Below are 61,952 nucleotides of genomic sequence, written 5' to 3'. Positions count from 1 at the left end.
ATAATACTAGGTGGCGACTCCCTTATTTACAAAAATAAAAAGACCCCGAAATCAATCGAGGATTGCCGCGACGCCGTGCTCCGCCGCGAGGGTGCGACAGACACAATAAAACTATTGTTCTAATATGTTTAGGTCTCTTTATAATTTTTTTATTGGTTGTGAAATTAATTTTTATGTAATTGGAAATTAAGATTATAAATCATGTCCTTTTAGGTAATTATATTACCAATATCAAATTGAACCACAATTTTTGACCAAATACTTTTGACATGCTTTTCATGAACATAAAGTTGAACCACACTTGAAACCAAACATATATTTCAACCTCAGCAACCACAACAAAAAGTGCTTTTTCAGAAATTGCTTTTATTACACCTCAACCACAAAAGCTACCACAATAACAAACACACTTAATTTCTCATACTTGCTTGACCACCGTAGAGTTTGCCTTGTCCCACCAAAAATTTTCTTTATAATCATTTTTGTAAAATAATTAGTTTCTAGATTTTATAGATATAACTTAAAGTACTAATTATTTATCTATAAACCTTAAACTTTCTTTATCAAGCCTTAAATATAGGCATCCATTCAGGGTTATCTCTAAGCTGGCTCCATTGAAATAAAAACACTTCCATCAATGTTTTCATCATCAATGTTAGCGTGTTAGCAACTTCTATATTTGTGAACTTGAAAATCAATTAATTAATAAAAAACTATATAAACACTTAATCAAATCATTAATGTTATCTTCAAGAAAAAATAATTTTCTTATATGTTATGATTGGGCTTCCATTATGCTTTAAGCTTGATAGCTTGGTAGATGAGATTCCAGATTTACAACCCGCATTCGACAAGCCTATATCGGTAGCGTGTGTAATAGGTGTCTCTTCATGATTAACACCTAAATGCATCATAGGCTCAGCAACATACTGCTTGAAGAAGCATAAGCGCTCCTTCTTAACATTGAACTTTTTTCTTGATATTTAAATAATTTAACTAAAACATAGAAAAAACAAGAAAATAAATAATAAAGCATATTCAATTAAATTCTCAATCTGTGGTTTATGGGTTTATATCTTAGTGTATTTATCCATTTTTAACAAAACAATTGGTAGCACTTCCCCTATATAAACCCTACCTAAATTATTTTATAAATTCTAAAAACCACATCCTCACACCAAATCATCACCCATAAGCATATGTTTTACAATTTTATAAAACCCACTTTTAATTCATAAAAAAGCATAAATAAACAAAATGACAGTATAAAAATCAGCCAAAACTTAAGTAGAATAATGAAATTAACTGTAAATAAACATAGATATAATTCTTAAAACATGCATTCTATGTTAAACAAACAAGAAAAAACCAATGAATGTAAGCATATTCATGTAAGAAAATGAAAAGATCAAATCTTAAATGGTAGATAGAGAGAGAGACGTTGTCACTGTTGGAATGGAGAGAGATAATCTTGACCTCCAATTCTAGAGAGAGAGAGGGGTGGAAATGTAAAAATTTAAGGAAATTAGGGCAAATTTAGGGATTGCCTGAATATAGGTATGTTTTAATTCACCAATTGAATTTTTTATTTGATAATTTATCAATGATTTAACACATCATCAACTTGTTGACAGACTCACCGATGAAATTTTTTAAATCATTCGGCGAGTCTGTCAGTAATTTCAAGAATTTTTAAAATTTTCTAAACCCCCCTTAAATTTAGATAAATTTTCATTCATCAATAATATTATTGGCCAGCCCTAATTTCATGAATTTATTCCTCAACTCTTTGTAATTCTTTAACCATTTTAACATTCATCGGTGAGTCTGTCAGTGGTTATCATAATTCTAAATCACCAACGAAATTGACAACGAATAATTTATAATTTATAATTATTTTTAAATTTCATTGGTGATTTAAAAAAATTATTCTTTTATATTTTTGTTATAACCCCCTATCCAACATAATTATACAGCAACAACAAGAATCATATTCAAGAATAACTCATTAAAACCACAATCACAAGAAGTGTACGTGTAATACACTTGTTGGTATTGTTTGACAAATACAAAAGGAAATAAAAAAAAACATTGATGTTGCCAAGTTTATTTCTTTTTATTAATTTTGACCAAATCATAGTGAGGATCCACTCTAATTCCTATATCATTATCATTCTAATAAGATTTGAATAAAAAAAATGTATTTTGTGCCTTGTGATATTGCAATTCACTCACATTTTCTAACTTGCTATAATAATCATCTTTAAACTCATTGGAAGTTGATTCATTAACACAAACCCTACTATTACAGGTATTTATACCCTCTCTATACTTTTTATTTTGAAAGACGTATTCATTGGAGAAATATTCATAATAATATTGGATCTTTCTTTTAGAACTCAAAGATAATAATTTCAAACTATCAGCATTGTCTCCCATATTATATACTTGGTTAAAGATAACAACCATTAACAGTCGATGAAAAAAGTTAAGTAAATATATTCTTATTAGAGTTACAAATTATTATATACTTATGATTTAAATCATATGGTAAATTGTTCATCTTGTAATTGAAAAATTCAAGCTTTAGAAAGACATAAATTTTAGGATACAAAAGTTTGATGATATTTCATATAAAGAAGTTACTAAAAATTTAACCTATATGGGAATACAAGAGAAAATGATTTAAGACTATAAAATTAACTTACTCAACAAAATATTTCAATTCATCCCGGTTAAATAACATATAATTATATGCTTTTCTGGATTTGATGTCTGTCAAATATCTTTTCAAAATTGCATTCTTCGATAATGGTTATCCTCGATGGGAAAATATTGATAAATTCTTACTTGAAAACACTTCACCACCACCATCATGTCTTGGAACGTAGTTGATCCTTATTTTCATGTGAGGCTCAAAATAATACGAGATAAATATTAAGATATCTTCAATAATATAAGCCTCGCATATCAAAGCATCAATATCAGCCTTGTTTTACACCTTTTTTTCATAAGGTTGGATAAGAACTTGCATGAAAGTAAATTGAGATTGAATGACCAAATGTTTAATAAAACACAATAGACACTTAAGATATATGTAATTCATAACCTCTCAAATGGATATATCCATATGTACTACACAAACCTTTCAACTTTTGGTTTATATGCTAAATATATGAGCAGATGCTCCATTAAGTCAAAAAATAAAGGAGAGCAAATCATTTGAAGTTTGTATATTATCTCAATGATGTTTGTTTTAAACTACTCCAAGTGTTGGGAATGCAATTTTTTTTAGCAAACATCTTTAAAAAATTGACTAATCTCTAAGAGTGCATCTCATATCTCTTTTACCAATAAATTCCTATAAGAAATTAAAATGAGCGGTTGTATAAATACATAATAGTCATGATTTTTCATTCTATATAATCTACATTCCTTTAAATTCATCAATTTAGCAGTGTTTGAATCATATTCATTCGAAAATTTCAGACTTTTAAGCCATTAATAGACAAGAAGTTGTGCTTTTTAGTCTAAGGTGAATGTGGCTTTAGGCTTTACGACACGTACCCCATCATTAAGAAACTTCATATTCCAATGATCATAAAACAAAGCTATATTCATTCTAGCTTTTATATTATCTTTTATTTTTCATTTGACGTCCATGATCATATTAAAACTTTCTTAAACATGTTCTTTGCGATATGTATGACATCCAAATTATGATGGATGACATTAATCTTCCAATAAAAAAACTCCTAAAAAATACTCTACTTTACCTAATTATGGGTCATATCAAAATAAAAAAACTTCTACTTACCAGATTGAAAACCAAATACAATATTCTTATCCTATAAGACTACATCATGTAATTATTCACTTAATAGTACTAGTGATGCAACATCCTTTTCAACTTGACCTTTCAAGAAGTCCTTTACGTTGTTTTTATATCAATGATAACTTAACAAGAACCTCTTGTGGGATTAAAAAAAAAGCTTTACCACTATTCATTAAGGTAAAAGTCTTATTATTTTTCATATAATATGGATAAGCTAATTTTTCATATGTGCACATACTCCATCCCAAAACCATCTCATACATAAAAAAAATCATTTATAGTCCACATCAAAATTCTCTTCATCTAAAAATTTTATTTTCTTAATACATCACATATCAAAGCCTCGAATGACCATAATTGATTCAACTTTTCAATTAATAGTTAAAGACAAAGATCTATATTTTTACCTTGACTATAAGGACCAGATGTGACTATAGAAAAGGACATAAATTCTGACCTCATACACATTTTTATGGGCAAGTTGTAAATTATTAGTATAACAACTAATATGGTGTATCAAAGGACCCAAATGGATTGAACATATTCATGCATATACTAAGATGTATGTTTTGTGGTTCAATTAAAAACTAAGGATTCACCTTATTAAACTGTTTCAAAGCTCCACTATCAGAAAGGTGTACCATAACTCCATCCATCGAATCATGTGAATGATGGCATGTCATGTGTTGGGCAATCTTTAGAGGCATAAATAACATTCATAGTCTAAGAGTGATTGAGAAGTATCTTAGTTTTTTATATACTACAAGTGCCCAAAGTTTTTACACTCGGTTAAATTTGCATCTTCATCGTAGAACAACGTGTAAAAGTTTGGACACATATCAATCTTTTGGTATCCTAAGCCAAGGAGTTTCATCGTGGATTTTGTAGTATAAAAGTTTTTTTTCGGCGTACTTCCGTTAGATAAAATGGTTTTCACCCATTTGATGATGTTATCATAATCGGCCTTACTCGACCCATAATTTGACTTAATGGTTAACACTTATGCAAAGACTGACAAGTTACTATGATTTATGTAGCTATCCCATAATGGTTTATTAAAATCTTTTAAAAGTTAAAAAAAAAATATAGTTGCATCTATATTTGGTTTTTTATCCACACATGAATCTTCATCTAAATAACTATGATTCATTTCTATTGCATAAATCACCATAATTTTATAATGATTATCATTATCATCTACAACTCTATATATGTTGCTAGAACTAGATGTTGAGCCAACAATCCTTTCTAACATGATCTCGTAAGGAGCATAATGTTCTTCGTGTGGAAACCAACACATGTATTTCTCTATAAACTCTTTTTTTAGAAGTTGCATCACTATATCATCTGATTGGTGGAACTTTTTATTTTTACACTTCTCATATAAACATGTAATTATGCCTTCACTAATATTATTCGGATTTGAAAGCATAAAATTAATACAACTCTCAACCACTTTACAATAATCTTCCATATAAAACCATGAGGGTGAATCTCGATACATTTAAGAACAATCATTCATTACTTGTGAAACCTATATAGAATATTCATGACAACATTTATTAATAATATAACTATCAATTCAAAATTCAACTTTGATAATTAAAAATGAATTTACAATCTAATCATCAATTATAATTTATATAAAAATTCAATGTTGCATCAAAATATAAAATAAATAAATTAAATTAACAATAAGTAATTGGTACCCAACTAATTATCTATCATTTGTTCAATTCAAACTTATTCAATTTGAATTAATACCATTTAATTTTTATCAATCCAATAAAAAAATAATTTTCCTAAGATTTTAAACTTAACAATAATATTGACAAGATGCAATTAGAACCCATTAAATGACCCATCGTTTCTTCTAGTATAACACACCTAAGTTATAAAATCAAACTAAATTTCATCAAATTACAAACAAATTCAATTTTCTCTGAATCCTAAACAAACCCTAACATACAAATTATACTTTAATACAATAAATTTATTTATCAAAAAGTTGTAAAACACTTAAATATATAAGCAAACTACAAATACTACATAAAAATATAAATAAATTAACCTAAAATATAAATGGATAGGTTTGCTTACTTGGTGTATGGAATATTTAGAAAACATTGAACCAAGATGGTGATGTTGATACTACTGAGTTTGGGGTGGATGAATTTATGAGGATGAGGCCTAGATTTGTGGAAAAATTAAGAAGAGGGAGGGGTTGTTGTTTTCTACACTGAAAGAAAAAGAGAAAGAAGAAGAAAAGAGGGATGAGGTTATTGTTGGTAATAACACTTTTAATTTTGACGGACTTTTCAATGAAAACTGGCGATGGAATATTTTCTTTGTTAATTTTGTCGGCAAATAATGACATGTCATGTTACCGATGGAATCACCGACATAATATTTCTTGATTTTTTTTAATTATTTTTATTTTATCACCAATTCCATCGCTAATTATTGACAAAACATATTCCATCGCTAATGACATCGGTAATGTCCAACATATATTTTTTGTCGTAAATGTCATCGAACATTATAGATATAATATTTTTTGTCAGTAATTCCATTTCTATTTGATAATTTTCTGGTAGTGTTAAGACTTATGTCGAAAGTGCATACCTTTAAATCAGGGATAATTAAGGCTCTTAATTGACTTTTAGTAAAAGCTCTATATTAAGACTTGATTTTTTTTCATGTACAATGGAAAAAATATTTCTAAAAAATATGTTATTTTTCATTGTTTGGCTACAGTAAAATAAACTTTTTGAAAATAATTGTTTGGTGTTTGATATGTATGCAAAATATGAATTAAAAAGAAGAAGAAAAGACAACAAATATTAATTGATAATTGGACCCATGATTTAAGGAAAAAAAATAGTCTTTTAACATTTTTTTATCTTTTGAAAATGTAAATTGTTTTCTCTTGTTTTAAGTTTATTTTTCTTTTAACCCTAAAATATTTTCCATTTATCACGTAGTTCTTAGCTAGGCAAACATGAGAAAAAATAATAATTAACTACTTATATTTTACATAGACTAGGCTTTTTTTGGGTGAAATAATATTTTACTCTTTTAGAGAATTTACCAAAGAGTATGAATATATGTTCATATCTATGCATAATAAGTTTAGTAAATTTAAATTAATGAAAAAGGAGAGAAGATTAATCATAGTGGTAGTAGAGAGGATTGGCTAGTGGCCGAAGATGTAATGCAGTCCTTGTTATTATAATCTATGAAATTTTTTTATTTTTTTGTTTAATGGTAAGAGTATTTTGGAGCTATCTTATGCATGAATTAAAACTAAATTCCTCTTTTGACCATCTTAAAGCACACCTTATATATGTTGGTTTAATATATTTATAAAAAAGTAATAAACTCTTTTTTAATATAGTCTTAAGAAGAAAGCAAATCTCTTATGATTTGTGACAATAAACACATTAATCACCAAGTTTTTTTTTTTCTCTCTCTTTTGTTGTTGTAGTTGTTGTTTTTAATATTTTCACTTACCATATTCCCAAAAATAATTACGGAATAAACACAAGTTTTATTTAGCATGAAATATGTTGTTTATTTATTTACTAGACGGGTGACAGTATGGGGGGGGCGGATTAAATTTTTTCTATAGTAAAAATAGATGTTCAAGCGATGTATAATAACTTGAGTCAATCCTGATTAACTTGACCAACCTGTCATCTGTAATATGAGATTGTGATAGAAAAATAACTTTTTTAAAAGATCAAAGTTAAATCAATAAAACAACGTTGAAAAAAAAAAGAGTCAATCTGAGATAACATGCAACCAAGGATTGCCTATCAGAAAGAAAAGCAAAAAAAATCACAAAACTCAAGGCCCAATAACCTTACGTCAAAGAATGAAATTGAAAAAAAAAATAATTAAAAAATAAAAATGTGATAAAAAAAACCGAGTTAACTCAACTAACTTATGACCTATAATATGAGATCAGGATAAAAAAAAAATTATTTTCATAAAAAAAGACCTAGAACAAAAGGACTGAAGCTAAATCAATAAAAGAAACATTGAAAAAAAAATCCAATTAACCTAGATTAACATGACTGGCCCACGACCCGTGATAACCCCACAAAAAAAAATCCACAAAACTCAAGGCCCAATAACCAAATCTAAAAAGATAAAAAAAATCAATTTCAAGAAAAGAAACATTGGGGAAAAAAGCCTAAGTCAATCCAGGTTACCTCGACTAACCCGCGACATGTGATATAGGATCAGGATAAAAAAATTGAATTAAAAAAAAAGTAGATAAAGAAGATCGAAGTTAAATCAATAAAAAAACTTTAGTCAACTAAAGTTAACTTAACTAAGTTGTGACCCAGGATAACCCTTCTGAAAGGAAAGTAGAAAAATCACAAAGTAAAAAGCCCAAATAACCTATTGTCAAATGATAAAATTTAAAAATAAAATAAAATTTAAAAATAAAAAAAAACTCAATTCAACCTGGATTAACTTGACTAATCCATGATCAGGGATATGAGGATCAAATTTGGTATAAAAATAAGGAAGCAAAATTCATAATCATCAATAGTTAAAAAATAACAATCAAACAAGAAAGATCAAATATGTTATAGAAACTAAATGAAAGAAAATAATTAGAGATCAAATTTAGAAATAAAATAACTTAAGAAAATTATAAAAAAGACAGTAATAAAAAAATAAGGGCTGAAATTGAATATAAAAATTTAATTAAATAAAATTTTAAGGGATAAAATTGAAAAATATAAATAAATCAATGAAGTGATAAAAATAATAACAATAAAAAAATAAGGACCAAATTTAAATATAAAAATTAAATCAAATAAAATGTTGAGGGACAGAGTTGAAAAACATAAATAAATCAAGAAAGGGATAAAAAATAGTAATCAAAAGAATGAGGATCAAAATTGAATATAAGAATTAAATAAAATAAAATATTGAGGATAAAATGGAAAAGCATAAATAAATCAAGAAATTGATTAAAAAATAGCAATCAAAAGAATGAGGGTCAAATTGGATAAAAAACTTAAATGAAATAAAATAAAAAATAAACTTTATGTATCAAAAGCAAAACAAATAGTTATCAAAAGAATAAAGATCAAGTTGGGTACAAAAATCAAATAAAAATAATCTTTTGTATTTTTTAGGAGAATCAAGAGAAAAGGAAGAGGAGAAGAAAAAGAGCCTACTAGAGCCACACCAACAGTCCATTGCCGTCATGTGCCTGTCTATAGAAAAGTCCTTGGGGAGTCATTTCTAATATCACAACTAAAAGCGGTGTTTAGCTGCTAGAGAGGCTCGCATGCACCAGAAAAAAACACGAGCTCCTCTTATTTATTGGAGTGTGTATTATATGCGCCATCAACTTTTTATTTATTTTTATTTTTTTCATGTTTGTTAAAAGATTAAATTGACCTTCGTCCAACTTGACAATAACAAAAAAACTAAAAGGAAAAGACAAAAAAAATCTTAGACAACAACTATATAATATTTGCCTTGGATGGTATTTTAGATATTTTTGTGCTTTTGAAATTGAAAACTCAAAAATGCTTATGCAAAAAAGTTAATTAAATTTTTTTTTGATGATATTTAAGTAATACTATACAGAAAAAGAAGTAAAAATATATATTTGTCTTTATTTAATTTTATAATGACAAACATGTCTCATGAAAAAGATTAAATTATCCCTTAGAATAAGTTACGAGGCTTTGTATAGGAAGGGGAAATTTGTCAAATCAATTGAGGGAGTTTACAGTGAAAGACTGATAAGGTTAAGTACCGTTTTTAATTTAATTTAATTATTTTGAAACATGGCAAGCCATTGTATATATTGGGTCAGGCAATCAAGCACGAGAAAATAGCTTTGTTTATCTAGTCTTATTCACTAAAAGCCCAAAGCCCAAAGACCAAAGCCCAAATACCAAAGCCCAAAAGGCCCACACAAACCCCAAACACCAACCCCTCCAAGACGACGCGTCTTACGCAAAATCAAGTGCCCGTGGCAAGAAAACAACTGAAGAAAATCAAATAAATTTAAATTAAATAAAAAACACAAAACTCTGCGACTAAAACCCTACTCAACAGCACCACTACTCACCACTGAGTACTGTCTGAGTCGTTTCTCCAGACTGAGTAGTGACTGGTCTTCTTCTTTAGTCTTCAAACATGAAATTTCTTCTTCAAGGTAAACAACACAAACGACTACTTTTTTTCCCCCATTTCTTCTGCTACTTTAAGAAAATAAAATAAAAAAACAGATACAATATTTATGATTTATCAGGTGCTCAAAGATCACTGCTCCGCGGCTTCGGAAGGCGATACTTGGCTACTTCAACAGAACAGTACGCCAAACGAAATTATGCAAATAATTTATCAGAGTACAACACTGTTTTCACTTCTCTAACTGCTAAACGCAGGTATTTACTATTCCCTTATTTATTTATAAATGTATTTTTGATTATATTAAATTTAATTTACTTAAATTTATTATTATTGTTGTTGGGAATTAGGCATTATCTGTTGAGAGATGCATACGATGATATGGTGTTAGACGGAGTGCAGCCGAGTAGAGATACATTTCATTCTTTGATTGCTGGAACAATGAAAGGCTCGCGTTTGCAAGATGCTTTCTATTTTAGAGATGAGATGAAAACTATGGGTTTGCTTCCTGATGTATGTTTTTCTCTTTGCTCGTTAATTTTTGAAAGATTATTACTATTTATAAGCCACGTGATTTTTTCGATATTATAGGTTGTGTTGTACAACTTTTTGATATCAACCTGCGGGAAAAGCAAGAATTCTGACCAGGCAATTAAGGTAAAGCTATGCTATTGTTTTTTTTTTTTTAGCAGGGATAAAGTTTTATTTGTATTTGGATTTTGCTAATTTTTCTCTTTTGTTGAAGATTTTGGACGAGATGAAGAATTCTGGAGTGAAGCCGAATGGACAAACCTATATCTGTCTACTTAATGCGTGTGCTGCTGCTGGTCGGTTAGATCCAGTGTATGTTATTTCTTCCCTGGTTTGTATCTTTTCTCCTTTTTCATCTTGATCACCATGCTCAGTCCCTCAACCTGATTACCCTTTTCATCTAGCTGCATGGCTTTGTAGCCTTAAGTGTATGACTGGGAAAGGTTAACAATGAAATGAGGTGCAGCTTCACAAACTAAAATGATTGGTATAATGCATTTCCCAACTTAACTTCATTAATGTAATGTTTGTTGAGGACATCAATGACAGTCAATTCTGCCCATATACAGCAAAAAATCTCAGATTCTGTTGCCAATGAACTCATGGACCATGTCTTCAGCCAACAATTGGCTTGATGTTGAGCCATGTAGCATCATCAAGTTATGTTTCCCATAAATTGTCTTGTTGACCTGCGAAAAATTAAATTATTCAGCATCATCTAAAATGTTACAGGTATGCAATTGTTCGTGATATGACTTCAGCTGGTGTTGGTTTGAACAAGTTCTGCTATGCAGGACTTATAGCTGCACACAAGAACAAGACACCCATAGCAGAAGATGTAGCCACCAAAGTAACTATAAACAATTCTCCTTTTTTTGAACATCATTTTCTCTTTCTTTCAGAATTTTGAAGCTTTTCTAATAACCTTATATTGTTGGAAGATTATTGAGCTTGTTGAGCAGTCAAAGGGTTGGTCATCAGTTGAAGCATCAACAGGAGAAAATGCTGAAAATGTGATGATGAATGTTTCTGAAGAGGAATTATACAATTTACCAACTGCAGACTATGTTCATAAGCGTCGAGGATTTTTGCGTAAGGAATTGACTGTCTACCATGTGGCCTTTCATGCTTTTACAGAGCTTAAAAATGTTCAGGTAGATTTTCTCAGATCCCTAGTGATATCTTGGTTTGCTAGCCTTTATGAAAATCAATTTCTACTATACCACTCACTATTGCTGCCTCGATTTTTCTGGTGCTTTTATTTATCAGTAGTCTTCTTGTTGTTTTTTCTTGGTCGCAATAGGCTATGGAAGTTCTTGTGGAGATGCTTAAGAGTGAAAAAAAGGATCCTGATGTCTTTATTCTCTTGCAAATAATGAGGTATATTAGTTGATCTTTATTTAACATTTGAGGTCAATTTAATCGAGCTATGTACAAGAGCAATGCAGCATGGATTTATTCATTTTCCTTTCATACCCTATTGATATTTTCCTAAACAGTCATGAAACTGTGTGCATGGTTTCAAATAACGAGTCCATATAAACTCTCTTTGTGGTTTATCATTTGGTAACTGGGAAGAGTATTAGCTTTAATTGGCTATCAGTTGTTCATGGATAGATAGTATATCGAGTGGTGTATTTATCAGAGTACCACCTTAGAATTTGGTGATCGACTTGTATACACCTTTCTAATATACACTTTATATGAAATCTTTCTTTAAATTTTAGTTTTAACTAATATAACTGGCTGCTAACCCGACCCTTGTAATTGCCTTCCTAGTGATACACTTTTTTTAATAATCTATATTTAATTAGAGCTGTTATACACTCTTTGCAAGTGTCGTGCAGTTAGGTTAGGGACATGGTTTATATGGAAGAGCATATGTTATTTGGCAGGGGAACTCATATAGATTTTTCCATTTAATGAATTAACTCTTTCTTTAATTGCCTTCCTAGTGATACACTTTTTTTAATAATCTATATTTAATTAGAGCTGTTATACACTCTTTGCAAGTGTCGTGCAGTTAGGTTAGGGACATGGTTTATATGGAAGAGCATATGTTATTTGGCAGGGGAACTCATATAGATTTTTCCATTTAATGAATTAACTCTTAGAAAATTTACTTTCTTATTCTCTAAAAATCTTTAGTTGCTCTGAGTTTTGTCAAAATTTATGTCTTCTACATAATGCTTGAGTCTTGTGCGAACTCTCTTCCTGAATCTCATTCCATGGCCTGAATGTTTCATGTTTCTGGTAATTATGATGTGGTTAGCCATGTCGCACTTCCTAGAACCATAGAGAGGAGACAGAAAGAGTATTGTTCTGTTCCAAGAATCATCACAAGAAAACTCAAAATAAAACATTGAAAACACTTGTGACATGCTCATTTGAAAATAAATACCTTTGTGTGGCTTGAAGAGGTGCCTGCATGATTGCAAGCTTTAGTGGATAGAAATGCACGCCACTATTGTAATTAGTATTGAGGAGCGTTGCAGAGGGTTAACTATCTTTCATAGCATGTCTTTTATCACGGGTCTATAAAGTTTATTAATTGTTCCAACTCTAGTCATTTGCTTTGCAATTTTCATTGGTCTGAGTTGAGTTTGTGAAATTTAATTTCCATAAAAGAAAATTAATCTGAAAAATGGCCTAAAAAGAAAAGAAAAAAAATGCAAACTCGCCTCTTCTAGCTAGGTGTGCTTGAAGTTGGATGAGAATTTTGCTATATATATATATATATATATATGATGTACATATTCCTTTAAAGATGCTTTCTTCCTTTCTATTTCTATTTATTTTGTCAATGTACAAGTGAAAAAATTCATAAATTACTTCTATAAATTTGTCTTTTTTTGAGAAATATGAAGGCGACTTGTTAAATCAAGTTATGAGAAAAAGAAAGCCACGATAAAAATAATAATTTGCATTCTTCTATTTTTACTATAATTTTAATTGATTGAAAAAAAAAGAAGCTTAGTTGTCCTTTTCTGCTGTCTTCAAAGAAAACAAATAATTAATTTTTTTCTTATAATATAGTAGGATGTGGACCTCTGCTTGCTTCAACTATTTTTTCAGAACAAAATTAGAAATGCAATGAAGGCTTTTCATTTAAATTATTCCTATAGTATCAGTAATGCATTTTTCTTTGTCATAGCCATCGCACTTCATGTGCTTTTATGTGATCATTACAATTTCTAATGCATGGGGCAGTGCCTTGGTGGTCATTTCTTATTTTTCATTATAAACAAAAAAAGGAATCAAATAATGAAATTAAAATGTCAATGCAATAACAATTACATCATAACTCAGATTACCATGTTGATATATATATAACTCAGATTAACATGTGTACCAAACAAGTTCTAAGAGCATTGAAAGCAATCTGGATATGAAACGTGCTGCTGAGAGAACATTTGTATCTTTGAGAGGCTGGTAATGTTGTATTCAAGGAAGAATATGACAATGAATAATTATTGGGGAAAACAAACAAGCTAAGATAGACAGCTGCTAGTGGGAAGTAGATACAATCAAATATTAGTTGTGTAAGCAGATGGAAGAGACTGAATAAGTTGGCTGAGATTCTTATTATGTCTGTAGCAATGTAGAATATGATTATATGGCTCTAACATTTGGCATTGCAAGGACAATAGGAAGACAAGAAAGAATATTGCTTGAGTAAAAATCTGTTCATGTTCGAACAATGATTTTAGATTATAGAGAACATAATAAGAGAGTTGTCACTACTAACTACCCATTGAATTTTAGGCTGTCTTTCCAGTCCACTTGTTGTGCAGAACAGTTTTTTTTTTAATAAGCATTGGGTGTGCATCAATTAGGCCAAGGCTATTCTTGAACTTGCAACCGTTTTTTCTTTTTTATTATTTTGTTATTTCAATTGTTCATTTGACATTAAAAACTATGAAGTGTCCTTCTAAATCCTTTTTGTCTAGGTGCTATCTACTTTCTGGAGACCTTGATCGTGCTCTTCAAGTTTTTAATGATTATATGAATTCCATGAAGCCTTCTTTTATAGAACTATACACGGTGAGTTTTGTAACAACTGCCATATCTGCGATTTGTATATATATCAGTTGGCAGTTATATTGAATTCTTGTATTGTATATCACTTTGCTGTTGGAAAAACCAGCTTTCTATTTTCTGACTTTATGTATAAGTAGGTTCTAGAGGTATTGAACAGAAATTCTAGAACATTTTTGTTCACATGTATCTTCCATCTCAGAATCATGTACTTACTTCTGCTTCCAGCTGCAGAATTGACCTTACTTGAAAAATACGTGCATTCTTTAATGTTCTCAATATTATATGTAGTAAGATGTGCTAACCTGCACATTTATTTTACAAAATTTTTCAGGGGTATATATGTCAGTTCTTAAAAACTTTCTTCTCTAACACCGTACACTCTTTCCTCTTTCCTCTCTCCTCTCTCCTCTCTCTCGAAATCTCCCTACTGGATTAAATGCTCTTTCTTATTGCTCTATTTCTGTGTATCAATCATCTATAAACAGTTCTCAAGAAGTGAAAATTACCTATAAACTCTTCACCTTTGAATTCCCGCTTTTTTCACTATTGGGACTTTAGAATCATGTTTTTTTTTCCTAATAGAAGTGGAAAGGTATAGCTTATTGGATCTGAATCTATTTTCCACCGAAAAATCATGTTTGTTACTCTTAACAATCGTGTGAATTAGTTCTTCAGAATGTGGATTGTGATGAATCATTATATGATCACTTTTTACTAATGTAGGCTTCTTGCTTCTCAAACATCAAGTGACAAGATCTGACAAGAACTTCTGTGTTAACATATTGCTTATTAGTGAAATGGAGAAATTTGAAATTTTGATGGTTTTTAACAGTTCGTTGCATAAAAAAGAGGGAGAAAGGAGAAGGCAGGGGCCTTTATCTGTTTGTGGGAGGATGCAGATCTTTTTTCATACATACTAAAATGACAAAATCTTCCCTGAATGCTATTTTTATTATATGAGAGAACAAGGCTATTTTATTTCTAAAAAATGGTGGGCACATTACTTACCTGCAAGGGGCTGCTAAGTTGCCATTATTTCTGTTTGTCAGCTTTGAGCGGAACCCATTTCTATTTGGACTTAGATTACCTCTCAATGCATTAAACTGCAAGCATATTCATCTATTCACAAAATCATGTTTTTTTTCTTCACACATGACTCTTCCTTTCTCCCTGTTGAACACATGGACTCCCCCTCCCCAATATCCTCCTCTCTCCACTTGATCTGCATATATTCTCTTTTCTTCCTCCGCCAGGTCACCACCAAAAATCTTTGTTACTTCTGCCACTGATGATGACAAGAGGGTTCTCACCTATTATCCATTCTTTATAGAAGTGCATACAAAATTATTACTTGATTTATTTTACAATTTCTCTTTTCCATTACATCATTTTTGTGAGCCCAAACTATTTTTCTTAACATATCCACAAAGGGTAACCTCACTTTTGTAATATCATAAATTGAATTTACAATTAATCTTTGTTTATTGGGAACAGTGTGAAAATATATAAATTGCCACCAGAAACTTGCTATTTGGAGATTCCCTTCTTTCTTTGCATTTGTTTTTACTTCCTTTTGTCCCTTATTTTGCTGACTAGCAGCCATTTGTTTCATATTTTCTACTTTAATTTATTTACATCTGCCACTGTGGTGTGGGGAATCAATTTATTTTCTGTATTGGTGCGACTAAGCTGATCATAACACAAGCCTTAAACTGCTTGAACATCTCATAGGTACTTATTGAGGGAGCCATGGTAGGGCATACTCCAAGAGGAATGCAAATTGCTTTAGACAAGCTGGTATGGTTAGTTTATGGTTCTATACTATGTTTCTGATAGTGTCATCATTGTGCCTTCATATAGATTCTTGAACAATGCAGGAAGAAATGACGCAGAGAAGCTTCTTCTTGTTTCCAAAAATTGCAAATGATCTACTCCTCATAGCAGCTGGTGATAAGGTAATAATTATGCTGCACTTTATTTTTCACAAGGCACCATTCATTGTCATTAATATTTAGAAATGTTTATATGTTGTTGAGCTGTATATCTCATCATTTTATGATAAAATTACAGAAAGGTGGATATACCACTGCCAATTATATTTGGGACCTGACACAAGCTCGCAAAATGCCACTTTCATTTCCTGCGGTGGAAGCATATTACAATGGGTTAAAAGTAAGTCTTTTTTGTTTCATAATGCACTGGAGGATTTTACAGTGGTCTGCTGTTTATTTAAGCTTGTTGTTACCTCTTTTTTATTGTTGTAGCTTCATTCAACTACACCTTCCCATATTCATGGTGAAACTAATAGGTTAAAGACTTGCAGAAAATGGATATAAATTCTTCAAGTGACTCAAATAGGTTAAAGAATTGCAGAAAAAGTTATCCATAGTGCTCTTGGGTTAGAGCGGAGGTGGGTCTTTAAATTGACATTGACATATGCGAGGATGAGTCTCTGAGAATTTAGCTTTGCAGGCCTTGTGATTAAACAAAAAATATTAGCTTAAGCAGCATTGAGTTTACAGAACAATCCTGATGTTTTTCGTCCTTGATAAACTGGAACTTCTCATCATTTATATCCATAAAGGGGACAGAACTCATCGGATTACATGTTAATATTATAGGTATTTCCTAATACCAACTGCATGGTTTTCCTTGCACTCTGCAACTCATCAGATCATCTATTAATAATTTAGGTATTTCCTAATACCATCGGATGGTTTTCCCTGCTCTTGGCAACATTTTTCCAGTTTTCTCGATTGTGGAGACATTTTTTTCTGGAACTATCAAACATTTTTTTCACACAAATGTCCCTCGAAAGACCCCCTTGGATCATTTTCAGTGAATGAAAATGTCTGGTGGTCATCTCACCATGTGCCCTGTTCAATACATGCTGCACATATGGTCCTGTTATCTCCATAAGCAGATTCCAGTGTCCTTCCATAAGCTTCGAAAGTTGGAGTTGAGCTAATGAAATTGCAAAATGCAATGTGTTGTTGTTCTTTTAAGTAATTTAGGAAAGTTCATCCTGTGGTTTTGCAACACACTGTTGGTTCTAAATCCTATCGCTGTGTAGCTACCTAACTCCTTTCCTTCTCTTCTTTGAACGGCAGGGGCGCTGTGTACCGGAAGATGATCCCAGATGGTTGCTAGTTTCTAGTACATACGAGAGGCTACGCCCAAGATCTGGAGCAGGAACTGGACCTGCAAGACAGCAGGCGCAGAATATCAAAACTGATACCAAAGAAAGAATGGCTTTTTAAATGGACATGAATGTGGCTTGCTTTAGAGAGTGTCCATAAAACGGATGTAAGGAGGTTACATGGATTATCATATGGTGCTGCTCATGCAGGGATGTCACCGTAGCCTGACAGTTTTGATGCTCAGTAACTGATTTTTTTCCTTACCCCGCCACCTAATAATTGAAGGCAACGATCGTTCAAGCAAATCCGTGTTACCCTTGTTAATCTTCTAGTTACAGTTTATACCTTTTTTTTTTTTTAACTACGTTTGTAATTTTATTTCTGTGAGGTTCAAGGAAAGGATGAACATGCCCTAGTAGATTTAACTTGGCTCTACTATATAATAATAATAATAATAATTAAAGATGTTAAAAGATGAGTTTTTACAAGTATAATAAATGAAAAACAGGTTTTCAAACACAATTATATGTGAGTACTAAATGATTATTCATTTGTGATTTGGATAAAAAAAAAAAAACAGAAGTTATAACAGTATAAATCAAGAAAGAAAAATAATCCTAACTTTCCCATTATACCAAATTAATTTATTTCACTAATTACAAATATAAATTTATTTATGGGTGTATTTTAAAATTACATTTTATTTTAAAAATTATTTAATTAATGTTTTTTTTAGTTTTTTTAATAGTTTTAATGTGATGATATTAAAAATTAAAAAAATTATAGAATGTTTGGTATTTCTTGACTTTGGGATTCAATTATGCATTTGAAAGTTTTTTAAATTTTTTGAATTATTTTGATATGTTAATATAAAAAATAAATTTTAAATAAAATAAAAATAATATTATTTTAATACATTAAAAAAATACTTTAAAAATAATAATTACTAAAGTTTGAAAAACTCTATATATCAATCATCTAAAAATGATTGTAACATTATTTACCTCGAAACTTAATGGAGTAAATTTCAATATGCTGTCTTTGGTTTTAAAGTTTGATTAGATAAAAAAAAAATTAACACCATTTTAAAAATATATATAAGTTAAAAAACTTGGTTTCATTGCCATTTTTTGAAATATAAATAAGTTTAAGCAACTTGTGAAAAGACAACTATTGTTAAAGAGTTTTGTTTTTAATTTTTGCCTTTAAAAAATTACTTCAAAATAATTAAACTCTGTAAAGGTGTTTTTTTTTTTTTTTTTTTTTTTTTTTTTTTTTAATAAACCCTAAAGCAAAGCGCCATCATCACCCAACCCAAAGGCCAAAGTGAGACGATTGTTCTTCCTCGCTCGCTATTCACCCAGTTCCAGCAGCCTCCTCCTAAGTCTTTTCCACCACCGCCGTCTGCCATCCTCCTTCGTAGCAGCCACCTTCAGCCTCCTCTACATAAGCAGTAGTAGTAGCTCCAGTAGCATCGGCAGCAGCCGCAGGCCATCCCGATCCACTACCCGTGAGTCATGGTGAGGATTTTTTTTATCTTTCTAGATTCTTGTCCAGTCTGTCAAACACCAAAGAAAGGGAAGGAGAAGGCTAGGCTAGACTAGGCCAGCATTGAGGCTTTAATGCTTTGGATTTTGATAAAAGGGAAAGAAAATCAAGCTTTCTTTGGATTTCCTATGAAATCTTCTATTTTCTTATCGAACATTATTGATTGTTCCCGTCTATCTCGTTTTTAACCATTTCAATTTTCATTGTAATGCATGGATTTGAATTATTTTTAGAATTCTTAGGGTTTTATGCATGGATTTGATTAACGGTGTGGATATTCCGGATGACTTTAGGTTTAAGCTTTGCAATGGTGGTATGCCGGTTGCTGACTAGTGCTTCCCATATCTTTTTTTAGTTTTGGAAATTTGTTTTTGAAGTTGACTTTACTTGGAAAATATTGCAGGTCGAGAAAACTTTTAAAGATGAAGCTACCGAGGAAAAGGGAGAGCGTGCCAGACTGGTATGTTACTGTTTTTTTTTCCCGGCCGGGTTTTTTCTCTCTCTCAATGGATGCTGATGTATGCATTAATGTATTTGAGAAGTTTGCGACGAAGTTACTTGTGTGGTAGGAAGTTTTATTTTCATTACTGTGCTGTTATTGTTATCATGCAATTCGATTATCAGTCAATAATTCTTGGATTGAAACAATGGCTAGCTTGGCATCAGTGTTGTCAAAGGTAGAAGGCGCTAAAAGGCACCAAGTCAGTAAAATGACCGAGGTGCTCGGCGCTCGCCCGAATGAACCAAGGCGATATACTATAGATTAAAAAATATATATGTATGATGTTATATTATATTATATAAATCTAAAAAATATATCTTTCCAATTAAGATTAGATCTTTAGAAAATCAAAAGAAAATATAAAATACCTTAACATAGTTGTATAAAGTTATATTTTTCACCCTTAAAACAAAAAAAGATAATTTGAAGTAGTAATGTAGTAAGTAGCCAAATAGATTAAAAAAAAACCTTAAAATCATCATCATTATTCATTAATCTTCTAAAACATCCTCATCCATGCTTGTTCTATACTTGTGTTGTTGTTCTCTACTCTGCTCAACACAAAGTGTGGCTCATGTTTCTCTTCAAGTGTCCTTCCTTCCTGTATGCCTCATACTTTACTGATTTTTTAATTCTTTTTTTACCCTAATCTTTGCTTTTTTTTAAAAAAAAAAAAATACCCCTAACTTGTTTCTTGTGATAAATAAAAAAATGGACAAATAGGTCAACATAAATTATTTTTTAAAAAAAGGGAAAATCCAACAGAAAAAGAAGTATTTCAGTGAGGCACTCGCTTTAACACCTGGTGCCCACTCACGAGGCAATTGCCTAGGCAGCACTTCATTTAAATTCATCGTCCGAGGCTAATAAAGGTGTTGTGGCCTCGCTTTGCCTTGCATGGAGTGCCTAGGCAAGTGCCTCAATGCCTCTTAGCCTTTTAGAATGTTTATTAATGTTGTCTTCTTGTTTAGTTTCTAAAATTTTAAGGATAGGATATTTGTTATGAATTTTGTATTTCAGCTAACCTGAAGCTAGGTTAACCTAGCCTGTGTAATTTTATCCATTTCTTTCCTTTTTTATTTTAGGAAAGAATGAGTGAGGAACATAAAGAACAAGAACAAGTGTTGTTTTTAGAGGAGGGAAAGAAGAAAAAGTTAAAGAAAGAAGCAGAAAAGGCTCAGAAGCGTGGTGTTTGTTACATAAGTAGAGTTCCTCCTGGTATGGATCATGTTAAGCTTCGTCAACTTCTCAGTCAGTACGGTGAAATTCAACGAATTTACCTTGCTCCTCAAAGTATAGTTTCTGATACTTCTTTTGTGTTTATATTTAAAAATAAGGGGAAAAATGGGTTTTCAATTTTATTGAGAAATTTTTGCTGTGTGTTTGCAGATAGTTCTTCTATTGATAAAGTGAATGATAACAATAAGAGTAGAAAAAGAGGTGGTGGAGCTAAAGCTCAAGCATACTCTGAAGGGTAATTTTCATACATTTTTGTGTTAATTACATGAACATATATTTGAATTGTGTTGTTTATTATGTAATTGCTTTGTTTGTTGTGTTTTTCAGGTGGGTTGAGTTTGCTAGTAAAAGTAATGCTAAAAGGGTTGCTAATTTGTTAAATGGTGAACAAATAGGTAATTTATAATTTTTTCTTATGTCCTTTTGTTTTGTTGAGTTGAATGAGAATTTTTAGTTTGCTCTGTAGAGAAACCATCAAGGAAACATGTCAAGTTCTTGTTCTTTGTATAGATTTTTTTTTTGTTGTTGATTTTACCTATTCTTTGTCATATCTTTTTTTCTTAAAACAAAAAAAGGGTTAGCTTATGTGTGCTGGGATTGCTTTGTAAATAATTTACTTATTTTTTCCTCCAAGTGTTCTTTAATTTCTTCTGTCTTCTTTTATTTTTTAGGTGGGAAGAAGCGGTCACAATTCTATTATGATCATTGGAATATCAAGTATCTAAGTAAATTCAAATGGGATAATCTTACAGACGAAATTGGTATATCACTCATTTCTGTTGTGCTCTATCTTATCATGTTTTACAGTTTATTGTGTGTCTAAATTATAGTGCTTTAAATGCAGCTTACAAGAAAGCTATTCGGGAACAAAAATTAGCGTTAGAAATTTCTGCTGCAAAGAGGGAGCGGGATTTCTATCTCAAAAAAGTTGACCAGTCTCGTGCCTTAAGCTCTATTGAAGAACGAATGAAGAAGGTAAACAGCATCTATAACTTCTCACTGTTACAGACTTTTTTTTCCTGGAACCACCATCTATGGTGCTGTTTTGAGATATTTTGGCAATGTTCAAGTCATCAATTTGATGCACCTGTTTAAGGAATTAAACTTGGCTTTTCGTTCTGTGTCAGGACTACAATACTCAAGTTCCGTCTAGGTCAGTTTAAGTATGTTTGGCACAATAGTTGGGCAGTATGGCTAGCTTAGAATCAATTAAAGCCAGATATTTTCACCGTGAATCTGAAATTTGTTAGTAGGTACTTGAAACTTGTAATTAAATGATTTTTTTTTTGTTTATTTAGAGAGGCAGGTAAATCATTTTGACGTCTGATCGAATAGGTTCCTTTTGTTTTGTAAGAGTTAGCCTCCTTCCCTCAGTAGCATGACACTTTCATGATGAGTTATGGTATGGACATAGCTGAGACACAATGCCATGTGTCAGCTCCTTCTATATGGTTGAAATTAATTATATCATTGAAATTTGATTAAAAAAAGGTAGTTCTCTTCAATAGGATGGAAGAAATAAGAGGAATAGGAATAGGAGGATTGAGGGTGTATTGTTATCAGAGGGCGGTGATGTGCATGCATATGTTTGTGTTTTATTTATGTGATGTTTTCAAATCTGTATTTCACATCCATAGGTGTTGAGCATGCATTAGAATATGCTGCTTGCATGATCATCTATGATGAATTCGTCAATGAACACTAATCAGATACTCTCTGTTATTGTAATCCTTAATATGCTGCTTATGTGATAATTATTGTAAAATCCTCAATGAATACTTAACAAAGAGACTTTATTATACCCCTCCTAGCTCCTTATGTCAGTAAATGTCAAAACCAGTTATCTTTTCATTTCATTGGACATGGCAAGCTCTGATGGGTAAGCCAGGAACCATAAGTTTTTGAGGGAACTTGAAAATGTAGGTGCTTTAGAGGCATGTACTTGATTGGGTTTAAGGGCAGCATGCTTGCAATTTGCAACTGATAAAGATGTAGCATATGTATATATATGCGTCTGTGTGAACATGAAATATAGTCTCTCAAATTTTGCCAGACAATTGTTATTTCCTATTTTGATCGACTTGGATATATAACACTCCTTATGTCAAAACATATATATATATATATATATATATATATATATATATATATATATATATATATATATATATATATATATATATGTTTTGACATAAGGAGTGTTATATATCCAAGTCGATCAAAATATATAAATCTTAGTTTTGAATGGTTTTGTTTTTTATTGGAATTTTTTTTTGTACATGCTGATGCTTTGATACCCCTAACTAATTATAAAGTCTCATGAATTTCATGCCATTCTGTTTTGTTTAGTATGTCTTTCTTGTAATGTAAATTAATGGTTTCACCATTTGCATTCTGGGACTTTTTCTCTCTTTTTTATGGCATGGCATCATATATTCTTCAACCTCCTTCACGTCATGGGTTTCCTTTTCTATTTATAGAAGCAGAAGGTCCAACAAGAATCTGGAGGTGAACTTTCTGTTGCCCCACAGAAACCACCGGTTTGCCGACAATTCCCACAGAAAAAACCAATTGCTGAAAGAGAGAGAAGCAAACCTCAACTCTCTAAAGATGTCCTGGCAGGGGTGAGTCATTATTTGTAGGTAACAACTTTCAACACCTAATCTATTCATTGGATCTAAGTTTTGCTGCTGTATGCAGGTATTTGGTGGTTCATAGTGATGGGGTTGCGAGCATGTCACTTTATGTTCAGGATGAGGAGCTTATGTGATAAAATTTATTGCTTTGCTCTCCCATATGCATGCGATGCATTTTGATGCGTGCGCAGCTCACAATTTTGATACTGTTTGTAACATTTGATGATTTGATCAAAATGAAGTAACTCATCAACAGTAGTCTTGTAAGATCATATGGGCAACCTGTGTATTTTACAATCACCTATCTGTTTTAAGATCATTATTTTGCTCATGGAATTACTGCCCGTCGGTCTTGTTCTCTTTCAGCCTTTACAAGGCACCCGAACTTTTGCAAATTTGGATGCAAGATATTGGTAATAAGGCAGCGTGCAGATTCCCCGGAACCAGGCTGCAATCTATTTTAGGTCAAGGATCTCTCTCTAGCATATGCTGACCGAATGGAGGAAGCTCCATGTCTCGTAGCATCTTTGTAAATCTAAAGGAGAAGAGCCACTCCAGTCTATGTTTGTATCCATCCTGACCTGAACTGAGAGCTCATATAGCTGCCGCAAGTCTGTCGACATGTATGTTTTCCTGCATGTGCCTCTTCAACCACTTGTCATTAAAAAATGGAGCAGTTGTTTTCATGATGCACCTTGGTAGATGATTTCAGATGAACTTGCAATACTGTACAAGGTGGAGTCATGAATCTCCGATAAAAAAAATTACGTTTCAGAAAAGCTATGAAGAAGCATGCGGGCTTTCATGCATGTATCTGAACTTAATCGACCAACTTCAGATAACCAATGTGATCTCTATGTTAAAATTTTATTTTTTTTGCGTTTCAAAAATGTTTTTGAAAAAAATTTAAATTTTTTTATATTTTTGTTTTTTTTCTGTGTTTTCAGATCATTTTAATGCGCTGATATAAAAAAAATAAAAATTTTGATTTTAATTTCCAAGTAAAAGGCATTTTGAAAAGCAACTGCAATCACACTTTCAAACATAACTTTAAATGTTCATATGTAGTCACATGAAAGTTTTACGGGATCCAATGAAAGTTTTGCGGGATCCAAATATGCAGGATGACATTGCATAATAAGAACAAATAAACAGGTTTTATTTGTGTTTCAATTAGCTGCAGCACCCTCCTCTTTGAGCAACAGTTCCATCCCTTGTATATGATGCACCTTGGGGGTCCTATCCAACCTTAATCCCTAATGACTACATTTGTAACAACAAAGGTATCAACAAAACAAACATCAACTTGCACTGAAATGATAAATGGATGGTTCTAGACACTGCCTATTAAATGATTACCTCGTTGGATACATCAAACAAACCTTCCTGGATATTCTGAAGGATTTTTCCATCAGTCTCTATGAAGGCCTGTGATAAATTATTATAATAATATTTGTTGGTATGCTTTTAATTTGGAGGCGCGGGATGCGAGGGAATTAAAGACCTGACAAAACTAAGGCCTGGATTAGGATATTGATGATACTCTAAAATTTAGAATGCTAGGTAAGTTATTTTTCACCGTGTTTGGATGATAGATGATCACGTATTCATGTTCATGTTCATCTTCTATTTTTCATAACTAAGGATTCTAGGGGTTGGTGACGGGGGCTAGATTTCCTACAAAACAGTCCTTTATGGATTTTAGGGACCCTCCGATGATTAAATTAGTGATTTTATTATAAAGAGTTGCAATAAATGAGCATTAAATTATAAGAACAAGAAAGTTTGTTCTTAGTTTATATATGATAAATGTTGAGAATAAGTTGTAAGAGAGTGAAGATGGTGAACCACTTTCCTGGATCATTCATACAATATTTATAACCTTGAATTTTTCTTTTTCTTATTTGAGGAGTTGTGGGTCTTTTTCTTCTTCATATCCAAATGGAAGGAAGACCCTTACAATCAACATTAATTTTGATTATAAGTATCTCCTTACATGGCATTAATTATTGATGGGAGTATCATATGCCTACAAAAGATGATCCTACATCAATCTATACATGATATTAATGTTTATGGGATCATCCCTTATAATCAACATTAATACTAATTGATGCATGGACAACCTTTAGAGGACTTTTTGCATAGATAGGGTGTAAGGAGATGATGACCCTAGATTCCCAAATTGGGTGCTTGTATCTAAAGGAATCCTTGGCTCAAAAAGGCGTTGATCCTAGCATTTTGGGTCTAGTGCGTAACTAAGCCGAAAGGGTTAGGTCTGTCATCTTGCAAAACCCACAGACGTTTAGGCCTGACGTTTAAATGAGCTTAAAAGGGTTGAGTATGACATCTCGTCAGACCCACAGGCGCTTGGGATCTGCGCGTAGCCAAGCCCAAGGGGGTTGGGTTTGACATCTTGCTAAAACCATAAGAGTTTAAGCCCGGCTGTAGCCGAGCCCAAAGGAGGTTGGGCCTAACATTTTTCTAGACCTTCTTACCATGGGCCCTGGCCTCTACTGAGCTTCTATAATAGATCTTTTTTCTCTTGATCCCTTCTAGTCATAAGTTTTATGAGGAAAAAAATGGTTTTCAGTATGAAATACTTCGATCCATTAGTAGCCCCCCAAGTCTTTGTGAATTTAATACGTGAAAATCTTGAAAAGGCCATCCTCTTTAATCAATTGATCTCTTTACCTTCCTTGTGTGTTTTGTCTTCCCAAAATTTAATTGTTAAGATCCTCTTGGCCAAACGTCACATCCTTATTAGAGGTCTTTTTTAGAAATAAAAAAGATGGCTTGTATTTAATGTAGTATTTGAGCATATTTCTAGAGATCTGAGATGATATAACATGTTCTTTATCCAACAGTTGGGGTGATAAATCGTCTCCTTTATAAACCTAGTCATTTACCTCCATCTTTCTTTTACTTTTTGCAGTTATTGTCAAGTTGATTTCGAGATTTCTTAAGTAAGTCACTTGATTAGTACTTAAAAGTGTATTTTTATCAAGGTTTTATATCATCATATTGCACTTAAAGTATCATTAAATTCTCTAACTTAAGTATGTTTTATAATAAGTCTAATAATATAAGATATCTTTAATTTATGGTAAATGCTCATTTCAAATGCAGGCATGTTTCACAATTCAAAGTATTGATTGATTTGTTTAACTATTGAAATTGAGAAGATAAAGAGAGGGCTAAGTTTGGAGAACAGATGCTGGTTCAATTCAAACTGGAACACCACTCGGTTATTGGATCATAACTGGAGCTGTAGAACTTGGATTTACATTTGGTTTATATGGATGGAAAGCTAAGACATAGGCCTAAAACTTTCATGCATAGTCCAAGATTCAAAACGTCCGTTTTCAAGTTCAAATTATAGCAACAAAAGAGACGTCAGAATCTATCCTGTAACCCAGACAATGTTTAGTGTTCAGCCCATATCTCGAGTTCTAGAAGTCAAAATGAGCTCATTCTTATTTTGTTGGAAAGCTGAGACAATTTTCCAAAACTTTCATGAAGACTATCTGTTCAAATTCGGATGTTAGCAATGACATTTTGTTCAGACAAGAAGATAAGGGTTGTCACCAAGTCAAAGAGGTGGCCACCCACTCAACAATTAGTCATCAAATCAATAGTTCTGAATTTTAGCCTATAAAATGAGGCATTTGCCACATATTTAGGCATATTGGTTGTTCAGATCAAGATATTGCTCTTACTCTCTCTCTTTATATTTTGTAATGTTCAAGTTTTATTTTATGTTATATTAATCTCTTGTTTATGCTTTTCATTTCCTTTCCTTTACTTAGTTAACTTATATCTTATTTATGTTCTTATCTTATTTACTTATGTTTCTCTCTTTCATTATGTTTAGTTAAGTTTATTATGTCAAGGTGAAAAGGTTACACTAATGGTGTAAGAATAAGTATAGTGTAAACTCAACATGGACTTTGATGTTTGATACTAACATGTTTTGTATTTGTTATCTTATTCACTCTTAATACTTTGCTTGTTAAATGGTTAATCTAGATTTATGTTGTACAACCCTTGGTACAACAAATACTTGACGCTTTCATAACCTACTGTATGGTATAACCGACACTTGTGTTATGAAAGGAATTTAATTTGTTGTTAACATAAATTAATATCATGAATACCTAACAACATTTACAAGTATTAACATTATTCGAATAAGATAACTAATGTAATCATGTTAGCAATTTATAATCCGATTGGAACCTCCTTTGTGTGTGGTTTCCAGTTGAGTAATAAAAAGAGTTTATAATATACTTATTTGAAATACCATTAGTGAATCCTCTAACCTTGACAATTGTTTTATCTTTGTTTAATCCTTATATCAATATCCCATAAAATTCTCATAAACTCTTTGTTTTATTAAATATATATATTATTTGTAATTTATATAGTTCACCTCCATGTGGTTCGACCCCAGTCTTGCCGAGTTATTTATTACTTCGACACTCCTGCACTTGGGATAAGACATCAATCTTTTGTTCGTGTCATCACTCCTAAATTTTCATCTTGTACATCATTTTCCTTCTTCTTAGAAAAAATGGACTCTTATAAGGTTAGATCTGATTCTAGAAGCATAAACATCATTTCACCTAGTATTTTAAGGGGTTTTTAGGAGAGGGAAAGGTCACCTCCAACCCTCATATTTGACGCTCCCAACACTCTAAGTGTTGTGGAGGTGTTAATGGTTGATAACTTGGCACCCGTGTGGCCTAGTAGCCTTTTAAGAAAGAAAGAATCAGTGAGGAGACCTTGGTTTCTACTTGGGGATGCTTTGAAATTATAGCCCCCTTGTGTATGTATGAAATAGGACATTCCTTCCCTCTTTAAGGATTTATTAGCGATGTTTTTAGATATTATAGGTTAGGCCCGGAACAATTACACTCTAGTGGGTGGTCTTATCAGCATTTAATAAGTTTCTTAGGCTTGTTAGTGTAGAGCTCACCATAAACCTTTTCAGATCTTGTTACCAACTGGTCACGGGTACTGATGATGGTAATGACTTCTGGTGGTTCCTTATTTTTACTAATAGCCCTAGTGGAGCCAAGGGACAATCTCTCAAAGGCAAGCCCATGTACCCAAAGAAATAGAGAGGGAGGTGACTAATTATGAGGTACATTGGGACAGTTAGCCTTCAGGGAGGTATGTACCAAATTCGGGGTTGTTCCCATACCTAGAAGGTACCTCCTCGTGAGGTGAACAACATGCCTTGTTTTAGTCTTGGTGAGGAGGAAACTCTTAGTTGTTGGCTTCTACCTTAATGGAATACGAAGTCAACGAGATGGCTAAAAAGGAATACATGAACCTGTTACAAAGTATGCAACTTTTCTCCTTTTGTTTTTATTCAACAAAAAATCACCTTTGATTTTATTTTTATGCAGGGTTGATAGTCGAGGAAGGAGGAGAGACCTCAGCTATATCAAAAGAAAGGAGTTTGTCATCATCAAGAGAGACGTTTTAATTTCTTGAAAAAAAATGGAGCATGACCTGATTTTTTGGATGAGCTCCTAGTTTATGAGGGAGCAATGACGAGGGTCAGAGCTCCTGCCTAAATAGAAGCTAAGGGGAGTCGTACCCCTCTGGTTAGGGCTCATGCTGACTAGACTCCCCTAGAAGTGATAACGGGTGTCACTGTCTATTTTTAAAAGGAGAAGGGCCTCCACCCCTATAGAGGTAGGCACTCGATCCCTCGTAATGAAGATATATGTCTCTTTATCTCATCTTTTATTGTGGTCATGGAGGCTACAACTACGGAGTCCACATCTTGGGGCTAAAAGTTTGAGGACACCTTTTCTCATCTTGCACTTAATCAGCCCATTCAATTTTCCTGCCCTAAATAAAGAGAAGAGGCGGGTTATAGAGGTTGTTGATGGTGGAAAAAGGGTCCTCGTCATTCTTTCAGATATCCTCTAGATGTTTAGTGAAAGCTACCACCGTCATTTAACTTTGATGAGCCAAATGGGTTTTAATTTAAGGAATATCTTTTCTATCTTCTTTTCTGCTTACGAGGCCTTCTAAACCTTTATCATTTACAAACTTTTATAATGTGCACCCACTCTAAAAGGATCTGGGCATATGAGAGGAGCTAGGTGAAGGATGTTATTACTAGTCACATAGAAGGTCATACTACTTTTTAAAGGCTCCGAAAGGAGAAGACCATCATGGAGACCGAGATGAGAGGTTTAAAAGCGGCATACGTTTCCTTGATGGGTAAAATGAAGCTATTCTTCATATAAGCTCTACTGAATAGCGGTTGCAGGAGGCCCTTCATAAAATTACAACTTTAAGGCATATTATCATGAAGTTACAAGCATTTAAAGATGTTCTGTGTTTGGAGTTCCAAGATGCTAAAAAGGAAGTTTAGGACTTCTAAGAGAGGCTGGAGGGTGGAGGCATTTAAGAGTTATGTTAAAGAATTCCAAGAAGTTTTTAGAGGGTCAGTAAGCTTGTCTAAGACAGTTGGGGACAAGATTTTTCTAGCTATGTCCAATCTATACTTCTTTAATTGCTCTAAGGGAATGCAGATGGACTTTAGTGCTGCCTTTCATCCCATCCTTGTGCATGATTTTGAGGATGTGTTTCCTGTTAGGGTCGTTATTGCCCACTGGATAGAGTACTTAGCTGAGGAGGTTGGGTTGGATCTCTAAGCCTCCTAGTATATTTATTAGTATGTATATTCTTATATACACCCCAGTCCTATGGCGTTGATGATTGTAATATACGTTTGTGTAATGAGAACTTCTTTTGATAAAAAATATTTCTTGTTTTGTTAATTTATATGGCCTTAAAACCTTGGTATAGAGATTTTCTCAGGGTCCAACACCCATATTTTATCTGTATATTTATGGGTCCAATACTTATCTTTTAGTTGAACACTTTTGGGTCTCACACTCACCCGCAGTTATACCACTTTGAGTCTAACACCCATCTAGCTAAACGTTTATCAAATATCAAACCTTGGTAGGATTCCCCTCTACTTGGAACCGAAGAGAAATCTTGGGTTGCAAGTATATTTTTGTGTGTTCAGTAGGCTTATTACAATGCCCTTAGGATTACATATGCATTCGTGTTGTGGAGATGAAAATTGTTTTGTAGAGCAACTGGTGAAAACCGATTCTTCCTTGTCATTGGGAGTTGTTGGTTATTGCCTTAGAAGATTCGTATCTCCTTTGTTAATGGCGTTGTCATTCCTATTCTTGGAGGTTGTGTCGACGCACTAGGGAAGTTATATATATCCCTTCCAAAGTAAGTTGTGCAATCACACTAGAAAGACAATTTATCCCCTCCAAAGTAGTTACCCTAGAGAGATGTTATCAATTCATTTGTGTTGATGTCGTTGTCATTCCTATCATTGGAGGTTATGCAGGGGCACTATAGATATTACATATGTCCTCTTCAAAATAAGTTGTGTAATCGCACTAGGGAAACATCAATCCCTTTCAAGGCTTATTATGCAATCGCACAAGGGAGATCATGTTCATCACATCCTTGAAGGTTGTGGGGTGATTGTCCTAGAGAGATGGTATCAATCCTTTTTAGATGAAGGCGTTGTCATTCTTATCCGGAGGTTATGCAGGGCATTAGGAAGACCATGTTTGTCTCCTTCAATGTAAGTTTATGCAATCATGCTATAGAGGCAATTAATCTCTTCTAAGGCTTATTATGCAACCGCACTAGGGAGACCATGTCCATTTCGTCCTTGTAAGGTTGTGGGATAATGGCTATTTTGATTCCTTATTCTGGATTGGTATGGCCCTTGGGCATTCCCTGTTAGAGACAAAAATCATATTGGATATATGGATAATTTATACTTTATTGACTGTGATATAATTTCAAATGATATGAGTACCATATGTGATGAAGACTTCTTCCTTTTATATCTTGAAGATGTTAGGTGTTAGTCTTTACTATTTTTGTTATTCGAAAGGGGTTGTCCCATCTCAAGGCTAGTTTTCCTTTATTTTTTTATTGCTAATTTCCTCCAGCTTTCTCAGTACTATGTCACCGAGTTTGAAGATTTTGTTCTTAACCTTAACATTATGATAATAAGCAATTTTGTTCTTATATACCTTTTTTTTTATGGCTGTAATTAGATGGGTTTCTTCTAGGAAATCTAGGTTATTCCTGAGGTCTAGGTGGGTACCTTTTGATATGTAGCAGCCCACTCCATAACTCGGGCATTCGATTTCAGCCAAGATTATGGCCTTCGTTCCATAGGTGAGGAGAAAAGGATTTTCCTCGATAGATGTTTTCTAGGTTGTTTTGTAGGCCCACAAGATCTTATTTAACAGCTCTACCTAATTTGACTTAACCTCTACTATCTTTTTTTTTAGTCCATTCAGTAGAATCCAATTGGTAAGTTGTCTTGGTTGTTTGTTTAGGGATGAGACACTGAGGAGAATCAATGGTTGATATGGAGTTTTTGACATTGTTCCTTCATCTTATGGTTGTCGAACTATGTCTTATTATTAACGATTAAAACCTTTAGAATCCTAAATCTATAAATGATGTTCTTCCATAAGAAAGAAATGACCTTATTGACGGTGATAACTACTAATGCTTCTACTTCGACACACTTGGTGAAGTCATCGACACCCACCAAGATGAACTTTCTATTTCCCATGACTTTTGGGTAAAGGTCTAATATGTCTACCCCCTACTAGGCAAATGGCCACGGAGAAGGTATGATGATGAGCTTGGAAGAGGGTTGTTTAGAGATTGATGTAAATTTCTGATATTAATCACACCATTTCATAAAAGTAGTAACATCACTAAGGATCATTGGCCAATAAAACCTTGTTCTAATGACATGGGCTATAAGAGCCCTAGATTCGGTGTTTAGATTGCATATTTCCTCGTGAATTTCTCTTAGAACATAAACACTCTTCGTCAAGGATAAGCATTTCAACAAATAAGCCTAGATAAATCGCTTGTACAAGATCTCATCAATCATGCAATACTTGATTACATGTCTAGTTAAATAGATGGCTTCGTTTTTATCTAAGAGCAACTTTCATGTGAGTCGATAATTCTCGATAATAGTTCTCCAATTATTTTCTATGTCGATAAATGCAGTTATTAGTCCTCTTTCTATGCTTGTTTTCTTGAGAATTTCAATCCATACTCCTAATAAGAGGTTGACCAAGTTGGATCTTGCTAGTTTAGAAATGAGGTTTGCTCTCATGTTCTCTTCTCTAAGAATCCAGGTAATTAGAATTTCCTTGACCCTTTCTATCCCTAAGAGGAGAGTCTGGACCTTTTAGAGATACTTTTTTAGAGTAAGGTTTCTCATTTCAAAAATCCCTTGGCATTAATTTACTATTAACTGGGAATTGTTCTAGTCATGGAAGGGTAAGGCTTTCAAAGCTTTTGCTAGACCTAATCCTGCTAGGAGAGCTTCATATTTTAACACGTTGTTGGTAAATGAGAACTCGAAATGAATTTCATACTAAAAAACTTGTCTGTTGGGTCTTTCAAGTACTGTTTTAGTGTCACACCCTTCAAAATTGGAGGACCTATCAACATATAGTTCCCAATGTGGGGTTGAGAGAGTGAATTTTGAAGGGACTGCCAGTTCAATGGTTGGCGTAGGATTGTTCGGGTTTTTGCTTTGAAAGTAGCATTTAACTATAAATCTATCAAAAAGCTGAATCGGTTTATTAGTTTGCATCTGAATCGGACATGATTGATGTGCTCCGTGGAAGGCCTTACTATGTGTTTCGCCGACTCTTGATATTGAAAATTATGCCTGATTATTTTGATTTTGACACTTCTGATATGGTTCGACTGCCAATTTGGGTTAAATTCCCTAACCTACCTCTTCAGTGCTGGTCACCATTGTGTCTTTCTAAACTAGCAAGTGTGATAGGGAAACCAGTGTATTATAATTCTCCAACAACCTCTATAACTCGACTCTCTTATGCCCGAGTGCTGGTTGAGATTGATTTACTTGCTGAATTACCATCATCGATCAATACCACCCTCCCCAATGGTGTTTCCAAACCCCAGGTAGTGTTATATGAATCTCTGCCATGGTTTTGCAAGAAGTGCAACATTCTGGGACATTCCAATTCTGCATGCAACAAATCTTCCAGTCATAAGCGCAAAAAGCATCCCCCAACAACTTCTGCTCCCTCTAGATACTCCAATCCCTCAGCTGATACTGAAGCTGTTGAAAAACAGTCAATCAGGAAGGAACCTTAAGGAGAACTGGATGTTGATCCAATGGCTGCTGAGGCAGCTGTAGCTGTTGAAGAGAGAGCACGTTGTTTTGTTCGCAAGCGGGCAAAACTGGCTTCACAGCCTAGATCCCCTGATACTTCTTCTGACTCTCCTCGGGTTGTTCACGTCTCTAAAGATCGCTTTGACACTGCTACCACATTGCCTCCAAGGAGGCAATACTTGACAAGGAGCAAAGCTGCTGCCACCCCTGCCTTTGGCCGATCAAGAATGTCATTAGGAAAGAGTGGTCCTTCTAAAAGCTCCTCCTCGGCTGATTCCAGGATCCAGAGCAGCACAGCTTCAACTCCATCCTTCTCCCTTTGATATATTATACTCTTGTGGAATATTGGTCAAGGAATATGTCCTTGTGTCTATTTTGGGTTTTCTAGTATTGTATTTTGGTGTTGCCTTTGTAGGCCTAATTTCTAGTTATTGCAGTTTTATTTGCCTGTTGCTGTGATGTTTTGTTCTTGCCTGTTTTGCTGGTTTGGGTTGCAGGTGGATTTTCTGGCCCTGCATGTGGCTTCTCCGTTTGGCTTCTTCTAGCCTGATTGAAGTCAGTTTTCCTCTAATGGTCCTACCTTTGGCTCTGCATTCTTCTTGCTGGCTTGTTGCCTCTGGTTTTTGGTTGCTAGATTTCTCTTGCATGGGCTTTGTGGGAGTCTGATCCCCCCGGCTATGTTGCTCTCTGGGTAGCGTGTCCTTATTGGATGCTCTTCTTGGATTGTGGTTGTGCTAGCTTAGCTCTAGGCTGTTTGTCCCCGCATGGGGGCTGGTTTGGTCTGCTTGTTTTCATGTTGTTCTGCTGGTTCTCTTGCTGTTGTGTTGGCTTTTCAACTGGCTTGATGTTGTTGGTTGCCTTTGCTGCTGGTTTGAGTACTCAGTGTTCTGGTTCCTGATTTGCTACGGGAGCCTGTTCCCTAAGCTTTCTGGGATTCAGCAGCTGTTAGGTTGGTGGATCGGTTTATTTTGTCCGCATAAGGGAGCCTGTTCCCTTGTTCAGTTCTTTGTTCTGCACATTGTTGTGCTTATTGCCAGTTTGCTTGTTCTGGGGAGGTTGTTTCCCAGCACAAGCCTTTTATGTGGTTGGCTTAGATTATTTCTGTTTAGCAAGATCTGCTTGCTTTGGTTTTCTTAAAGGAGTCTGTTCCCTTTGCCTGTTTATCTCTGTACATATGTACTGCTGGTTTCCAGCTTGTTTAGTTTTGATCTATAAATTCTTACATTTGATAAAAAAAATGATGTTTTTTTAAGGTTTTGAAGAAAGGTAAGCTGCATTCTCCCAGCCTGGATATGAATCGGTTCAGGGCAGCAAACCTTTCGGTAAGACACTGACATTTTTTATCTTTTGCGGAGGAGTCATGTCAAGAATTGCTTGAATTTTCTTAGGATTGGGCTTCATTCCTTTGCTGCTAACCAGGAAGCCCAGAAAATTCCCCCCTCTTATTTCGAAGGTATGCAATGATGTTTGAGGAACCTATAAGCCTTCCACTGGTGAGGAAGTTTGATCATAGAGTTCATTTAAAACCAAGAGGTCAACTAGTCAATCACAGACCCTACAAAAGCTCATTTATTCATAAAGGAGAAATAGAAAGGCTAGTCAAATAGATGCTAGAAAGTGACATAATCCAATAAAGTATGAGCCCTTTTGCTTCACCTATATTATTGGTAAAAAAAGAGGACAATACATAGTGTTTTTGAGTGGATTTTAGACAACTTAATGAGGTAACTATCAAGAATAAGTTCCTAATCCCTTTAATTGATGACTTATTAGATGAGCTATAGGGGTTCAAATTCTTTTCTAAACTAGACCTCAAATCTAGCTATCATCAAGTCCATATGAAGGAAGAAGATTTCGAGAAAACTGCATTAAACCTATCCAGGACACTATGAGTTTAAAGTAATGTCATTTAGCCTCACAAACACACCTGCCACCTTTTAAGCACTCATAAATGTTAATGGAATATGAAAAGTTTTTCAGATGATATGGATAATAATAGATGAGCGAGAACCTTCAATTGTTTAGGGGTCTAGCTTTGTCCCGCTTGATGTGGTGGATGAAAGATTTTCTCCTTTAAGAATTCTTTCTCCCACATGCCTTTTTCCTCTTTCACCAAAGAGGAAATAAGAATCTTCTAAAGAGACCTAAATTTCCATTTAATTCATTCATAAGCTTGCTATGTTCCAAACATCATAAAACCTTTTTGAAGGAAGTTTGTTTTAGTATTTTTTTTTATGACATATTAGTTTATAGTTCTTACTTAGAATTACATATACATTACTTGAAACATGTTCTAAAATCTCTTCATGCTAATCAATTATATGCAAAGAAATCCAAATATATGTTTGGTAAGCGGCAAGTGGAATATTTGGGCATGTAATCTTAGCAGATGGAATTGTTATTAAATCCATGAAGACAAAAACAATGAAGGAATGACCATCACCAAAATCATTAAAAGAGCTTAGGGGTTTTCTTGGTTTGGTAGGCTACTATAGAAAGTTCACTATAGGATTTGGTATCATTAGCAAACCACTTACAGATTTGCCATGGAAAAATAGTTTTGGATAAAATAAAGGAGCATAAAAAGCTTTTGATATGCTAAAGAAGGCTTTATGTAAGGCTCCAATCTTAGCCTTACCTGATTTCACTAAAACTTTTGTATTGTATACAGACACATGTGCTTAGGGGTGATCATTTTCGGTTCGGTTCGGTTTTTACCTTTAAAAAACAACCAAACCGTTAAAAAAAAAGGGACCCAAACCGAACCGGAACCGGTCCAAACCGACCGGTTCCGGTTCGGTTTGGGTCCGGTTTTTGAGGTCCAAAACCGGAAAAACCTATGGTGTTAAGGTGTTTTGCATCTTCGGTCTGTTGGTCTTCACCATGTGATTGTCTTCCAAAGACTGGTAGTTGAGATGTGGTCAATTCAATCCTATCAAAAAGACCTGGAACAATAAAAGGCTCCAAATCAGAAGTTACTTTCTCATGGGGCTTATAGCATTCCATATTTTCTCGGACACAACAAGCGAAGAATTTATTCCCATTCAAAGTAATTCTTGGAATGTCAACACTGTCAATAGCAACAACAGACCAGCGATGAAACACGTCATGAACAATACAGTTAGGTTTTCATTCAAGTAAAAGATTTTGTTGAGATTCTTGGAGCATAAAAGTATCACTGAAGGAGGTTGCAGACATGTTTGTAGCGGCTATGTCGACGCTATCAGACAGCTCAAGGACGTTATTAGAGATAGGAAGACCAGATTTTTTATCACGGGTGATGGATTTTTGAAAGGAGAGGGAATGTTCTGAGGTCTAAAACTAGAAATCAGGTTGGAGAGGAGACGGCGGCTGTGTGAAAGGAAAGCAGAAAATTGAATTTTAAATGGTATGCCCTAGTTGTTGAAAGGGAAAGTAATGAGAGGACGCGGCGCACGCGGCTAAGACCGCCTGGTTTAATATTTTTTTTCATTCCTAAACCGAACCGGTTCGGTTCGGTTTGGGTTGGCCGATTCAGGCACACCAAAACCAGAAACCGAACCGAACCGGACATTTTCCTAAATATTTTAACTGGTTCAATCGGTTTTTTTTATCGGTTCGGTTTTTTCGGTTAATTTTTTTCGGTTTTCTCGGTTAAATCGGTTTTTTGGTTAATTTGCTCACCCCTACATGTGCTGCAAGGTTAGAAGCAGTGCTCAATCAAGAGGGCTAACCTCTTACTTTTTTTAGCAAGGCCTTGGTAGGCAAACATGTGGGGTTATCCATATATGAGAATGAGTGTTTGACAATTTTAATTATAGTAGACAAATTAAAACACTACCTAAAACATGAACAATTTGTAATCCAAACCGATCATAAGAGTCTTAAACATCTACTGGACCAGAAGATCCACACCATTAGTCAGAAGAAAGGACTAACTAAATTAATAGGATTGCGTTATCAAATTTTATACATAAAAGGGAAAGAAACTGTGGTTGCAGATGCTTTATCAAGAAAATACAACTATAGAACCGACCAACATGGAGATAAAAAAAAGTGAGGGAGGTGATTTTAGTGCAGTAACCAGATTGGTGCTTGCTTGGTATGAAGACATTTATGGTTCATACAACAATGACAAAACAACATAGGAGATAATTATTAGTATGATAATAAATGCAAGCAGATTTGTAGATTTTACTTATTAGAAGGCATTCTAAAGTATAAGGGCAAATTAGTATTTGGAGACAATGAACCCTTGAGAAATCAATTAGTGTAGATTACATATAATTTCTGCATTGACAATCATGTTGGAATGCAAAACTCTTACAAAAGTCTTAAGGTTCATTTCTATTAGCCATCCATAAAGAAGCCAATGAAAGAGTTTGTCTAATAGTGTGACATATGTTCCAAAGCTAAAGCAAAAATTGTATCTTACCCAGGATTACTACAACCCTTACCAACTTCCAAGAAGGCATGAGAAGACATCTCAATGGAATTCATTGAGGAACTGCCCAAGTCAGAAAGGAAAGATACTATTTTGGTATTTGTAAATAAATTCATAAAATATAGGTATTTCATAGCATTATCTCATCTTTTTTCAGCTCAGGATATTGCTCACATATTCTTGGACTATTTTTACAAATTTCATGGATCACCTGCCACAATAGTTATTGACAGGGACAAGGTTTTCACAAGCTTTTTATGGAAAGAACTATTCAAGAGGTAGGGAGTTAAATTGCTAACGAGCACCTCATATCATCCTCAAAACTGATGGCCAGACAGAGAGGATGAACCAATGCTTGAAGATATACTTGAGGTGCATGACTATGGATAACCCAAAGAAATGGTGTTTGGGGCTCTTTCTTACACAGTGGTGGTACAATAACAACTTTCATTCTACTATAGGCACGACTCCATTTTAAGTATTATCATACCACCAACTAGAGATATGCTCCCAATTGACTCTACTCCAGTTGTTGTCGTGGAAAAGTTAGTGCGAATAAGACTTAATATGGATAAAATGTTGAAGAATAAACTATAAACAATAAGAAACAAAATGAAGTGGATGGTAGATAAAAGAAGGATTGAACATGAATTTGCAGAAGGAGATTAGGTATTTATAAAGTTGCAACCATATAGACAAGACAATTTATCTCTTAGGAGGAATTATAAGTTGAATCCTAGGCATTATAGTCCATACAAAATCATTACGAGAGTTGGCACTGTAGTTTACAAACTAAGATTACTAGAAGGCAGCTCATTCCAACTTGTCTTTCATGTTTCACTTTTGAAATAAAAAATTGGTGAAGAGAGTGTAGTTTCATCTAACTTGCCAGTAATGGATGATGGTGGCAAGATTAAGATTTGTCCACTAGCAATTTTGGAAATGAAGCTTATGAAAAAGGATTATAAGGTTGTGGTGGTAGGATTAATCTAATGGTCTAATTCCTTTCTTGATGATGCAACATATGAAGAATTAGAAAAGACTCAACAACAATTTCTTGAGTTCTATTTCGATTCTTGATGTCAGGAATCAATTGGAGGGATAAAGTATTGTTGCAATCATTCCATTAAGCAGATTAAGCAACATAGATGTGTAGAAGTAGCAGTGCAGGAACAAATGAGATTAAACATATGGATCATGAGTTTACAAGTTGGTTAATGGTAGTTAGTAGTTAGTTGAAGTTAGTTACTGGAAAGGGATAACTAGTTGCAACAATAGCTTTTACTACATTCTATAAATAAGAATAATGTGAATAACATGAGATAAGTAATAATAAAACAATGTATTTCCTTTTCTCTATCCACTTCTCTGATTTTCTTCTTCTCTTTTCTCTCAATTTCTTTCCTTGTTAAGCCATTAGCTTAACATATTCTTTAATTAAAAAAGTGCAGTTAATTAGCAAATAAATAACTAATTTATGAAATTCAACAAAAGGCCGTCATAATCAAGTGAACTTGAAACTCTTGTTATCTAAACAAAATTATCAAGAAAAAAAGAAAAAAAAATATAATGTCCCAAGTTTGAAGCTTAATAGGGTGAGCACATCAATGGTGGCCATGCGAGCTCCAAATTCAACATCGATGGTGAGATCATGAATGAGGTGGAATTTTTTGCCAGTGAATTGCAAGAGCAGGCATGACTTCTCAACGCCTATAATTCAAATCCCAATTAAGACTAAAAAGAAAAATAAAAACAAAGAAAAGCAAGTAAAGGAGAAAAAAGGGGTAACCTGTATCATTGATGATTATGTAGTTGAAAAGACATTATTGTCTTTATCTTCTATCTAAAAAAGAAAAGGAGTTTTGTTTGTTTTTTTTTATTGTTAACAATTAGGGCTTAACACTCAAATTAAATTAATCAAGGCAACGTTGACCCAATCAGGTCATAGTACAAAATCAAGAATAAACCCAAAGACGGGTCATTAATAATCCCGTAATCCCTATTGAGAGGACTCTTTGTTAAGCCAAAATTTGCTAACCATTCAGCTACTGTAGTAGCTTCTTGAAAAATGTGTTGACGCTTGACTTCCCATTCCCTCTCTAGAATCGCCTTCACTTTATTAATCAAAGCGTAGTTAGCATCCACTTTGACAATGTTCTTTGTGATCAAGTGCACTACTAACAATGAGTTAGATTCCAAAATGATTCTTCGTAATCCAAGGGAATAAGCAAGTTCCAATCAAATAATTACTGCACACAACTTAGCCTAGACCAAAGAACACATACCTATGTGATAGTAAACCCCTTGATCCAAGACTTCATACTATCCCGCAACAGTCCTCCAGTGCCTGCAAACCCCATATTGTTGTACTACATTCATCCATATTCAATTTAGTCCATTCCATAGGAGGATACTTCCATCCCGAGTTGCAACCAAAGAAAGAATGACTTTTAAATGGACATACATATGGCTTGCTTTAGAGAGTGTCCATATAAAAATGTAAAGAGGTTACATGGCTTATCATATGATGCTCATGTAGGGATGTCACCATAGCCTGACAATTTTAATGCTCAGTAACTAATTTTTATTTTTTCCCTTACCCTGCCACCTTATAATTGAAGACAATGATCATTCAAACAATTCGTGTCACCCTTGTTAATCTTTTAGTCATAATAATTTTTTTTTAACTACATTGTAATTTATTTTCTTTCTGTGAGGTTCAAGGAAAGGATGAACATGCCCTAGTTGATTTAACTTGGCTCTACTATATCATAATAATTTAATATTTATAATTAAACTAAAAGAGGCTTGCGTCTGATTAATCATCAATCACACAACAATTTACTAGCAAATGACATGATTATGGCCGATAACCAAATATCTTAATTATTATAATGTGATGTGTCGTTCTCTTTATAACTGTAATCAGTGAAAATAAATTAATTTGGTATAATGGGAAAGTTAAGGTTTTTTCTTTCTTGATGTACACTGTTTAATATTTTATTTTTTTATACATAGTAAAAATGATTTCATTAATTAAATAGCTTGTATTTTCTTATACTAGGCTTCACATTTTGTAGTAAACCTCACGTATAATTATGTTTCAAATCTTAGTTTTATAGAAGCTTTTCATTCATGAAAAACTGTTTTTTATTTATTATACATTCAAAAACTCATCTCACAATATTTTTAACTAAACATGCATTTTTTAAGCCCAATTTTTCTAAATAACAACTAAAAATATTTTTCCTAAACTCACTTTTTTAAATTTACAATACTAAAAACTATCACAATATCAAATACACGATCATTACTTCAGTCAAATATTTCTCAATAAGAAAAAAGATGAAGAAATCAATTACTAGTGTTTGGGAGTAATCCATTACTTGTGTTTGGGAGCATGGTAAATTCTATTTTTGGGTATGTTTTAAAATTACATTTCATTTTAAAAAGTATTAAATCAATGTTTTTTATTTTTTTTAATAGTTTTGATGTGATGATATCAAAAATATTAGAAAAATATAAAAAATATTATTTTAAAGCATTTTTAAATGAAAAACACTTTACACTACAATATCAAACACATTATGACATTGTTTAGCATTGCGTTCCAATTGCGCTTTTGAATTTTTTTGATTTTTTTTAGTTTCAAATTAATTATTTTTTATATTGTTTGAATCGTTTTGATGTGCTGATGTTAAAAATAAATTTTTAAAAATAAAAAATATTATTTTTATACATTTTCAAGTGAAAAAATAATATTTACCATACTTTCAAACACGTTTTATATCAATCATCAAAAAAATAATAGTAATATTATTTACCTTGAAACCTTGATGGAGTAAATTTTAATATGTTATTGTGGGTTTTAAAATCCAATTAGAAAAAATAATAATTTCAATATTATTTTAAAAATATAAGTAAGTTAAAAAAACTTAGTTTCATTGCCATTTTTTGAAATACAAGTAAGTTTAAGGCCATGTTTGTTTCTCGGAAAGTCGTTTCCGGGAAACCATTTTCCAAACTTTCCTGTATTTGTTTGTCATTAGAAAAGTTGGTCAACGGAAAACACTTTCCGGTCAACGGAAAACACTTTCCGGTCAACGGAAAACACTTTCCAGTCAAAGAAAAATTTGATTTGGTTTCCAAGAAAGTGTTTTCCCTCTTGGCTGTGTTTGTTTTCCGGAAAGTGGTTTCTAGGAAATCACTTTCCAAACTTTCTTGTGTTTGTTTGCCATTAGAAAAGTTGGTCAACGGAAAACACTTTCCAGTCAAAGAAAAATTTGGCTTGGTTTTCAGGAAAGAATTTTCCTGGAAAATTTAGGCGGAAAACACTTTCCGGTAGTTGTGAAAAATTTAGAAATGTCATTATTTGCTGATTATATCAAATTTGATCCTCAAACTTTTGATTGCTATATATAATTTGTTTTGAATATTTATTTTTCAATTTCATCTCTTAAAATTTAATTTTTATATTAACTTTGGTCATTAGTTTTATAATTGCTATTTGCTTTTTCCTTATCATTTTTTTATTGAAATTTTTTATCTATCAAATTTGGTTCTTATTATTTTGATTGTTACTTATTTTATTTGAAATAATTTATGAAATGTTAATTATTATTATTTTAATTTCTTCATCTTTTATTTTTTTAAATTTTTTAGATTTGATCTCTATTATTTTGATTATTATTTATTTTATTTGAGATAATTTATGAAATTATATTTTTTTTCAATTTCATTCTTATTCAACTTTTTAATTTGTAAGATTTGTTCCTAATTATTTTAATAAACTTGAGAAAAATAAAACATTAAGAATTATTTTCCAGCTTATTTTCCATGACATAACCAAATACTAGAAAATGTTTTCCAATTTATTTTCTATTACACTACCAAACATCATAAAATATTTTTTTTAAAATTTTTTTTTTAAAAAAATTATTTTTTAGCAAATAAACTGCCCAAACATGCTGTGAATAGACTAAACTATTGTTAAAGAGTTCTGTTTTTAATTTTTGCCATTAAAAAATGACTTAAAAATAATTAAACTCTGTACAGGTGTTTTTTTTTTAAGAAACCCTAAAGCAAAGCGCCATCATCACCCAACCCAAAGGCCAAAGTGAGACGATAGTTCTTCCTCTCTCGCTATTCACCCAGTTCCAGCCGCCTCCTCCTCAGTCTTTTCCACCACTGACGTCTGCCATCCTCCTTCGCAGCAGCCACCTTCAGCCTCCGCTACTTAAGCAGTAGTAGTAGCTCCAGTAGCATCAGCAGCAGCCGCAGGCCATCCCGATCCACAACCCGTGAGTCATGGTGAGGAATTTTTTTTTATCTTTCTAGATTCTTGTCCAGTCTGTCAAACACCAAAGAAAGCGAAGGAGAAGGCTAGGCTAGACTAGACTAGGCCAGCATTGAGGCTTTAATGCTTTGGATTTTGATAAAAGGGAAAGAAAATCAAGCTTTCTTTGGATTTCCTAAAAATCTTCCATTTTCTTATCCAACATTATTGACTGTTCCCATCTTTCTCGTTTTTAACCATTTCAATTTTCATTGTAATGCATGGATTTGAATTATTTTTAGATTTTTTAGGGTTTTATGCATGGATTTGATTAATGGTGTGGATAGTCCGGCTGACTTTAGGTTTAAACTTTGCAATGGTGGTATGCCGGTTGCTGACTAGTGCTTCCCATTTCTTTTTTTAGTTTTGGAATTTTGTTTTTGAAGTTGGCTTACTTGGAAAATATTGCAGGTCGAGAAAATTTTTAAAGATGAAGCTACTGAGGAAAAGGGAGAGCGTGCCAGATTGGTATGTTACTGTTTTTTTTCCCAGCCGGGTTTTTTTTCTCTCACAATGGATGCTGATGTATGCATTAATGTATTTGAGAAGTTTGCGACGAAGTTACTTGTGTGGTAGGAAGTTTTATTTTCATTACTGTGTTGTTATTGTTATCATGCAATTCGATTATCAGTCAATAATTCTTGGATTGACACAATGGCTCACTTGGCATTGCTGCGCCCCCCCCCCACCCCCCTTTTTTTTTCCCTTCTACTTGAGTCATGTTTCCTTTTCTTTTTTTTTAGGCATCGCTTATTGGTGGGATGGCAATTGCTGACTTGGTCAAGACAACTTTGGGGCCAAAAGGGATGGTAAGATTTCTTCTTTATTGAGTGTGTTGTAAAAAATTGTAAAACATTGCTTGTTTTAGTTTGTTACTGTTGTCATCTTCTTGTTTTTTCATTTTTTGCCAGGATAAAATTTTACAATCTACTGGCAGAGGTCGTGAAGTCACAGTCACTAATGATGGGGCCACCATCTTGAAATCCCTTCACATTGACAATCCAGCTGCTAAAATCCTTGTTGGTATCCTTGCATTGCTAATATGGCTTGTCAATTTGCTTTTTAGGATAGTTAAAGCGTAAGGATTTTGCAGAGGAAACCTTCATTAAAAAAGGGTGCTTGTTACTTATTTTGAAATATCCAGGTCAGAGTTATCTCTCTTTCAATTTAAAATTTAGACATGCCAGCAAATTGTTGTGCGTGATAAAAAAGAACTAAGGTAAATAGCTCTACTGGAATTTGTTATGGCAATCTTTAACTCACTACTCAAGACATTTCTAAAGTTCAAGATGATGAGGTTGGTGATGGGACAACTTCTGTTGTTGTTTTGGCGGGGGAACTTCTAAGGGAGGCAGAAAAGCTTTTAGCTTCAAAGATTCATCCAATGACAATAATAGCAGGTTTATTCTAGGCTTCTGGCTTTGCAATGCTTCCTGTTTTCCCCCATCTTCTTGCTCTCACCTTTTGTTATTGTTGGTGCTTCTTGTGCACTGTTTTTCATTTTTGCTGAAAATTTGAAGTAGTGTTCGCCATGTTTTATTACATGCATTATGTAGATTGTGTTCCTTACCTGTTTTAACTTTGCCTACTAAACCAGAGCCTGGATATTGGATCTGGAATCAATCTTCCCATATAATCTTGATAGAGGGAATTCCCTGCTGATCACCTCATTCCTTTTTGTATTTTCAACAAGTTACACCAATTGGAGTGCCAGAGATTTTTTCCCTTTCAAAATTCAGTCATACTTTTTTTTTTTAAAAAAAGTTAAGAGACCTAATGTTAAATTAATCATGGTGAATTTGAGACTTTATAACTTTTATAGCATGAGATGATTTATTGATGCTGTTTCCATGATTGTTTAGGTTTCCGAATGGCAGCAGAATGTGCTCGTAATGCTTTGCTGCAAAAGGTTGTGGATAACAAAGAGAATGAAGGTATCAATTGCTCTATGAATATGAATTGCATAATATGTGTAGAACTTGGTTTTTGCTAATTAGCTTTTGATAGCACTTTTCATAATGCATTTTCTGGCATTGATGTCTATAATTGTGAGTAATGCAGAGAAATTCAAGTCGGACTTGATGAAGATTGCAATGACTACTTTGAGTTCCAAGATTCTATCACAGGATAAGGAATATTTTGCAAAACTGGCTGTTGATGCTGTTATGAGATTGAAGGTGAAGTGGTTTATATTATACCTTACCATTGATTTTACCTTGTTATTTTCTTGATTGATTTATTGTTATTATTATTAATATTTTTTGGATGGGGGAGGGGGTTGTGTATCTTAAGTTGCCACGGTTTTGAACCCATCCTTCGAAAGCAATCATTTAATTGGAGATACAGGATGACATGCTTTTGTCTTTCTGTTTATGAAATTAAGTTCCTTTTTTTCTTTCCAGCAGTGACATCTGTACCAGGGGTCGTATTTTCTTGTTCTTCTGTCATCATGCATTGTGTGCCTGTCTGCTGTCTGTATTTTACACCTGTCTGATACTCCTCTCTATGTTGTTCCCCTTATTTCTGTTTTTTTTTCCTCACCTTCAAAGATGCATTCTTAATGCCATGATTTTGTTTCAATTGTTCAGAGAATCTGTTTATTATTGGGTCAGATGTAAAGGGTATTCTTTTCCTTGTTGATTTGGCCATATAATTGCCATTTGAAATTGCAGGGAAGCACAAACTTAGAGTCCATTCAGATTATCAAGAAGCCTGGAGGATCGCTGAAGGATTCTTTCTTAGATGAAGGGTAGGTACATCAACTTATAAGAACCTTGTCATGTTTTTTTAGTTTGCACTCCATGGTGCATATTTTTTGGCCCATGATGAGAAATGAATAGTCATTTCTAGTGTTTTGCAGCTTGAATTTTTATTTTTTGAGTGTGAAGATGAGCATTCTTGCACTGTCAAGTACTTTGGAATTTCTGTGCAAGTTGTCCTGTAACTGCTGCTTGTAGATCCATCTATTTGTGTTTGGTAATGGTAGTTACTAATATATTAAGGAAAGCAACTTGCAAGATCTCACTTGGTTAACAAACGTTGGCTTTCTTGTCTGTCCTTGTATCTTTATTGACGCATTGACTTCTAATAGCCTGTTCACTAATATTTAAATTGTTCTTTTGCTTTTTCAGATTTATTCTTGACAAGAAAATTGGTGTTGGGCAACCAAAGCGCATAGAGAATGCAAAGATTTTGGTGGCAAATACTGCAATGGACACTGACAAAGTGAAAATCTATGGGGCACGTGTTCGTGTTGATTCAATGTCTAGGGTTGCTGAAATTGAAGCTGCTGAGAAGGGAAAGATGAAAGAGAAGGTGGATAAGATAATAGCCCATGGGATTAATTGCTTCGTTAACAGGCAATTGATTTACAATTTCCCTGAAGAACTCTTTGCAAATGCTGGAATACTTGCAATTGAGCATGCTGATTTTGACGGAATTGAACGGCTGGCTTTAGTGACTGGTGGTGAAATTGCATCAACATTTGACAATCCTGAGTCAGTTAAGCTTGGTCACTGCAAGCTCATTGAGGAAATTATGATTGGTGAGGATAAGTTGATTCACTTTTCAGGTGTTGAAATGGGTCAGGCATGTACAATTGTATTGAGAGGTGCAAGGTAATGTGTTTCTTCAGCGTCTATAAAACTATTATGTTGTTATTGCTGATAAATATGTTCAGTTTTTGGTTCTTTGAGGGTTTAGACCTGATGTTCTCACTTCGTATATAGATCACTGTTAGCTTGCTATTTAGGAAGGCAGATTAATGAAACTATTTCTTTGGAATTGATGTGTTTGTGAATGATCCAATTGAGTCTGATGGTCTGGATCACCCCAATGCAGCAACTCTGTTTTGTGTCCCTAGATTTGAAATATAATATAGATACCTTTTCTTTTTTTTAAAAAACCATGGAACTAAGGTTTATTTTTCAGTTGTCACCTTTTGATGTGTTTTCAATTGTTGCAGCCGTCATGTGCTTGATGAGGCTGAAAGGTCCCTGCATGATGCCTTGTGCGTGCTGTCTCAGACCGTTAATGACAGCAGGGTTTTGCTTGGAGGTGGATGGCCTGAGATGGTGATGGCAAAGGATGTTGATGAATTGGCCCGAATAACTCCAGGGAAGAAATCCCATGCTATTGAAGCTTTCTCAAGGGCACTCATAGCAATTCCAACTATCATAGCGGACAATGCTGGTTTGGACAGTGCAGAATTGGTAGCCCAGCTCCGTGCAGAGCATCACAAGGAGGGGTGCACTGCAGGAATTGATGTCATCTCTGGATCTGTAAGTACATGATTGACAACTTTGGTAAATGAAATTTTTAAGACATCCCATCGGCATAGTTTGATGATTTGTGGCTTTAAACTATTGCAGATAGGAGATATGGTTGAGCGTGGGATTTCCGAAGCATTCAAAGTTAAGCAGGCCGTACTGCTCTCCGCAACTGAAGCTGCAGAGATGATTATCAGGGTGGATGAAATCATCACTTGTGCCCCACGTAAGAGAGAAGATAGAATGTGAAATTGGGTGTGCCCCTTTGGCTGCACAAGGATATCTGTTGTAATGCCAACCTGTTCTCTTGAAACTTGCCAGACTCTAAGTTTTGCAATGGATGTTAGCTGTTGAACTGTAGGCCAACGTTTTTTATGTATTAAATTTCAATTTAGTAGCAATCAATTCTGAGTGTGAAGGAAGATGGAGATTATCCAATTTTGATGCTGTGTTCACTTTGCAGTGGTGGTTTGATGGGTTATCAGATCATAGATTGCCCCTTACCATAGCAATGTCTCTGAGAGAGACTAGCCTTCCCGGGCCTGTGGTTGCATCAGATTGAACCAAGCCTGTTCTTTCTTTAACCCTTTCTTCCTTCCCTCCTCTAAAAACAACACCTGGTCTTCTTCTTCCTGTTCCTCGTTCTTCTGCACAGATCGAAACCCTAAAATAATAATGAACAAAGAAATGGATAAAATCTAACATGGGCTAAGTTAACCCAGCTTCAGGTTAACTGAAATACAAAATCCATATTAAATATCCCGTCCTTGAAAACTTTAGAAACTGAACATGAAGACAACATTAATAAACATTCTAAAAAGCTCTAAAATCATCAATTTCGTGTAAATGGTGTCGCGGTGCTGCTCGGACTTCTTCCTCTGTTTATGCCTTGAGCCTTGATAGAGAGGCACTAGCTGACATGTCCAAAGAAATTTCATCTCTCTTTATATCCAATTCTTAACCTATGTTTTTTGGTTTTAAGACTAAACCCAACACCACAGCCTAGTTGCTTGAACCAATGGTTGCCGAGAAAACAAGGAAGAGGAGAACTTGAGGAATTACGAGCCTGGAAAATAACAAGGACGAAGAGATAGCAGTAGAACGGTCACCGGATTGGGCTATATCTTACACCAAAACCAAAACGAAACTGGTGCTTCATATTTCATGGTTGTTGGATATTGGGCTTGGGCTTTGTGTTGGGCTTGTACAGTTCCTGACAGAGTTATACTGTCTTCTTCGACTTCGTTATAAAAATAATTTATGGATTTCATTTTCTTTAAAAAGGAAAAAAAAGTATAGTTTTTAATATATAATTTTTTTAATCCATTCCTTTAATTTTCACCTATCTTTGAAAATCACATCCTATAAAATTAAAATAAAATGTTATAACTAGCATTCACTTTTGTTTTATTTTCAAATTGGTAATCAAAATTCATTCTATGATGATAATGTTGTTGATAATTTTTCAAGCACGTCGTTAATATCATAAAAAAATTATTTAATTTTTTCATAAAAAAATATTTTTTTATACAATGAAACTTAATTATTAAGAAAAAGTTATATAATTAGATTGTTGGAAAGGTTGATAGTAATTATAAAAGCTAACTAAAAAAATAAAATTAAAAGAATAGTCAGAATCATATAGTACCAAACAGGATGGATGATACTTGGTATTCCATAAATTAGATAAAATTATTGTTGTTATTATTATTATTACCATTTTTACTAATGCTAATGTTGTTATCATTATTTTCATATTATTATTATTAGTAACAAAATAATAATAATAATAATTATTATTATAAATATAAATATATTTTTTTAATTTTTTTTTATTAAAATTATTATTATCACCGTTACCATTATTATTAGTATGATATTGAAAGTATTGTTTTTCACATGTTTTTGAAGAATTTTCTTTCCCTGATTCATAAACATGCCCACTAAATATGGATAGAGAAAAAAGAAGAAGAAAATAAATAAGACTAACGTGCGAGCACCTGCGTTAGTATGATGTGAAAATTGAGCACTACATTTGTGGCATTTTACAGTTCCTCCTTAAGTGATGCTCGCACATTGTTTTGCCTACCTACTAGAAAGAAAGAACCTGGTTCGAAGAGGGAAGCTGGTCGATCACAAGTGTGGTTCTGGTTCAGAAAATCTTATTCACATCTTGTTGGAATGTGATTTTGCTAGAGCTATGGAGGAAGCTAGTGGTGCAGGAAATTGTTTTCTAATATGTAGGTTATATTAAAGGATATAATTTTCGATCTGCTGGTAGAAACGAGCTTATTTTCTTGTTATATAGAGGATTTTTAGGGTAAATCTTATACCCATCAAAATATAGAAAGGCTCAGAAATTATTGTTTTATATTTGTTATATTTTCTAGTTAATTTATAATTTTTTTTTCTATTTAGATTATAACTTTTATTTTTATTTTTTTAGCTTTATTTAAGACTTTTTTCCTTGTTAGTTTAGAACTTTTATTATTTTTTCTTTATTTTTTTGATTTCCATATTATTTTGGGTTTATTTAAGAAATTATAAACCTTGTAGAAAGGTAAACTACTTTTTTAAAAATATTCAGTTATAAAATCATGAATTGAGGTTTTGTGTGATCCTTTCTTCTGAAGACTGTGTTCTTGTTATTTTTTGTGTTGCTTTCATTTGTGCCATTTGGTATCAAAGCCTAATGATCCTAGGTTTTTGCTTGCTACATTCTGCAATCCCAAGTTATTTTGTTTGCCTTATGCTGCTAAATAATTATGGTTGAAAGAGATCACATAACATGTTTAAGTAAAAGGAGATGAAGAGGTTCCCTATTAGGAGAGAAACATTTAGGAGCTAGTGATAAAAGACATGGAAAGACAACTTGGAGAATTGAAAAAAGATGTTTAGGAAATAGTGGTAGAAGACAAATAGAGACAAATTATAAAACTCACCCTTCAGGTGACAGAGGTGAGGAGCCCAAAGGATCGTGAGAAGAGTGATCATGGATTTATGACTAATTTTGAAAATCAATTCCAGAAGTATAGTAGATGAGGTAGCTTCTTGATCCGGATGAGTATCATGGTGATTTTGGTGATTCTATTATGGTAAGATAAATATGGATTGATATTCTTCATCAATTTATGATGTTTATTTCAATGAATATTATGTTGATGATGATACATAAACAATGATAGTAATAGTAGTGATGATATCATTGATGATGTTCTTTTTTAAAAGATAAAGGTTGAATGCTAAGAAAACATGAAAAGTGCTCAACAAAAAAAAATCATTGATTTAAACTATGTTGATCATTTTGATTACAAGGTTAAAGTTATTACAAAGATAGATGTGCTCAAAGGTTATACGGACATAACACATATAAGCAAATTTAAGGTTTGAAATTTATTACTATGGAAGAGAATTAATATATCAATTGTTGTTTTTTATACAAATTTTAAGATGAAAAAACTAAAGTTGATGTTTAAAATTGTTTTCTATAAAAAAAAAAGAAGAAAAGGGGTGAAAAAGTTTTTATTACAAATCCAAAAGATCGAGTCAAGAGTAGTTTGGATTCGAGAAAGATTTCTCTCTAACTTGGGGAGACTAATATAGGAAACTTTTGTCTAATATGTAGTTTTATATTAATGAACATGACTTGTAATTTGACCGTCAGATTGGATTGAAATTTTGATAAAAACTTTTAGAGGCCTTGTTTTTTTTAGGTTAAAATATAACACCCATCAAAATTTGGAAAGGCCTTCAAACAAGGCTTCAAAGTTACTATTCGAGATTTGTTATATTTTCTAGATGATTTAGGATTCTTTTTCCTATTTGAACTAGAAATCTTTTATTATTTTTCTAGATTTATTTAAGATATTCTTTCCCTTATTATTAAAAACTTTTATTATTTTTCTTTTATTTTCGGGTTTTCTTGTTAGTTTAGGTATGTTTTTAGATTTATTTAAACAATTGTAAATCTAGAGATATAGTACTTCAAAAAAAAAAAATCAATAATAAAATTGTAAATTGGGATTTCTGTAAGATATATTTTTTTAAAATTTAATGTTATTGTGCTTCCTTTTTTTTTCAATGTTGAATCCATTTGCGTTAGCTAATTATTGGGGAATGCCTTTTATAAATAATACTTCTTTCAAGAATTGACTTTTTGATGTTTTTAATCAAGTAATGATGGTTTTATTGAATAGAAGACTATGCTACTAGCATCACAATCACCCTTTGAAAAAATGCTCTCCCTCTCCCTCTCACCTGTCCCCCACTAACCTTACCCCAACCATAGCTCGCTTCCCCACAAAATCTACGCTGCTACCTCTCTTTTGCCTGGATGAACCCACATTGTTGCCAATAGAAATGCTAACACCTAGCACTACCCTCAAAGGACCGATCTAGGGAGAGCAAACCCAAACAATAACCCCATTTATCCAAAACAAACATGCCCCACCATAATGCTCCCAACCCATCTCTCTGCATCAAACCATAGCTCCCTCTCATTAAAACCTTGCGCTGCCCAACCAGGGGTTTCCACACAAAACAACCGAACACTCAGTTATGCAGACCTTCTATTTTGAATGTTTCCCCTCATGGCTTACTTTCGCATAGCTTAGGAAGGAATTTCAAAGACATGGAACAATTATAGGACTTTTTTATCTAAAAAGGCTAAACAAATTTGGGAAAAGGTTTGGTTTCCTATCTCTCTGCGACCCTGATGAAGAGATCACAAATAAGCTTAACAAGATATAGTTCTCTTCCTACAAGCTCCGTGTTAACATTGTGAAGTATCAGAGGCAGGTCGTAAAGCAAAAGCATTTACCTGTGTCAATCGTATCACCTCAAATGAGAGTTCCAATAAAGCAAAGGGATGAACGTTCCTACATAGAGGTGGTAAAGGAGAAACCAGTCAGGAATGTTATATACCAAACATGTGAGGATGACCATGATGGCTGAGTCGAAGTCTGGTTGGTATTCTTTCAAGAGGTATTGACTATGCTAAGATTAAAAACCAGATGCTGAGGACCTTGCATAATGTGGAAGGCTTTTGGTTCCTAGGCGCCTCTAAAGCAATCCTCACCTTCAAAACACAACAAGATATGCAGTTTGCGGCAGATGAAAAGAAGGATTTTTAGGGAAACTATTTTGAAGAGTTAAGGCCCTAGTGCACCACTAATAAGGCCTCTGATATTTTTTCATGGATAAGTATATCCGGTCTCCCTATTGTAGCTTGGAACATGGAATGTATTAAACATCTGATGGGGGAAGAATGCAAGATTCTGGGATATGACTTAACTTCCATTAGCATAAGTGCTATATCGGGGATTAAAATCCTAGTAGGCAAATCACCATTTGCTTCTCATAATGGAATAGTAATCTCATGATTGATAATGAAAAAGTGGAAATCCTCATCTATGAGATTAAACATGATACCTGTACAGACTTGGCTTTGATTATCTACTCCATTAGGTATACTCCAAAGTCTGATTCAGAGTTGGACTGCAAGTCATCTTCATGTGAATCTGAGACAGTGGTTATAAAGGAGAAACAATATTTGTTTGCGAACAAAAACTTCACTTTCACTGACCAAGATTACGAAACTGAAGTGATTATGAAGCAGAATTTTAGCAGATGTGAGACAATGAAAGAAGGGTATGTGTATGGCTATGAAGCTCAGGTTTACTTCCCGGAAATCCTAGAATGTTACACCCATCAAGACTCGACTGCATGTGGGAAATGACTGATATCTACCCCAATGACTCTAGTCTTTATTATTCCGAGAAATGATATGGAAAACAAGACAAGTAATATGACTGTCATAGATGAAGATCAACAAAGTTGGCCTAAAAGAAAGCTGATTCGTAGCATAACCCTCAGGAACAGTAAACAACTTGGCGCTTCTAAAGGTCATAGGGGTCACAAGATGGCAGTCAGTTCAAACGAATCAAATAATAGTGCCGAAAATGAAGAATCAATTGATTCCTGCATCTGAGCAGTCAACCAAAGATTACAACTTTCTCAGCCCCCATCAGATTTCCCTGCTGCCTGTGATGAGATTGGAGCTATGAAAGCAATTGGTACAAAATTGGGCATCGATTTTGAAACAAATGGAGAGATTATTGAAGTCACGATCCAAAAGGCCATCGATGCTAAAAATAAACATTGGGACAGGTATGTCCAGTAGGCACTTATGCCTCTGTGCATGGTTTTATGCTGTTGTTTTTTTGATTTTTAGTTGGAATGTGTGTGGTTCGGGATCTAGTTTTACAAGAAAGGCCATTAGCAAGTATATTAAGGATTTTAATGTCCTTGTATGTTTCATTATCAAATCTAAACTTTCATGTTCGGACTCTATAGTTTTTAGTTTATGGCATGGATAAAATATTAAATGATTTTGCATAGAGGCTATAGGTAGATCAGGAGGTTTGATAGCCAGGTGGGATGATGATCTCTTCAGGGTGGATTCGGTTGAATTTGTTGGGAGCTGGATTAGCTTATTTAGCTCCTTTGTTGATGATACTTTTGATTAGTTGATAATACTTTTGATTGTGTGATCACTAGGTTTTACGGAGCAGGCTCTAGAACTGAAAGAGCAGTCTCTTGGATGGAACTTACTGAACTCAGACATGCCTTTCCAGATTGTCCCTGGTTTCTAATAGGTGACTTTAATGTGACCTCATCTAATTTAGATAGAAGTTGTGGTTTATTAGATAGGAGAGGGGCTTCAGAGTTCCAAGCATTCATCGATGGTTGTGATTTGGTTGAATACTCGCTGGGGAATCATAAGTTCACCTGGTGTAGAGGTGGCTCCATGATCAGGTTGGATAGAGCTTTTTCTCACACACAATGCCTGTCTCATTTAGTTATTTGAAATTGATCCGTCTAGATCATGGCCTTTCGGATCATTGCCCCCAGCTTGTTAGGAAAGAACAAGTTCACTAGGGATGAAAACCTTTTAAATGTCTGGACTACTGGCTCATGGCCCCTTCCTTCCATAACACCCTCAAGGTCTTTTCGGAGGATATTGTGCGAGATATCCGCGGTGACTTCCAGGTGATCAAAAGAATTAATGCTCTGAGACTAAAGTTAGGACAGTGGAATAAAACTGTGTTTGGGTATCAGGACTGGGCTCTACAACATCTCCAGTCTTCTATTCAGAATCTTGAAGATTAGGCTGAAAGTGGAGGGCTGTTTGACTTAGAAAGAAAAAAAGGATATATAAGCAGAAGGGTAAACAATGAAAACTCTGCAGATATGTAGAATCTATATGGAGATAAAAGGCTAGACAGTGTTAGCTCAAGTTGGGGGACAAAAACACTCGCTTCTTCCACATCTCAGCAAAGGTCAGGGGTTGCAAAAACTATATTCGTCAAATTATATATAATGGAAACAGCCTCTCGAGTCCAGCTGAAATCAAAGAAGAAGCCAAAACATATTTCTCAAACATTTACTCTAAAGCATATTTCTCAAACATTTACTTTGATCCGCTGATTTTCAGACCCATGATGGGTAATGAAGATTTTATACAGCTAGGTGAGAACCAGGCTACATGGCTTGAAAGAGAAGTTACCATAGAAGAGGTTCACTTTGCCATCTTCAGTAGTGAAGGCTCTAAGGCCCTAGGCTCTAACGGTTTCAACTTTAATTTCTATAAGAAGTTTTAGGAGCTAATGAAACATGATTTATTCACAATGGTTCTTGAATTCTTCAGGAGAGGTAAACTTCCTAAAGGTATTAATACCCGCTATATTGCTTTAATTCTGAAAGTTGTTGGCGGCTCCTCCTTTAATGATTTTAGACCTATTAGCTCACTAAATGAGTTATATAAGATTATTGCTAAAATTCTTGCCACCAGATTAAAAGAGGTTATGCAGTGTGTGGTTAACCCTTCCCAATCAACTTTCATTACTGGTAGAAACATCCTGGACTCGGTGCTTATTGCTAATGAAATGCTGGATTCTATGAAATCTCAGAGCTGTCAAGGATTCCTTCTTAAACTTGACTTCAGAAAAGCCTTCGACATTGTGTCCTGGTCTTAACTTAATGATGTTATGGGCTACATGAACTTTGGTGCTCGATGGAGAAGATGGATTATGACATGTGTTTTGACTGTAAGACTTTCAATCTTAATCAATGGTTCCCCTACTACTGAGTTTGTAGCTTCTTGTAGTCTTCGATTGGGGGACCCCATCTCCCCTCTTCTCTTTTGTTTGACTGCTAAAGGTCTCTCTGTTTTCATTAGTAGAAGTTTGAAAATTGGTGTTCTGTATGAGATGGACTCTGCAAGTGTAAAAGCTATTCATCATCTGCAATTTGTAGATGATACCCTTTTCTTCCTACCAAATGATCTTCAATGCCTGTTAAATGTCAAAAGAATGTTAAGATAGTTCAGCTTGTGTTCGGGGCTCAATGTCAACTTCCATAAAAGCATTCTGGTGGGTGTGAATGTTGATGTGATATATGCTGAAGGAATATCTGGTGTTATCAGATGCAGATGTGATACCCTTCCAATCAAATACCTAAGACTCCCTTTAGGTGCTAATCCAAATAGGATCTCCACTTGGAAACCTGTTCTCTAAAAAATTCAAGGGAGACTCAACTCTTGGAAGGGGAGGCTATTATCAATGGTTGGGAGAGCAATTCTAATCAAAAGTGTAATCTCTGCCATACCTTTTTATTACATGTCTATTTTCTGCACCCTAAAGGTAGTGGCTCATAAGATCACAACAATGCAATCTCGGTTTTTATAGGGTGGGAGTATTGATAACACAAAAATTCATAGATTGGCTTGGGAAACAGTAGTGAAAGAAAAAAACAGGGGAGGTCTTGGTGTTGGGACTATATTGGCAAAAAATAAAGCTCTTTTTTTCAAGTGGATTTGAAAATTGGGAAGCAATGACAAAGCTAGTTGGGTAGACTTCATTAAGGAAAAATATAGACCACAGTTCATCAATGGGGTGCCCTAATTCAGTAAAAAATTCTCAGGGATTTGGCGAGGTATCTACTCAACCATTATTAATAAGGATCATGATAGTACTCTTATTTGTGCTGACTGTAAACTTAAATTGGGTAATGGTAACCATGTAAACTTTTGGTCAGATACTTGGTTGACTGACTTCTATTTAGTTAACTCTTATCCTACTCTCTTTCGCTTGTCCTCCTCTAAAGCAGAGATCTTTAGCTAGAAGAGATATTGGATAAAGGATACTTGGTTTTGGAATCTAAAATGGATAAGACCCCTTATAACTAAAGAGAATCTATTGTTTCAAAGGTTAATGTCTAATCTTAATCTTGTAGTTATTCATCGATCGAAAGAAGACAAGTTGGTTTGGGAATGGGGGAAGGAAGGAGGCTATACTGTATTGTATACTTGCCCTTGAAAGGATCAGGTTTGCTGGAACTAAAACTTATGTTATAAATGCCTGGAAATCTATTTACCCTTCAAAAATAGAAATGACTTTATGGTTGGCCCTAAATGAAAGCTTTTGCACAAGGGTCTTCCTAGTTAAGAGACATATCCTGAGCCCTTAAGATGGTTGTTGCCTTTTCTGTGAACACCATTCTGAAACTGTCTCCCACATCCTCATTCATTGCCCAGTGGTCTAGAAACTATGGAATAAAATTGTAGCTTAGAGAGGTCTAAGCTGGGCAATGCCATATGCCATTGACGACCTTCAATGTCAATGGCTAGGTCTCCTGCAGGAAAATCATTGTAAGTTTGAAAGATCTGTTTGGGGGGGTTTGTGTTTAACTTTGTTTAGACTATATTGATAATTTGATATCTGGGAAGATATCCTATGGCATTTATTCTACTTTGCTGAAATCAGTCTCAAAATCAGTTAGGATCTTAGAGAAATCTTAGTATATATGGTTTAGGAAAGAGAATATGGTATTAACTATCCAGATTCTCTAGATTATTGCTTTCTAGTTTAGTGTAAGGTACTTTCTTATCTAATATTTATTTCTTATTTTGAGGGTAAGTAGGTTAGCTTCTCTTCCCTATTTATTGTACAAACATACTGCTGGTAATATTAAGAAAAGAGAAAGACTTCTCTCAAAATTCTTCATGGTATCAGAGCCTACCCCTGAACCCTAATCTGCTTCTCTAAGGCATGACAGCAGCAGAACAAAGCTCTCTCTCTGAGGTGACCTCACAGCCAGGAACAACCTCTCATGGTAGCCTTTCAGGAGGCACTGAAGGCATATCACACCAAATCATAGGACACAAACTCAATGAATATAATTATCTTCAATGGTCATCATCAGTCATGATGTTATTTGTGGAAAGGGCAGAGATGACTATCTCACAAGGGATATCATCATACCAGAAAAAAATGATCCCATGTTCCGAACATGGAAGACTGAAAATCATATGGTAATGTCATGGCTAATCAATTCAATGACCAATGAAATTGGAGAAAATTTTCTCCTATATAGAACAACAAAGGAAATCTGAGAAGCAGCAAGAGAAACCTACTCAAGTTCTGAAAATACATCAGAACTATTTAAGATTGAGGTAGTGTTATATGATCTATGCCAAGGAGAACTTTCTATTACTCAATACTTCAACACTCTCTGCCGTCATTGGCAGCACCTAGATATGTTTGAAATTCACAGCTGGAATTGCCTTGAAGATACAGTCCTATATAGAAGAATTGTTGAGCAGAAAAGAACTTTCAAATTTCTTCTTGGGCTCAATAAGAACCTTGATGAAGTCAGAGGAAGAATAATGGGAACCAAACCTCTTCCAAATCTCAGAGAAGCATTCTCTGAGGTTAGATGTGAAGAAAGTAGAAAGAAAGTAATGATGAGACCTCACAACTCAGCTCATATAATGGAAGGATCTTCCCTTGCTGCTCGAGGGTATTCAAACAACAACTATGATAATCGACATAGGAAAGGAAGACCCTGGTGTGATCACTGCAACAAACCAGGACATGCCAAGGAAAACTACTGGAAGATTTATGGCAAACCTGCTTATTGGAAACCATCAAAATCAATAAATGACAAAGACAGACATGCCAGCAATGTTACCTTAGATAACAACCGAGATAAGAACACCATTCTGCCACATAAACAAGTCCTTTCAACAAGGAACAACTTAAGATCTTACAGAAACTCTTCAGTCAAAATTCACTGTCTCAACCAAGTATGTCAGCCACTGGTTATGGATCTGGACTGTTAGCACAAAAAGGTAAATTTTCAACAGCCCTTACTGTTAGTAAGAAACACTCAAGCCCTTGGATCATCGACTCCGGAGCATCAGACCATATGACAGGAGATGCCACTCTTCTTAATGAATACAATCAGTGCACTAATAATTCTACAGTCTGTATAGCTGATGGGTCTTCCTCCCAAGTTAAGGGAACAGGCCTGAGCAGACTCTCAAGGGACATGATTCTAAACTCTATTCTCCATGTTCCTAACCTAGACTGCAACCTACTCTCAATTAGCAAATTGACTCGTGACCTGAATTGTGTTGCTAAATTCTTTCCTCATTTATGTATATTTCAGGATTTGGATATGGGGAAGAAGATTGGCAGTGCTAAGATGTGTTCTGGGCTCTATCTACTCAAAAGTGAGATTCCTCTAAGAAGGCAAACTCAAAACAGAAGCTATGTATCATCTAAGGGTCAGTCAGCTTTAAATTTTTATGTTAATAAAGATAGTGAAGTTCTGTTATGGCACTATCGTCTTGGTCATCCAAACTTCATGTACCTTGAAAGGCTGTTTCCGTCCTTCTTTTCCAATAAAAGCTCACAATCCTTCAAATGTGAAATATGTCAACTCTCTAAACATGTTCGCAGTAGCTATCCCACCATTTCATATAAACCATCACATCCATTTGCAATGATTCATAGTGATGTATGGGGCCCCTCACAAGTGTATAATATAACTGGAACTCGGTGGTTTATCTCCTTTGTTGATGATCATACTAGATTGACTTGGTTATTCCTTATGAAAGAAAAATCTGAAGTCAACTAGATTTTCCAAAACTTCCATACCATGATACAAACCCAATTCCAGACTAAAATCCAAATCCTAAAAACTGATAATGCCAAAGAATATTTCAATTCTAGCCTTAATACTTATTGTCTAAATCAAGACATTATCCATATAAGCTCTTGTGTTAACACTCCACAACAAAATGGAGTGGCTGAAAGGAAGAATAAACATCTGTTGAAAGTTGTTAGATCCCTTATGCTCTCTACTCATGTGCCAAAATAATTCTGGGGAGAAGCTGTACTCACAACAACCTATCTCATCAACAGAATGCCTTCCAGAGTTCTAAACTTCAAAACTCCCAGCCAAGTCCTTTTACAAGCCTTTCCACACACCAAAAATCTCCTGACCAGATTCATCCTACACCAAAACAAATCACAAATCATGAGCTTCTTACCTATTCTAGAAGGAAAAAACTTGGAAAGGAGATAGAGCACACAATACCTCCTGCATATGACCAAGATTCAAAACCAAGTCCAGATTCTGCCCCAATATACTCAGGTATGCAAACTTCTGACTGTGAGAATACTGCCTCTGTTATTAATGATTCAAATATTCCAATTGCTTTGAAAAAGGGTGTTATATCATGCACAAGTCATCCCATCAGCAAATTTATTTCATATGAAGGGTTATCACCAACTTATCATGCATTTGTTTCAGCTATTGACAGTGTACAGATTCCTAAGTCTATTGAAGAAGCTCTCAAAGATTCAGGGTGGAGAAAGGTAGTGAGTGATGAAATCAATACTTTAAACAAGAATAAAACTTGGGAGATTTCTGAACTTCCACTTGGAAAGAAACTAGTTGGGTGTAAATGGTTATTTACTATCAAACATAAGGCTGATGGAAGTATTGAAAGGTTAAAAGCTTGTCCAGTTGCAAAAGGGTTTACTCAGTTCTATGGAATAGATTATCAAGAAACATTTGCTCCAGTGGCCAAACTTAATACAATCAGAGTGCTTCTGTCCCTAGCAGCTAACCAAGACTGGCCATTACATCAACTAGACATAAAAAATGCTTTTCTTAATGGAGACTTGGAAGAGGAAGTATACATGGAGATTCCTCTAGGACTAGAAACATCCTCCAACGCCAACAGAGTATCCAGACTGAAAAAATCACTATATGGACTCAAGCAATCCCCTTGGGCATGGTTTGATAGATTTACAAAGACAGTAGCACAATATGGATATTCCCAATGCCAAGCAGACCACACACTGTTTGTAAAAACCTCTCTAGAAAAGGAAATAACAATCCTAATAGTATATGTGGATGACATCATCTTAACTGGGGATTATGAGGAAGAACTGGTGAGACTGAAGAAACTTTTAGCCAAGGAATTTGAGATCAAAGACCTTGGGTATCTCAAATACTTCCTTGGCATGGAAGTGGCACTGTCAAGGAAAGGTATATATGTTTCTCAACGAAAATATGTCTTGGATCTACTAAAAGAAATAGGAATGCTTGGATGCAAACCTACAGACACTCCAATGGATTCAACAAAGAAGATAGGAGCAAAAAATGATAGTATACCAGTGGATAGGGGGAGATATCAAAGACTTGTGGGTCGACTCATCTATCTCTCACATACCAGACCTAATATTGGTTTTGCTGTTAGTTTTGCAGAAGATCATATGACAGCAGTTAATAGAATATTGAGGTACCTAAATATGACTCCTAGTAAAGGCCTTCTATGCAAGAAATGTGACAACAGAAATATTAAAATCTACACAGATGCAGACTGGGCAGGAAACATTATAGATATGAGATCTACTTCTGGATATTGCTCCTATGTTTGGGGAAATCTAGTAACTTGGAGAAGCAAGAAACAACATGTGGTATCTAGAAGCAGTGCAGAATCTGAGCTGAGAGCTCTAGCTCTTGGTATCTGTGAAGGGATGTGGATACAAAGATTACTTAAAGAACTTGGCATATATGGAATCATTGACACCTATCCAGATGCATTGTGATAATCAAGCAGCCATAAGCATAGCAAAGAATCCAGTTCATCATGACAGGACAAAGCACATT

The 61,952-nt window shown here is 34.0% G+C and overlaps 2 protein-coding genes across 6 annotated transcripts; both read left to right on the top strand.

Moving 5' to 3' along the window:
* The first annotated feature begins 9,863 nt into the window (after positions 1–9,863).
* Positions 9,864–41,075, top strand: LOC7456188 (pentatricopeptide repeat-containing protein At4g35850, mitochondrial). 2 transcript variants are annotated; one of them, XR_008058350.1, is made up of 14 exons: positions 9,864–10,031; positions 10,128–10,263; positions 10,357–10,519; positions 10,598–10,663; positions 10,752–10,849; positions 11,270–11,387; positions 11,479–11,691; positions 11,841–11,917; positions 14,488–14,581; positions 16,310–16,375; positions 16,456–16,533; positions 16,649–16,750; positions 17,689–18,106; positions 41,039–41,075. XR_008058350.1 is itself a non-coding variant. In XM_002298525.4 (13 exons), exons 1-13 carry the CDS (start codon positions 10,013–10,015, stop codon positions 17,836–17,838), a joined length of 1,380 nt encoding a protein of 459 aa, XP_002298561.3. In that variant the 5' UTR covers positions 9,864–10,012; the 3' UTR covers positions 17,839–18,191. The 2 variants fall into 2 exon arrangements, 1 of the variants encoding a protein (XP_002298561.3); XM_002298525.4 differs by lacking the exon at positions 41,039–41,075 and having other exon boundaries at positions 17,689–18,191.
* Positions 19,029–48,362, top strand: LOC7467661 (T-complex protein 1 subunit beta). Of its 4 annotated transcripts, none has more exons than XM_024607812.2 (11): positions 19,029–19,238; positions 44,068–44,124; positions 44,400–44,465; positions 44,568–44,679; positions 44,928–45,056; positions 45,519–45,590; positions 45,718–45,833; positions 46,329–46,405; positions 46,788–47,273; positions 47,621–47,936; positions 48,027–48,362. In XM_024607812.2, the coding sequence occupies exons 1-11, from the start codon at positions 19,236–19,238 to the stop codon at positions 48,171–48,173; spliced, it is 1,581 nt and encodes a 526-aa protein (XP_024463580.1). In that variant the 5' UTR covers positions 19,029–19,235; the 3' UTR covers positions 48,174–48,362. The 4 variants fall into 4 exon arrangements, with proteins under 4 accessions (XP_024463580.1, XP_024463582.1, XP_052306047.1 ...); XM_024607814.2 differs by lacking the exon at positions 44,068–44,124 and adding an exon at positions 19,670–19,726; XM_052450087.1 differs by lacking the exon at positions 19,029–19,238 and adding an exon at positions 43,390–43,631 and having other exon boundaries at positions 47,621–47,940; positions 48,031–48,362.
* Positions 48,363–61,952: the final 13,590 nt, after the last annotated feature.

The sequence above is a fragment of the Populus trichocarpa genome, chromosome 1 (assembly GCF_000002775.5).
Source record: "Populus trichocarpa isolate Nisqually-1 chromosome 1, P.trichocarpa_v4.1, whole genome shotgun sequence".
Taxonomy (NCBI): domain Eukaryota; kingdom Viridiplantae; phylum Streptophyta; class Magnoliopsida; order Malpighiales; family Salicaceae; genus Populus; species Populus trichocarpa.
This window is presented reverse-complemented; position numbering and strand designations above follow the sequence as displayed.

What these genes read in the sequence shown, in the direction of transcription:
- LOC7456188 (XM_002298525.4), top strand. An exon ending in CAGAGCTTAAAAATGTTCAG is followed by an intron (nt 11,692 to 11,840) that starts GTAGATTTTCTC and finishes TGGTCGCAATAG; the next exon opens with GCTATGGAAGTTCTTGTGGA. An exon ending in TCATAGCAGCTGGTGATAAG is followed by an intron (nt 16,534 to 16,648) that starts GTAATAATTATG and finishes ATAAAATTACAG; the next exon opens with AAAGGTGGATATACCACTGC.
- LOC7467661 (XM_024607812.2), top strand. An exon ending in CTTTGGGGCCAAAAGGGATG is followed by an intron (nt 44,466 to 44,567) that starts GTAAGATTTCTT and finishes ATTTTTTGCCAG; the next exon opens with GATAAAATTTTACAATCTAC. An exon ending in ATTGTATTGAGAGGTGCAAG is followed by an intron (nt 47,274 to 47,620) that starts GTAATGTGTTTC and finishes CAATTGTTGCAG; the next exon opens with CCGTCATGTGCTTGATGAGG.